The following is a 72,089-nucleotide window of genomic DNA, read 5'->3' as shown; positions in this document are numbered from 1 at the left end:
TCAGGTACAACCCCCTTCACAGCCGGCTTGCACCATGCTCCAGCTGCCCACATCACTCCCTGTGGATATTTCTCTACTTCTTTGCCCCGCACATACCTCTACCGGCTTCTACGTACTGTATTTGTGATGAGTTTATGTCTCATCAACTAGTCCCAGTAATCTTATTCTAATCACACTTGTTCAATTTCTTTGCCACAGGGATGCTCATCTCGATTTTGGTGAAACTGCACAAATGATCCGATGGTCAAAAGGTTGCAAACTTCATTTATTAGGAAGCTCGAACATTGCCAGCAAATTGAAGCTTGGTTGGGGTTCACGGTTCAAGGGCTAGGGACTGCATGGATCGTTTTTTTCTTTAGCTGCCTCTGTTCCAAAATAAATGTCAACTTTAGTAGTAGTACAACTTTGTACCAAAGTTTGCACAAAATTGAGACACTTATTTTGAAATGGAGGGAGTACATATTTGCTATGATCTGTTAATCATTGAGATGCAATAGCATGCATGTTAGTCTCCTTTGTATTTGATGAAATGTTGCAACGGGCAACCTTGGACGCAAGATACATGTAACAGAAGCTGGAAGCTTCATAGCATTGTACAAATTTATCTCGCTGATAAATTACAGTACGTACTACACTAGTACTTCCTCCATTCCTAAATATAAGTCTTTGTAGAGATTTCACCATGAACCACATGCGGATGTATATAGATGCATTTTAAGTGTAGATTCATTCATTTTGTTCCGTATGTAGTGGAATCTCTACAAAGACTTATCTACTAGTAATAGCTAGCCCCCACTACTAGGAATTCTCTATCCTCTCCTTGAGCCACATCATCAAAATTGATGTAGCCGTTAGATGAAGTAAATCAGTCCATAATAGCCGTCTGATCTAGATGTTGAGAGGCTCCGCACTAAGCCACATGCAAGCATGTAGAAATACCGTGGCACATGCATGTGAGTGGGTTTTAAATCACATCAACATGTCTGCATGCAAGCATGCACCGGTAGCATGCATGTAAGTGAGCTTTTAAGTCCCATTAACATGTCAAAAAGAAAAAATATAATCCCATTATGCAGTAGGAGTTGGCTGATCTTTTTTCCTTACGTGGGATGATCTAAATGATGATGGGAGTTTATTTAGTTTGGCTACCACATTTGTCATGCGGTTATAGAGTTTTTTTTTGTTCTATGAAATCGATAATTTTGCGCAGAGAGATATACCGATGTTCCGCGCCAACGCGCGGGGACTCATCTAGCAATATTTAGGAACGGAGGGAGTACTATGTAAAGAGTTAGGTGTCGCACGGTGATAGTGTGAGGTGGGCCATGTAATCACTGAGCCTGTGTGTTTTCACTGCTCTTGCACGCCTCCGCTGTAAGAATGGAGAAAATTGTAATCTAGTAGTAGTATACTCCTACCTCCTTTCGCCAAAAGCGTGTGACTTCCAGCAGCCCTACCACCTCAGTAATAAAGACCAATGGGCCGTCAAATCAAATAGACCCAGCAGTAAGTTGGACGGACGAAGCAACCATCACTCTTGCGCCAGTGAGAGGTCGCGTCCGCTCTGCCCGGGCATGAATGCGGCACCGATTCTTTGGAGCGGCGCTGACCGTTTCGGGCGGGAAGCGTGCGCGGGCGATGGAGGGGATTTGGGTGGGCCAGGCTAGTCAGGAGCGGGCGTGGCAGCTGTCCCCATGTCCCTACCGGACACGCCCAGAAACGAGAGGATGCACCGACTCTCGCGCCTAAAATCGTACACTACATAACATCTCTCTGTAGGAGTAGGTCGATTTGTCGCTCTCTCTAACACACACATGTTGTTAAACACACACACGCATACACATACACACACGCACACACCTTGGTCCCCTTGCACCTTCTAATGTGACTTATTACACCTAGACGGAGGGAGTAGTAAGTATATGAGATACGGTGGCACACTGACTTAAGTCGAATACAAGTGCCCCAAAATTTGTGTGCATATAATAAGGATTCACTTAAAATAGTACGTGAGCGAACAGAGGGATCAATTGGACAGTGTTCCCGAGCAGTAGCGAGATGTGTGAGGTAAGATACACCGCTGGCGCTTTTAATTTTTCTTATTAATTTGTTTGTTTCACCCTCTGACTGGTGGGACCGAACGTACTACGTGGAGAGAGGTAAGGTGACTAAGCCTGCATTATTTCTGCACCACTGTGTATAGTCTTACCACCAAAGCCACATGACACGATTATGATTGAAATCCCAATGACTCCCACACACAAAAAAAAACACGACATGCTTGTCACATGAATGCAGGAATGTATAAAAGGTTATTTCCCTCTCGTTGAACATAACAGGAGGGTTGTGTAGCTGGTTAGCCTGTTCGCTCATCAAACTTGAGGTCTCGGGTTCGATAACTACACTTGCACATAATTTGTGCCAGGAGGATTCTTTAACTGGTCAAAATGTTTTCTAGGGTTTGCACACTTCACACTCTCTCTCCAGTATATATATACACGCTGGAGCCTCAGCGCTTGTAGTTGCTCTCCTCACACTCTCTCGCCCTCTCCCGCTGGAGCCTCGGAGCTTGTAGTTGCTCTCTTCACACTCTCTCGCCCTCTCCAGATCTAAACAAGACTTTGTTGGCCTCTCTCCCCCCTCACTGCTGCTCAAAGAGCCGGCAGGATCCGTCCGCTGGGAAGGGAAGGAGGCTTAACGCTGTCGCCGTCGGCGAGGGACTACCGGCGCAGCTGTTCACTTTCCACCCAGTGGCGGCGCGGGAGGGCCTCCGACCCCTTCTTCTTCGCCGCCGTCCCGTTGCCCACTGAACCACGCCCCGAGAACCTTAAGGTATAATTTACTTACTCCACATGCATTGCTCTAGCTGCATGTATACCATGAATCTAGGACATGGTTCAAAGAGGAAAGGAGTGGGGGAAAGTAGTGGGAAAAGTTGTATATAGCATGAATCTAGGACATGGTTCAAAGAGGAAATGAAGGGGGGAAGTTGTATAGCATTAATCTAGGACGTGGTTCAAAGAGGAAAGGAATGGGGGAAAGTAGTGGGGAAAGTTGTATCGCATAAATCTAGGACGTGGTTCAAAGAGGAAAGGAAGGGGCGAAAGTACTAGTTCAAAAAGGAAAGGAAGGGACAAGGCTGTAGAGTTTGAGCAGGACTAGATTTACTGCGCTCACATAGGGAAAGGTGTCTAAAGATAACAAAACTGGGACCAACACAAATATGCTCCTTGGTTGTTTGTTCTTTGTTGCAACAGACTGTGCATTACCACAGTACATCGGTAGATGCACATGGTGCTGGTGCGTCCACTGTCCCGTGCAACTCATTAGGTGTTGTTAATCTAAGGCCCTGTTTGGTTAAAAACTCACTAGTCCCTACCTGCTAGGTTCCAGGGACTAAACATGGACTAGAGTTTATTAAATGACATGCTAAAAGACCATGTTACCCCTAGTAATGAACTAATAGAGACAAGGTGCGATGCGTGGCAGGGGAAAATGTTGGAAAAAGTCCCAAAAAGACTCCCTCGGGGTCTTCTTTCTTTAGTCCCAAATGCCCACTTTTAGTCCCTAAAAGTCCCTCCTGTTTGGTTTAGATGGGACTGACACGGAGTTTTTTTAGTCCCTACACCAAAGTGTCCGTGTAAAAAAACACCCTCTAATAATGCCGCTGGAAAATTGATGCAATGCCACAGTTAAAAGCAAATTACATGTTTCACGAATTTTATTGTTAATATAATCTCTATGTTAATATTAATCAATGCCGCCGTTTGAGAAATGCTACTGTCTTGCTTTCTTTCCCATTTAGATAAGTTAGATGCTTCTTTTTGTTGGCTTCTGTGTCATCCACCGTTATTGACCACTAATTGTTTCCTTTGCACCTCTGTGTAAACAGGGTTATCTGCTTCACCTCGTTGTCATTGTGACCTTTTGTTGCACTTCACAAAACACTTTTGTTTTAAGAGCGTTTTGTGCATTTCAACCAAAATGTCACACCGACAACATTGCTTGATTGCTTGATCTTAGTGGAACTGCATAAGAGGAGATCTTACTTCCTATCCGTTAAGGCGAATTTGGTTCAGATCTTCTTCTTGTGAGTTGTTTGAATTCCGCATCATGAGAGGTTAGTACTAGCCTTCTTTCACATGATTCTGTAGTGTGCATTCATATGTTGTGCTACTTGTACGAGAATGTTGCTTGATTTTAGTGAACTGCACAAATGGAGACAAGACTTCCAATCTGTATGTGCATCGTAATATCCCATTGAGGTAAGATAAGGATATTTCACAACTGCTGGTCTGTATTTTGCCACTTTCATTAGAAAATTAAGTTTAGTACTATACTTGTGCTCCCTAATTGACATGCCAAATCTTACATTGAAGGCGAAGCTTGTCTGTTATTGAACCAAGTGATGAAGGGGAATAACAAGCGGAAGAAAAACAAAAATCATCTCCCGGTGCTGTAATGAAGCACTGGAACTGTGATGACACAAGTAATGATATAGTTTTGCATCTTAATTTATTGCTATGGCTGGAACGAGCAATTATTTTGCCACTGATTTGATGCCACTCTTAATGTAATATGTAATTATCTCTACTTGTGCAAACATGGATCTTCTTTGAAGATACCATATATTTTAGTGGAACTGCGCAAGAAGATGTTGGAAATATTAAACTAATCGAGGAGTATATAGTAAGCATGGCCACCATCGTAGATAGCAACAGATGGTTCTGGAGAATTGCTTCATTTGTATGCTCTACACAATAAGCCTCCTGACAAAGGTTGGTACTCGCCCACTGATTTCATCCATATGATTGAGCTTTGTCATCTCTATTGGTGTTGTGCTACTGTTTAGACACTGTCATGAAAAAGTGGTATTGTCCTTGAGAAGTGCTTCATCTGTGTTGTTTTAAATATTTCCTTTCCTTTTTTCGAGAAAACAGTGATGCTATCATTTAGTAGTCCTCTTGTCTTTGCACAACAGGATCATCTTCCTTTGAAGAAGAATATGGAGTACGTGAAGTGATTAGTTCCGATTATGCCAGGATGAAGAAGCCATGTCTATCTTATCATCAGAAGGAGCAGTTGAAGGATGGTTACATTACTCCCCACAAGACCAAACTAACTTCAGCTCAGAAGGACTGACAAAATCTCCATTTTTTTTGTTGTGATGCGCGAGTACAATGTTGTTCTAGGATTCTTTCTGGTGATTTCCATTTTTCTAAAAGTGTGCTCTACATGGACCATGTATGTGCCTGTTGAAACTGTCAATTCATAGTACAGTTTGGTTTATACTAATCACTTTTTTGTATTTGTGCAAACAGGGGTGCTCAGCTTGATTTCAATGGGAACTGCACAAAATGTTCATGAATACATCGAATCATTCATTTCCACCACAAGAAAGGAGGTGCCGATAAGTTCAAGGCGTTGCAACATATAAGGGCGAAATCATACAAGCTACGCGCGAATTTGGTTGATTTTGGTGGAACTGCACAAAAAGAACAGCTGGTTTATTTAGCACGAGGTGCCATGTCAATGTCCGAACTGATGGCAAACCCTGCCCATTCCACAATCATAGGCATTTGATATTTTGGAACGGGACAACCTTGTCAAATTTTGCTCATTGATTTTAGCAAGACATGCGTTTGATATTTTCGAATGGGACGCCCTTTGCTGTCAGCAGCGTCGATCAATTTTTTCTTTATTCTTTAGTTGTGAAGTAAATATTGCCTCTGACATGTGAGTCGCTGAGATGCATAATCATCGATTGTTTTGAATGTTCTCTATGAATTGCCAGGCCTGTGTGTTTGATGGCAATGTATAGAAACGCTAAAAAGCTGCTCAAACTCTTTGTACTCCTTCTGTTCCTTTTTACTTTGCACATTGTGAAAGTGCATACTTTTTTGTATAAGATTGGTCAAAGTAGAAATACTTTGACTGCAGACAAAACTTGTATGCAGACTAGAAAGGACCGGAGGGAGTACATGTGAAACTGCTGCAAACGAGGTGATCACCCAGGGAATAATGCTAGTACGTATTGTTTTGCATGTTCATCCAATGCCAGTGACACAGGAATTCGAACTAATCGAAATAAATTCATTCATACACGGTCAGATTTCATATAAACATGCCGGATTTCATTACATTTCATACATTCTTCAACTAAAAAGGGGTGCGCTGGAGGTATAATTAATTAACCGAAGCTACCCACCTGTGTCCCGCTGAGCCGAACAGAAGCTTCAGTGACTAAACTGCAGGTGCAGTTGCGTAACTGACATGTGTCCTGTTGGGCCCACGTGTCAGTCAGCCAACTGCACCAGCAGTTAAGTAGAAGCAGCGTCCTTCTCAAGCGCAACTCTCCGACTCCAAGTCGCCGCCAAGAAGCTAACCGGCCGTCGATGGTTAACCCGCCTAGCTTGGCTTCAACCAGAGGGTAGCAGCGGTGGCCTTACTTGGAACCGAGCGGCGGCGACCTACCGTGTTCTACTCTTCCTTGTTTTCTGTGTGGCGCGGCCTCGTTGGCAGCGGGGCGGAGCCTCGGCGGAGCCAGCAATGTCCTCTGTCTCGTTGCCGGCGGGCGGCGCCTCAGCGGAGTGGTGGAAATCCTCCCCCACGTTGCCGGCAGGGTGGGGCCTCCGCTGAGCTGGCGATGTCCGCTGCCTCGTTGTTGGCGGGGCGGGGCCTCGGCGGAGCCGGCGGTGTCCTCTGCCTCGTTGTTGGCGCCACGGGGCCTCGGCAAAGTAGGGCCTCGTCGACGCCAGCGGGGCGGGGACTCGTCGGAGCCGGCATTGTCCTCTGCCTCGTTGTTGGCACCGCGGGGCCTCGGCGGAGTAGGGCCTCGTCGACGCCAGCGGACCGGGGACTCGTCGGAGCCGGCACTGTCCTCTGCCTCGTCCTCGGTCTCGCTAAACAGCGCCTCGCCCGCTTCATCGCCCTTTTTGCTAGCCTCTTTGTAGGCAGCCGCAGCCTCCGCCACCCGCATGCGGTACCGCCAGCGCTCGAGGCGGCCCTTGCGGGCGGAGCGGTATGAGTCGAACAGCGCCTCCTGCTCCGCCTGCTCCGCGGCGATCTGCTCCTCCGCGTGCAGGTGCTCCTGGAGGAGATGGTGGTTGTAGGCGGCGTCGGCATGCGCCTCCCGGAACTGCTCCTGATGCATCTGCCTCACACTATCCATATATTGGGCACGGGCCTCGCCGATGGTCATGGTGCAATGCACCGGTGAGGATGGCGCGGAGGAGGGGGTTGGCGCCGGATCGTCGACTACCATGTTCTCCATTGGGACGTCGTCGTCCTCCGGCTGCCTGTCGGCCAGCCGGTCGGCAGCAATGGCTGCCATCTCCTTGTGGTCCATCGTCCGCCCGTCCCGAAGAGCACTGGAGCGCGAGGAAGCCATGGTGGGCAGTAGTGGTGTGGACAGGAGAAAAGGAACGGATGCGGATGACTGCGGCTATGGCCGGCGCAGCAGTTTATATAGCAATGGTGGGCGGGCGGAGGGACGAACGTGTGGCACCGGAGTAGCCACCTCGGCAACTGCGTATCATTAATGTGGGCGGCAGATGGACGGACGGACGACACTTGTGTCGTTTGAAGGCAGAGCAATCGCCTGCACCGGGAAGCGGGGCGGGCGGCGCTGACTGTTTTGGGCAGAAAGCGCGCGCGGGCGAGAAGATGACTTTACTTGGAGAGGATGACAATGGGGACCCACCAGGTCCATAGCCTCATGTACGCAAGTGCCTCCTTATTATATATATATAACTATACTCCCTCCGTCTAGGTGAATAAGTCGTATTAGAAGGTGCATCATGACCTAGGTGCAAGCAGATTGGTGGAAAAGAAGAATATTTCTCTCTTCTAAACACAACATTTAATCACAGCAGTTAAGAGGATGCCTTATTAGCTACCCATGCAGGCCATCATAATTCATGGCATGCAAAGCACTTTTATTTCTTGCCTAATAACCGCATGGACGTGCTGCATGCATTGGTCCTTGCCTGAGCAAAAAAAAGGCAGGAAAGGGGTTTCCACAGGAGACAACGAGGCAGAGGTGGAAGCGCTCGCTGGAGTAATTTATTTTGCTTCCTCCTGGTTTTCTAACATCATGGTCCCACACCATTGTCAACCTATGTAGTAGTCAATAAACGAGATAATTGCACAAGAAGCGACCGACAGCCGGGACCAAGCAGCTCGAGCAGTATTTGTGTTTTTGAGGTGTGAGCACTGCAGAGTTTTTTTATATTTAGCCTAGATATTAATTTTTCTCCTCTGAACAACAACGAAAACATCGCTGCAGGTATTAACTGGGCGGGTTGTGGCCCGTCTAGGCCAGGCCAGATATCCAGCCCAGATATTAATTTTTTTCAAACTAAAAATGGCTAGCCCAGCTATACTTCTTTTAGGAATACCCAGGCAAGGTCAAGTTGTTATTCTCTTCTCCGCTGGGCTGCAAATCTTTCCTAGGAGGGATGCATTAGGCTTAACAAGAAAATGGGCTTTAAAAAATAATAAATGAGATGTAATTATAAAAACTGGGCAGTAACTATAAAAAAATGCACCAAACACGTGATTACTTTATAAAATATTATTTTTGGATATTGAAAATTTTAATTTCATTAATTGTTGCGAGCGCAGTCTTTCGTTGGATTTTTACGTAATATAAATTTATATTGAAATTGTTTTTAATCTGACTAGAAATTTCGGGATAAAAATATTTCGGATCCCATCAAAATGTGGGAAATTTTATTGAATTCTGTTTTGAACGGTTGGTTGAAATGGGTTGTACTTTTAACAAACTGTAAATGGGCTGTAGTAAATTCCATTAGAATTCAAAAATGGGCTACACATTCTTACAAATCTCAAATGGGCTATAAGTTCTCTGCCACACACTTCTGGCCTTATTAAGTTGACGCGTCTCCTAAAAAACAGAGTTGACGCGTATGCAAGGCTTTGTCAACTTATAGTCAACACATGGTTCTAGCAGCAGTGGCCGTTGGATGTCCATCCAACGGATGCCGTGCTTCTTCTTCAATCTCAGATATTCTAGGTTCACCCGCCCAAAAAATGATTCCTCCCCCTGACATCTGCGGCGCACCGTTTCGGAAGCTGACCTGTGGGCCTACTAAGTCGACGTACCAAGGGCTTTGTCAACTTAGTCAATATAAATGATTCTAGCTGTAGTGACCGTACGATGTCCATCCAACGGCCCTAGTGCTTCTTCAACCTCTGGTCTTCTTGCTCCAGCCGTCCAAAGGAGCGCCGGTCGTGCCGCCTGCTCCTGCCTTCTGTGGCCAGATGTGCTGCCGCGGAGGCCTCACCGCCCCCTACTATTCCCACCGCTGGCCAGGCCCTGCGGCGACGGCAGCCCCACACCGCAGCCGAACGAGTGAACCCTCATACTCCTCTCCGTGTGGGCATCCACTGTCGCGTCTTCACCGGCTCCGCGTCGTCCCCTTCCTAGGCCTCGCCATGTCCACCGGCCTGGTGCTCTCGGCGCGGCGTGGTCAACGTGGTCAAGGAACGACTTCCATCGGACGTGGACTATACGTGGAGAGGTTGACAACTGGCTCCACGGCGGCAGCAAGGAAGTGCCTCTTTATTATGCGGAAAATAATGATTCCTCCACCTGACAGCAGGGACCCACCGGACGGGCCACCGTATTTTGCAAAAAAACGTTTCCCCCCTGACTGCTGGGATCCACCAGCTACACCTTCGCACACAAGGAAGTGCGTCCGGGCAAAAAAAATGATTCACCCCCTGACTGCTGGGACCCACCAGCTACATCTTCGCACGCAAGGAAGTGCGTCCGGGCAAAAAAAACCAAAACGATTCGCCCCCCTAACTGCTGGGACCCACCAGCTGCATCTTCGCAGGCAAGGAAGTGCCTAACAGTCGGGACCCACCTGTTTGAAGCGTACGTAGCGTTGTCATTCTGATCGCGAACGTGTACGTACATATATACTGGTTGATGTAGAGGCGCGCACGTGTCGTAGTAGAGGCGCGCACTAAGCATGTACACGTACGTACAGCGGCCAGGGTGCAAGAAAGAAAATACGGCCACATACGTACATACGGGCAGGGTCTCGAACGCCTACTCGCGCATACGTACGGAATGGAATGTGTGGTCGTGTTCATCGGGAGGGCTTGGATGGAACAGGCGATGGAAACGAGGCCTGGCGTACCGCACAACGGAGGAAATGGACCTCCTACATTCGGAACGGGGTCCTGTTGATCGGGAGGGGTCTGGTGTACCGCAAAACGGAGGAAACAGACCTCCTACGGTCGAAACGGGGGTCATGTTGATCGGGAGGGGTGTGGCGTACCGCAAAATGGACGAAACGGACCTCCTACGGTCAAAACGGGGGTCCTGTTGATCGGGAGGGGTGTGGCGTACCGCAAAACGGACGAAACGGACTTGTGTTGGAGCGCTACGGTCGAAATGGGGGTCCTGTTCATCGGGAGGGGTGTGGCGTACCGCAAAACGGGACTCCACGGGATACTGTTCATCTCCACCGTCGACCCCCTCCAGCCTCCACGAGCTACTGTTCATGCACCGTCGACCTCCTCCAGCCTCCACCTACGACAGTTCATCCACGGGCTCCTGTTCATCCAGCCTCCACCACGCGCTACTCCACCGGCTACTGTTCAACCACCCCTTCACCGTCTACTGTTCATCCAGCCCTCCACACCATGGGGTCCTGTTCAACCACCCCTCCACCGTCTACTATTCGTCCAGCCCTCCACACCACGGGGTCCTGTTCATCCACCCCTCCACGGGCACCCCTCCACCGTCTACTGTTCATCCAGCCCTCCACCACACCACGGGGTCCTGTTCATCCAGAGGCAACGCCACCGCTCACTATTCATCCACCCCCCCTCACAACGCTCACAGTTCATCCCAGAGGCAGCATCGATCGGCTTCAGTTAGCAGCAGTAGCGAAGGAATCGCTCGATCGGGTTCAGTTAGCAGCGATCGATCGCTCGGGTTCAGTAATGCTAGCCTGCAGTGCAATCGCTCGGGTTCAGTTAGAGCCCAACGCCTCGCTCGGGTTCAGTTAGAGCCAACGCCTCGCACACATGCGCATACATGTACGAGAGAAACGCGCATCGCTCGACCCTCGACCTCCCACCGTAACCGGGAACTCCCCAAAATTTTCCTCCCCCTCGCTTCTACCACGGTTTTTTCCGTCATGGACGGCCCAAAGAATGTCATGCAGCTGCGTCTCCGGCCCGCCCAGGACGAAAAGCCCATTTTCTGTCATGATTTTTTGTCATAGAAGTAGGAGACCACCACATCTATGATGATACCGGGTTTTGTCACAATTATCGTCATAGAAGTGTCATATGTATGACAGAAAAAAATTCGTTCGGCCTAAAATGTCACGGATGTGTCTTTTTTTTGTAGTGTTTACAAGACCACTAGTTTCAAGAAAAGGGCAAAGGAATAGAAAGGGAACTTCAAAAAAGAATGACAAACAAGTTGTCACTCCCGTGAAGAAGCCCAAAGCTAGACCCAAGCCTGAAATTGGCTGCTTCTAATGCAAAAGAAATGGTCACTGGAAGTGGAACTACCCTATATACTTGGCGGATAAGAAGGATGGCAAAGTGAACAAAGGTATATTGGATATACATGTTATTGATGTGTACTTTACTAGTGTTTATAGCAACCCCTCGACATTTGATACTGGTTCAGTTGCTAAGAGTAGTAACTGGAAACAGGAGTTGCAGAATGAACAGAAACTAGTTAAGGGTGAGGTGACGATGTGTGTTGGAAGTAGTTCCAATATTGATATGATCATCATCGCACACTCCCTATACTTTCGGGATTAGTGTTGAACCTAAATAAGTGTAATTTCGGTTATTCATTTAAGTTAGAGAATAATTGTTGTTCTGTTTACATGAATAAAACCTTCTATGGTCATACACCCAATGAAAATGGTTTGTTGGATCTCGATCGTACTGATACACATATTCATAATATTGAAGCCAAAAGATGCAAAGTTAATAATGATAGTGCACCTTATTTGTGGCACTGCCGTTTAGGTCATATTGGTGTAAAGCGCATGAAGAAACTCCATGCTGATGGGATTTTGGAATCACTTGATTATGAATCACTTGATGCTTGCGAACCATGCCTTATGGGTAAGATGACTAAGACTCCGTTATCCGGAACAATGGAGCGAGCAACTGACTTATTGGAAATAATACATACTGATGTATGCGATCCGATGAGTGTTGAGGCTCGCGGCTGGTATCATTATTTTCTGACCTTCACAGATGATTCGAGCAAATATGGGTATATCTACTTGATGAAACATAAGTCTGAAACATTTGAAAAGTTCAAAGAATTTCATAGTGAAGTTGAAAATCATCGTAACAAGAAAATAGAGTTTCTACGATCTGATCGTGAAGGAGAATATTTGAGTTGCGAGTTTGGTCTTCATTTGAAACAATGCGGAATAGTTTCGCAACTCACGCCACCTGGAACACCACAGCGTAATGGTGTGTCCGAACATTGTAATCGTACTTTATTAGATATGGTGCAATCTATGATGTCTCTTACCGATTTACCACTATCGTTTTGGGGTTATGCATTAGAGACAGCTGCATTCACGTTAAATAGGGCACCATCTAAATCCGTTGAAATGACACCATATGAACTGTGGTTTGGCAAGAAACCAAAATTGTCGTTTCTTAAAGTTTGGGGTTGCGATGCTTATGTGAAAAAGTTTTCATCCTGATAAGCTCAAACCCAAATCGAAGAAATGTGTCTTCATAGGATACCCAAAGGAGACAGTTGGGTACACCTTGTATCATAGATCCGAAGGCAAGACATTTGTTGCTAAGAATGGATCCTTTCTAGAGAAAGAGTTTCTCTCGAAAGAAGTGAGTGGGAGGAAAGCAGAACTTGATGAGGTAACTGTACCTACTCCCTTATTGGAAAGTAGTTCATCACAAAAATCTGTTCCTGTGACTCCTACCAATTAGTGAGGAAGATAATGATGATGTTCATGTAACTTCAGATCAAGTTACTACCGAACCTCGTAGGTCAACTAGAGTGAGATCCGCACCAGAGTGGTACGGTAATCCTGTTTTGGAGGTCATGTTACTTGACCATGACCAACCTATGAACTATGAGGAAGCGATATGAGCCCAGATTCCACGAAATGGTTTGAGGCCATGAAATCTGAGATGGGATCCATGTATGTGAACAAAGTGTGGACTTTGGTTGACTTGCCCGATGATCGGCAAGCCATAGAAAATAAATGGATCTTCAAGAGGAAGACAGACGCTCATAGTAGTGTTACTATCTACAAAGCTAGACTTGTTGAAAAAGGTTTTGACAAAGTTCAAGGTGTTGACTACGATGAGATTTTCTCACTCGTAGCAATGCTTAAGTCTGTCTGAATCATGTTAGCAAATTGCCACATTTTATGAAATCTGCAAATGGATGTCAAAACTACATTCCTTAATGGATTTCTTAAAGAAGAGTTGTATATGATGCAACCAGAAGGTTTTGTCGATCCTAAAGGTGCTAACAAAATGTGCAAGCTCCAGCGATCCATCTATGGACTGGTGCAAGCATCTCGGAGTTGGAATATATGCTTTGATGAGTTGATCAAAGCATATAGTTTTATACAGACTTGCGGTGAAGCCTGTATTTACAAGAAAGCGAGTGGGAGCACTACAGCATTTCTGATAAATATATGTGAATGACATATTGTTGATCGGAAATAATTTAGAATTTTTTGGAAAGCATAAAGGAGTATTTGAAAGGAGTTTTTCAAAGAAAGACCTTTGTGAAGCTACTTACATATTGAGCATCAAGATTATAGAGATAGATCAAGATGCTTGATAAGTTTTTTCAATGAGTACATACCTTGACAAGATTTTGAAGTAGTTCAAAATGGAACAGTCAAAGAAAGAGTTCTTGCCTGTGTTACAAGGTGTGAAATTGAGTAAGACTCAAAGGCCGACCACGGCAGAAGATAGAAAGAGAATGAAAGTCATTCCCTATGCCTCAGCCATAGGTTCTATAAAGTATGCCATGCTGTGTACCAGATCTATTGTATATCCTACACTGAGTTTGGCAAGGTAGTACAATAGTGATCTAGGAGTAGATCACTGAACAACGGTCAAAATTATCCTTAGTAGAATAAGGATATGTTTCTCGATTATGGAGGTGACAAAAGGTTCGTCGTAAAGAGTTACGTCGATGCAAGTTTTGATACTGATCCAGATGACTCTAAGTCTCAATCTGGATACATATTGAAAGTGGGAGCAATTAGCTAAAGTAGCTCCATGCAGAGCATTATAGACATAGAGATTTGCAAAATACATACGGATCTGAATTTGGCAGATCCGTTGACTAAACTTCTCTCACAAGCAAAACATGATCACACCTTAGTATTCTTTGGGTGTTAATCACATAGCGATGTGAACTAGATTACTAACTCTAGTAAACCTTTGAGTGTTGGCCACATGGCGATGTGAACTATGGATATTAATCACATGGTGATGTGAACTATTGGTGTTAAATCACATGGCGATGTGAACTAGATTATTGACTCTAGTGCAAGTGGGAGACTGAAGGAAATATGCCCTAGAGGCAATAATAAAGTTGTTATTCATATTTCCTTATATCATGATAAATGTTTATTATTCATGCTAGAATTGTATTAACTGGAAACTTAGTACATGTGTGAATACATAGACAAACAGAGTGTCACTAGTATGCCTCTACTTGACTAGCTCGTTGAATCAAAGATGGTTAAGTTTCCTAGCCATAGACATGAGTTGTCATTTGGTTAACGGGATCACATCATTAGAGAATGATGTGATTGACTTGACCCATTCCATTAGCTTATCACTTGATCGTTTAGTATGTTGCTATTGCTTTCTTCATGACTTATACATGTTCCTATGACTATGAGATTATGCAACTCCCGAATATCGGAGGAACACCTTGTGTGCTATCCAACGTCACAACGTAACTGGGTGATTATAAAGATGTTCTAGAGGTGTCTCCGAAGGTGTTTGTTGGGTTGGCATAGATTGAGATTAGGATTTGTCACTCCAAGTATCGGAGAGGTATCTCTGGGCCCTCTCGGTAATGCACATCACTATAAGCCTTGTAAGCAATGTAACTAATGAGTTAGTTGCGGGATGATGCATTACGGAACGAGTAAAGAGACTTGCCGGTAACGAGATTGAACTAGGTATGAGGATACCGATGATCGAATCTCGGGCAAGTAACGTACCGATGACAAAGGGAACAACGTATGTTGTTATGCGGTTTGACCGATAAATATCTTTGTAGAATATGTAGGAGCCAATATGAGCATCCAGGTTCCGCTATTGGTTATTGACCGGAGACGTGTCTCGGTCATGTCTACATAGTTCTTGAACCCGTAGGGTCCGCACGCTTAACATTTGGTGACGATCGGTATTATGAGTTTATGTGTTTTGATGTACCGAAGGTTGTTCGGAGTCCCGGATGAGATCACGGACATGACGAGGAGTTTCAAAATGGTCGAGGCATAAAGATCAATATATTGGAAGGCTATATTCGGACATAGGAAAGGTTCCGAGTGGTTCGGGCATTTTTTCGAAGTACCAGGAGGTTATCGAAACCCCTTGGGAGAAGTTATGGGCCTTATGGGCCATAAGAAGGAAGCACACCAGCCCACAAGGGGCTGGTGCGCCCCCCTTGGGCAGGAGGCCGAATTGGAATAGGTTTGGGGGGCGGCGGCCCCCCTTTCCCTCTCTCCTACTCCTCCTTCCCTTACTCTCCTACTCCAACTAGGGAAGGTGGGATCCTACTCCCGATGGGCGTAGGACTCCCCTAGGGCGCGCCATAGAGAGGGCCGGCCCTCCCCTCCTCCACTCCTTTATATACGAGGGAGGGAGGCACCCCATAGACACACAAGTTGATCATTGATCTTTTAGCCGTGTGCGGTGCCCCCTCCATCATAATCCACCTCGGTATCGTAGTGGTGTTTAGGCGAAGCCCTGCGCCGGTAGTATCATCATCACCGTCATCACGTCGTCGTGCTGACGGAAATCTTCCTCGAAGCTCTGCTGGATCGTGAGTTTGTGGGACGTCACCGAGCTGAACGTGTGCTGAACTCGGAGATGGCGTGCGTTCGGTACTTGGATCGGTCGGATCGTGAAGACGTACGACTACATCAACCGTGTTGTCATAACTCTTCCGCTTACGGTCTACGAGGGTACGCGGACAACACTCTCCCATCTCGTTGCTATGCATCACCATGATGTTGCATGTGCGTAGGATTTTTTTTAAAATACTACGTTCCCCAACAGACAGACTCCTTAACGCCCATATGTGTGGCAGTTATCGTCGTCTTTTTCATATTAACCATTGGGCCCCACCCATCAGGATACATTACATGAAGGAAATTAATATAATATGTTTATATAAATAAAATAATATTTCTGTTTTAATATATATATATAGTAATTTTCACGAATTATTAAATATTTTAATGATTCAGAAAAAACAGCCATCTATTCATGTATTTTTAGGCTATATGCATGTATTCACTTTGAGCGAAATATTAGTATTTATTTTGTGCAGAAAGAGAAATATTATTATTTAAAATAATGTTTCATGTAATTCTAAAAATTTTAAATGTATTATTTGAATATATATGTATATAACTAAAATTACAAAATTATTTTTTGAATTAAAAAACTAACATGTAAAAATGGGCCATGGTAACTGCAGCGCTGCTGCCTAAGCCCCATGTGCGGTTTCTCAAAAAAAAACATGTGCGTCCCTGCTCATAAGATATTAGGGAGCTCCTAACCAGCGCTTCAGGCGCTGGCTGGCTCTACCGGCGCTCACTAGCGACCGGGTAGCGGGCCAGCCCACCAACTGAGTAAACAAAGCAGACGCGAAGGAAAAAAAACAGCCATCAAACCTAAATGGAAACATGGGTTTAGGGGGATTCGAACCCAGAAACACATCATTTGTGGTTTGATGCTATAACCACAACATCGGGCTAGCTCTTCTGTACAATCACACAAAAACAGTCCTACTTAACGTTTTCTTTAGTAAAACCAATATAAATTATTTTGAAAAAAGAAAAGGTAAAATTTGAAAAGAAGATCATCAATATTTAGAAATTTCATAGATTTATCTAAAAAGTCCATTGATTACATCATCGATTTTTTAAAAAGTCCATCCATTTTGAAAAAAAAGAGTTCATCGATTTAAAAAAAATCATCGGTTTTTAAAAAGATTTCATCGATTTTGAAAAGAGTTCATCGGTTTTGAAGAAAGTTCATCGACTTGGAAAAAAACATCGGTTTTAAAAATGAGTTCATCAATTTTGAAAAAGAGTTCACCGATTTTGAACAAAAATTCATCGAATTGAAAAAATAGTTCATCGGTTTTGGAAAAAAGTTGACAAACTTAGAAAATAGTTCATGAATTTAAAAAAAGTCATCGAATTTGAAAAAAATCACTGATTCGAAAAAAGTTCATCGGTTTGTTTTTCCCATAAACTACAAAAAAAGTTCATCGAAATTTAAAAAAGTTCATTGACCTTGAAAAAAGTTCATCAAATTTGAAAATTAGTTCATCGAATTTGACAACAACTTCACAAAATTCGAAAAAAAAAGTTCACCAAATTGGAAAAATAGTTCATCGAATTTGAAAAAAGTTCACCGGAATTCAAAAAAAATCCTGGATTTCAAAAATAGTTCACCGCGTTTGATTTTTTTATCAAATTCCAAAATAAAAGTTTGTTGAATTGGATAAAAGTTCATCTAATATGAAAAAAATTCATTGAATTGGAAAAAGTTCAGAAATTTGAAGAGAATGTTCACGTATTTAGAAAAAACAATAAAAAAATATATAAACGGAACAAAAACAGTTCTAAGGAAAGCGAAAAAATAAAAAACCGAACGAAACTCTTCCAAGAAAAACTAAGAAAAAGAAACAAGAAAGAAGAAAAAAAGTAAAAAACTGATGAGAGACGCAAAAGGTGCGGTGGCTGTGGTGGTTAGCGTAATGTGCATATGACCAGCAAGTCACGGTTCAATTCCCACTGCGCTTGTAGTATTTTTGCGCCTTAATAAAGAGGAGGAAAAAAATGAAATGGGCCGGCCCGCGTGGAGAATGGGAGTGTGCGCCCGTTTGCCTTAACACCTAAAATGGGCGCTTAAGGCGCCGTTTAGGAAATGCCACGATATTAGGCTTTGCTGTCGAATATAGACAACATGTAATACTTACTATGGTGGCTAGGTTGCCTTTGTTGTCTGGTCCAGGTTGCTTGTTTGACCCATTGCAGACACAATTTTTCATATTAATTTCCTATTCATACTGTTTCATAACGGGTGGACCTCAAAAGAGACAAAGTTACGTTTGTGAGCTTTTTTTAGAAAAAAAACAAGAGGCTTTTTCCTGAAAGAAAAATTTGAGGAGTTTTTTGCAAAAAGATCAGGCTACATTCCTTCGCCTCGTCTCCCATTCACTTACGGGTGGGTCCCGCGCCTTGTTGGCGCAGCATCATATACGTATACAGACGTGATTAGCACCGCAGATCCCTGGTTTGATTCTCATGCGATGAGGGAGTTTTTCTTTAAAAAAATTGACAGGTGGATCCCACATAGGTAGAGAGAGGGTGCTGTGATGTTTGACCAGTCAATGAGGCAAAATACGGAGCTATATAGTGAGGCAGTGACCGTATAATCACCTCAAGTCGTATATAATGACTGTATTAACCGTATTTTTAAATACAATAATCAAAGTGAGCTTTCAACACAAGCCACATATGCATTTTACTCAAGTTTTTTCACCGGTTCAATGTATCCCACAAGTTTTAGTATCAAACTGACTTTTTAAGTTGAGATACCGGTGGTGTAATTGACTCTGCAACCAGCTTTGCATCCGATCCCTCGTCTCCAGTCCAATAAGCTCTGCTTCTCCGTCGCCCGCCGCCGCCAGCCCTCCACCGCTGCTCATAGGCTGCTCTGCTTCTCCCCGCCACCTCCTCTGCTGGCCTCATCCGCCACTTCCCCTGCTGATGTGCTTCTCCCCTGCACTGCTCCTGCCCTGCTCTCCCCTCCCCTCCGCCTCCCTAATTCTGCACCTCGTCGCTGGTGCTCGCCGACGGTGCCGCGCCGGCTCTCTGACGTGTTGGTGAAACTGAAGTCTGAAGATTGAGTGTTGCTAGGTACAGGCATTAGCAGCCAGCAACAGACATTCTGAAATTGTTGCATTCGTTTGTGCACATGTGTGTTCAGGTGGAGAGCAGAGGCAAATGGGTGTAAGCCGCACCCACTTTGCAACCCTGATCTCTTTCTCTGCCTGTACCCCCACGCAGGTAAGGTTATGCCATGACGTCTAGGAGTTCTGACAGCTGCCGGTGTTGCGTCCTGTAAATCAGTGTGGAAACAATCTTATTGTTATTATGTACTCCCTAGTGTTCTAAAACGCTCTTATATTTCTTTACGGAGGGAGTAGTTGTTGAGTTTTGGTACATACGGGATGGATATTATTTGGCTCCCTGATATTTCTTAGCTTTTTTATCTGTTTCAGTCAGCGACATGGAGCTATAACTTGCGCAATTGATCGAGGCATAAAATACATTCTTACAGTGATGGTGTTCAATGTTGTCACGGTTGCTTTTGGTAATTTATGCCACTTATTCTCGGTCTTGCGTCAGCTCTGTCTGCCTTGCGCTTTTGCTTCTTATTTACAGATCGGTGAGGTGTCAAGTATACTTGCCTACAACTTTGGTTCCACTTTTGCTTGGATAATTTCAGTTTCAGTCGCTACTTGTATTGCTTTCACTTTGGTTGTCACACAGGTACCAACACTGTGCTCTGTCATCACATCTGTGTCTTAGGATATTGTTATTACCTTGAATGCTCAATTTAAGGATGTCTTTCTTATCATGTATTACTCCGTTCCCCCATAGATTGGTTGTTTAAATATATTTTATTGCTGTATTAACCACTTTTTTATAATGCCATCGGAAAGTCGAACTTCAAGGATGCAGCACTGAAAACCCAAAGTAGCCTTGCCTACCTGAACTTTGGGCAAAGTGTTGTATTTAGCTCGGCATTATCCACAGCAATGATTTTGAGCTCAAAGGTGGTGCTTTGGCTCTCCAGTGCATTGGTAATTCTTTATGTCAATTATTTTTATTTCATTTCTTCTGCTGTTTCATTTCTTATTTTCGTCAGACATGTTTTCATAGCAGTACATGCACATCAAGCAGAAAATTGCATCAGTAAGCAATCTGGCCCCTTTAGGCCTTTACGACCAAGAAGCGGAGTCGATCTCCCACATCCTAACTGAATTTGTCTTCGCCAGGGGGTTTGACAGTGTCCTCAGCACATGGTCGTTTCAGTTACTGTGTCCGCAGCCGGGCGACACCTTCAATTCATGGTTCTAATCAGCTGAAGAGCAAGCCAGCCCGGGCAAGATCAAGGCTTCACACTCCGTGATCCTGCTGACAATGTGACGCGGCGTGGAGATTACAAAATGACTGTTTTTTATTCTGTCAACCCGGATGTCGCTGTGCTGGTGGAGAAATAACCATTGAAGCAAAGTTCCGGGTGCTCGCTGGTGCAAAAGCACTACGCCGCCTGCACGCGCGCCCTCCTGAGTCCTGATGTTTGATCGCAGGCGTGTAGTGAAGCTGTACAGTCTATCTCACGGAAAAGTTGAGGATTTTTCAACGATGTTGCTACCACTGCAACATCAGTTAAAGGTTCCATTGGTTACTTAAATTTATCTAGTCATGTCCTCTGAATCATGAATCTGATGATTTATGAGTACACCATGTCCTCTGCTATATATGTAATAAGACCTATGATGTTCTTACATACGATTCCTGCTTGAGGAGTCATTGATTTTAACAGACAGAAAAGGCAAGGTGGATATCATCATCATCATCACATTAACGAGCATGTTAGACAGACAGCATAGTAGATGAACTGGAAACTGGAACTCTATCTGACTGACTGCAGATAGATTGTCAGCAGCCATCTGTGATTCCTGAAACATTCTCAATAGCTGGTGCAAATCATCATCATTATGATGTGTCTGTTCTTGACAGGAATTGCAAACACTTGCTACTTACAAGTATCCCCATGATATTTTGGTCTAAGAATCAAATCTGTAGACCCAAAGTGGTCGGGCCCTTCCCCGGACCCTGCGCAAGCGGGAGCTACGTGCACCGGGCAGCCCTTTTTAATCAAATCAATCCAAGTTTCACAAGTATACATGCATGCTCATAAAGAGAAGCAGTGTTTGCCAAACAATCCAGTTGGTTGAAGTCTCACAAAATCCAAGCTGATTCCAAGGAAAAGCAGAACAATCAAATTGATTTGCCGCCCTGCTCTATCAGTATTTTTGAAGCTTCTTACGATTCTATCATAAAACCACTGCATTTTCCAGTTATGCGAAATGATGATATAAAGAAAGTGCATGATCATCCACTCATTGCAAAAATCCCTATGGTGAAATGTTTCGTCAACGAATCACATTACAGAGATGAATGTCAGAAGAGCGACTACATCCAGCGCCAACAATTTCAGCAGTCCTGCAGCATAGGATCACGAGGCCAAAACACCAGTTCTGTCGACGGAACGGAGCAAGTTTACTTAGGAGAAGAAACACAAGAGCTGCTGATTGCATTTTTCTAAACCTATATCTATCTGTTCTATAGGCAAAAGCAGGCGTCCAGTTCTGCTGCCATCGTATCCTGAACATGTGAAAAACTCCCACTCTGATCTTCATCTACTCTGCATCGACATCCGGGTGTTGCAGCTCACATCCTAGGCTGAATTAGCAGAAATTATGAGCGAGTTAGGCAGCAGACATGATCAATAACAAGATCAAGGAGGAAAAAAAATCTTCAAACAATATAATGTGCAAGGAACTAAGCTTTATGCGCTATTGTAAGATACTCACTGAATTATATTCAAAGGTTTTCTTTTTTGAGGAATTAATTCAGAGGTAAGAAAATTAGTATATTATCTGCAAAGGTGAAATGAGACGACTGAACTTGATTTTCCTATCTATCTATAGGCAAATATTCCAGAATGGAACTGAATTGTTAGAATCAAGGACTGGACAAATCCACATGGCACCTACTATTTCCATCCAACTACTTCTACTCTTTTATAAGACTGCAACAGTTTCAGGCAACTACCAAATCCTAAATGAACTACTTTTTACTCTTCTATAATAACCTTTTTCCAAGCACGATCAGATTAGCACTCAACTAAAGTAAGATTCTAAATATTTTCATGCAGTGAAATAGTATCTACACCAAGATTTGTACACTGTGCATAATAGATTCAATACCAGAGTACACTCTTGGCAGAAGATCAGCAGGAGGCAGATGAATAATCTAAATCTCAGAATTTTATAGAATAAAAAAAACAAGATCAAAGATTACAACTCATGTACAAAATCTGAATACAGCTCATGTGCAGAAATAATATTCATTTTAGTATTGTTGGAACCTCATCAATTTTGTTGACAGAGTTATTCGGCGCATTTAAAACGGGCTAATTCAAACGGACATCACCATTAGTTCCCAACACGATTTGTACATGTTAAAGCCAAAAGGCGATGAATCAAATGATTTGGAGCTTTGTGTTCCATAATGATTTATTCCCCCAATAACATATCTTAATCTACTTATCAACAAGTTTGCAACAGTTGCAGACAATTCCTAACACCTATGAGTTTTAGACCACAAGAGTGTCAGAAAACAGTTTTTTACTTATCTACTGTCGAAGATTACATGCAGACAATTCCCAACACGTATGAGTTTTAGACCACAAGAGTTTCAGTTAACTGTTTTTCAGACTACAACAGTTTCAGTAAACTGTTTTTTCAGACTACAACAGTTTCAGTAAACTGTTTCAGGGACTAAAACAGCTTCAGTAAACTATTTCGAGCACAAGCAGATTAGCACAAAATTAAACCCCAAAAGATGATTGCAATGCAGCAAACAAGATCTAGACCAAAATCTGAACGTTGTGCATGACAAATGTAATCAAAGATCATCAGTGTACCTGACAGATTGTAGACGGGACCCCACTCGATCCAAGTACCGCAACACGGACAATGCTGCCGTCGGTCGTAGCAGTCCCCGCACAAGGAGACGTGCCCGCAGGGGTCAAGCTGCACAGCCGGCGGCCTGATCCAGCAATCCTGGCACCGCTGGATCGCCGCGTGGTGGTGCGGCGCCGCGTTGCCGGAGTGGGCAAGGTGGGGCTGTATCCCGAGGCGCGGCGGCACGAACTGGGGCAGAGGTCCCTGCAAGGCCACCCCCTGTCCCTGTGGGTGGAAGGACGGCATCGGAGGCGTCGGAGCGAAGTCGTCGTACCTCTGCGGAGGCGTCACCTCGTAGCGCCACTGTACGTCGATGAACAGCGCTGGGCGCCCAGGTGCGGAGACGTGGAAGCGCATGTGCTGCGGCCGCGCTGCGAACTGCATCGGGCGCGTCGCGTTGCCGTAGTGGGCGAGGCGCGGCGCCACGAACTGGGGCGGCGGCCCCTGGAGCGGAACCAGAGCCGTAGGCACCAGGCTGAGGTCGCGGGGCGGCGGCGGCTCGACCTGGAGCGCCTCGACGTCCTGCGGCTCGCCCTGGAGCGCCTCGAGGTCCTCAAAGAGATCTCCGAAGGTCGTCCCGAACATGTAGCCACCGAACGCCTGCGCAGCTGGCGAAAGGATGGGCGCCCCTGAACGAATTGCTCCGATTAGCCGGCAAGAACGCAAGAAATCAACACGGAACTTCGGCTCGGCTGAACCTGAAACTGATCCGCACCTGAGAGAAGTGCCGCCGCTGCGGCGAAGCTTCCCGGAGAGGCGCAGATCGGCGGCCTCGCGGAGATCGTCACCGCGGTAGATCTCGTCTCCGGCGCGGTATCACCCGCCTCGGGATCGTGCTCGTCGGCGGCGGCCGCGGTCTCCGCCGCGGTATCGCCCGCCTCGGCGTCCGCGGTCTCCGCCTCGGCATCGAGCTCCTCGTCGGAGGCCGCGGTCTCCGCCGCGGAATCGCCCCCCACGGTGGTGGCCGAGGTCTTCCCCGGAGCGGCACCGCCCCCCTCGGCCGCGTCGGCTGTGGCCGCAGTACCTGACGAGGTATCGTCCGCTCTCCCGCACAGCGAGTCAAGCGAGAGCTTGACGCTGTCCCTGTCGAAGGAGTAGCTGGGAGTCTTCCCTCCTTCCCGTCGGTCCTTGGCCTTTCTCAGCGGCCGCGCAGTTCTCCCGCTCCTCGGAGGGCGCGGTGGCGTGGTACCCAGAGGCGGAAAAGCGGTGTCGTCCAGGAGGTCGGGCATCGGCGGGGCGGGGGCGGGGGCGGGGGTCGGCGAGGAAGAGGCAGCGGCTGGGGCGGGGGCCGGCGAGGCGGGGGCGGGGGCCGGCGAGGAGGAGGAGGAGGACGCCATGGAAGCGGCCGTTGGGATTGGCGGGAGTCTGAAGGATTGGTGGGGGAGGCGGTTGGGCCGTTGGTAGGGGCCGGGTGGTGCCCTCCCGTATTTATGCACAGCGCAAGAATCACATAGCCACGGGCCGAATCCAGCGATGGAAGGGCATAACCTGCAGCCTGCACCATTTCTTCTTCACCTTCAGAACCGGAAATCATGCAATGGATGCACACCTTGCTAGGAGGAGCTGAAAACCAAATGTGCTTGGTTGCTGAATCTTCTGAGATGACACTAGACATCAACACATATATCTAAAGGAAAAAAAAGTTAAATATGTATTTGGAAAATGGTAAACGTGTATAAGATTTTTTTCCCCTTATGTATACGAAAAACGTCATTCTGTATGAGAAAAAGTAGACATCAAAACGATATCTGCAAAAACAAATCATGTATCTGAAAAATGTTAAACGTGTCTAAGAAAAATGTTTCTAATGTATATGAAAATTGTACAAATTGTATAAAAAATTAGCCATCAAAACAAATATATGAGAAACAATTGTTAAACATATATTTGAAAAATGTTAAATGAGTATAAAATAATATTCCGACTATATGCAAAAATGTACAATCTGTATGAAAAAAATCTCAAAACATATATATTTTTAAAGTTAATCATGTATTTTAAAAATAATAAATGTGGATAAAAAGGGTTGCTGCTATATACGGAGAATGTACAATGCATATGAAAAAGGTACAAAAACAAAGAGAAAAAGAAAAACAAGAAAAACCGAAGAAACCGAAGCAAAACAGTGGAACATAGTGAAAAATAAAATAAAAACCCAGGAAAACCAAGAAAAATTGATGACAAACAATGGAACAATTGTGAAAACCAAGAAAAAAAGATAAAACCAAAAAAGAAACCCAAAGAAAACGAACAAAAATCTGATGGAAGCTGACAAAGAAACAAAAGAAAAGGAAAGAAAAGGAAAGAAACCGAGAAAGAAACAAAGAAAACCGGTGAAAACCCTAGAAAACAGAAAAACGAAGATAAACCAGTGAAGAAAAAAATTAGCCATCAAAACAAATATATGAAAAAAATGTTAAACATATATTTGAAAAATGTTAAATGAGTATAAAATAATGTTCCAACTGTATGCAAAAAATGTACAATCTGTATGAAAAAACATCTCACAATATATATATATTTTTAAAGTTAATCGTGTGTGTTAAAAATAATAAATGTGGATAAAAAAGGGTTCCTGCTATACACGGAGAATGTACAATGTGTATGAAAAAGGTATAAAAACAAAGAAAACCAAAGAGAAAAAGAAAACAGGAAAAAAAAAGAGAAACCAATGCAAAATAGTGGAACATAGTGAAAAATAATATAAAAACGAAAGAAAACCAAGAAAAACCGAAGCAAAAGAAATCGATGACAAACAGTGGAACAATTGTGAAAACCAAGAAAAACGATAAAACCAAAAGAGTAACCCAAAGAAAATGAAAAAAAAAATCTGATGGAAGCTGACAAAGAAACAAAAGAAAATCAAAGAAAATCGAGAAAGAAACAAATAAACCAGATGAAAAAGAAGAAGAAGAAGAAAAGAAAAACATTGAAAGAAACAAGGAAACACGGTGAAAAACCTAGAAAACTAAAAAATGGAGATAAACGAATGAAGAAACAAAAAAAACAATGGATAAATTCAGTTGAGTGAGATATAGCCTTCACACTTGGTTGGTGGAAGTTATATTATATATACCATTTCAGGAAAATTCAGATTCAGATGGTGCATGAGCCCGCCTGGTTCTCATGACATGCATTTTGGAAAGATGGTGCTGCTCTGAGAGGAAGCTGGATTCTATTGGTGGGTGCCATCACAATTTAAGAAATTTTCAACTTGGATGCCTCGTTGCTCCTGTGAGCGCCGACGATGTGGCGAACCCTCGCCTCAGCCTTCGGCGTCTCCTCTCTCCTCCTGTCCTCCTCTCGCAGTTGCCGATGGGTTCCATCGGGCGAAGCGCAGATGGCATTGGCGGCTGAGAGGCCTTCCCTCCCTCCTCGAAAGGGAGCGGTGTCGCCGGATGCAGCTGCCCATCGGGGCCATGACACTCCATGAGGGGTGTGGTGGCGGAGCAAAATGCAAGAACGCTGCAGGGGCGTGTGGGACGCGGTGGCTTGATGGCGTCGGATGTGCTCTACGTGGCGCATCTCGCTAGTGGTGGCAGATGGTGCCGCCCCTCCTACGTTTGCTGGCTGGCGTGCTGCAACGGGGTTGGGCTCAGTGGATTGCAGCTTGCTTTGGATGGAGCTCCTTGTGGACGCGGAGAATTGAGCCCTAGCGAGCTTGGGGTTACAGCGAGCTCACTCATTCGTACCAGTAATCGTACCACTCCCAGGCGAAAATTCACTAATAGAGAAAAAAGCATTAGCAACGGCCCTCAGAAGTGGTTGTGATCGAGCAGAACAAAGTTGCCTCTAATATTTCAGTGGAGGCGGCTATTTTCGCCATGGAGGGTTTGGAAATTTGAAACCGCCAATAATAATCCACGGAGGCGGTTTTGAATGCCTAACCGCCTCCGGTTCGTAAGTATTAGAGGAGGCTTTGTAGCTATAACCGCCTATGTGGTCGATCACTTCACTTATATCTATTTCCCTCATTCATCCCAGTCTTGGGTCACCCCTACATCTCAGATCCCTTGCGACGCCAACCCTCAAGCAGTTGTCGTGTTGTGTGTGCTCGCCGACTTGCTATGGCTGACCGTGGGCGCGGCCACCACCGTTATGATCTCAACGAGTAAGGTTAGTGCTCCAAGCCTCTACATCTCCTCCCAGTCCCCCCCCCCACACACAAATCACCCACAAAAAAATTTCGACCTAGATAGATTGCAGTGCTTAATTATACAAGTAGGTAGATGTCATTCATTAGTGCTACATCTATTCATTGGTACCACAACTACTAGAATTTGTACAAAATTAGATAGATAAACTATTGTACTACTCATCGGAGGAGGAGATGTCGATGACATTGGACCCAAAGGCCTCGTGGTCGTGGGTGCCGACAGGCATACTCCCCATCAGGTGGTGCTTGTCATCGCCACCATCGTCGTCGGGTCACCGAGGTCACGAAGCATCTCCTCTGTCTCGCACCTCGTGTTGGCAGGCAACAGTTGGCAGCGACCTCACGCTAGTCGGCGATCAATTTATGCGATGGTACGGTCCTCCACAACCACTTCAGGGACCATGAGGATGGCGGCATTGAGACGACGTCCGCCAGCTCTCTAGCGATTTGGCCCTCGCAGCGGCGTGCTTCGCCAGCACTCACGCCATCTGAAAGCCTCTGCCAGCCTCCACCTCCACCTCAACCTCCATACCCTCCTCCTCAACCTACTTTTTATTTATCAATTATGTTTCCTTAATCTAATGTGTGTGCGTGTGTGTGTGTCTTTCTCTCTCTGTGTGAGTGTGTGTATCTCCAACCCTTTCTCCCCTAAACACAACAAATTTATTCTTTTTTTGCGAGTAACAACAAATTTATGTTACTTGGTAAATGTGTCTCTCAAGCAAGAAAATTGTTTTCTTGTAGTTCCAAGCAAGAGAATAATCATTCCTCAAAGAAATAAAGAATGTAGATGAAAGACTGGCAAGAGAAAAGACTGGCCTTGAAAAAGAGGGCCACCACATATGCAACGAACTGCAAAAGGAAAATGAGCAAAGATAAGAACCGTGGAAAAGGTCTCTCCAACAACAAATTTATGTTACTTGGTAAATGTGTCTCTCAAGCAAGAAAATTGTTTTCTTGTAGTTCCAAGCAAGAGAAAAATCATTCCTCAAAGAAAGAAAGGAGGTAGATGAAAGACTGGCCTCGAATAAGAGGGCCACCATATATGCAGCGAATTGCAAAAGGCAAATGAGCAAAGATAAGAACTATGGAAAAAGCATCTCCAGATGAATTCCCTAATTCAACTGTTACAAGAAAAATTGCAGCGCAAGAAAGTGCATGTTGTTGGACGAGCTGAAGAGATGGATCAAACAAATGGGAATGGTGTATTCGGCTCTAGTAGCATTGTTTCCTTAACATAGTTCACCTACACGGAGATAAAAGATGCGACAAACAACTTTCATGGCTCTAGGAAGATTGGGGATCGATGGTGGGTGCGGAACCGTCTACAAGGGACTTATCTATCACAATATTGTGCCACAAAAAACTCAACCATGAAGGTGCAACATGAGATAAAGAGTTCAATGATGAGGTAGTTTTTGTTATTCTTGCAAACATACTGTCATGGCATCATATTAGCAGTAAGAAATGTTTTCATCTTAGAAAAACTAGAATGGTGCATCTGAATGTATATGTTTCCTACATATTACAGGTAGAAACACTTTGCAAGAAGAGACATCTGACCTTGTCACTCTAATAGGAGTGTGCAGGGAGGCCTACGCATTAGTCTTTGAATTCTGGTAGAATGGAAGCCTAGAGGATTGTCTGAAGTGCAAGCACCAACCGGAGCCCCTCTTTGGAGGATGCATATTAGAATGGTCGCCAACATCTACACGAGGCTTATCTTCCTCTACTCCAACAAACAAAAAGGAATCACCCATGGAGACCTAAAGCCTAAAAATTGCCTCCTCGACACTAACTTTGTATGCAAACCTGTATGCTTTGGGATCTCCCGTCCCTTGACGTCACAAACACTACCGTTTCCCCTTACGACAAAAATGTTGGAAATATGTCCTAGAGGCAATAATATTGTATTATTTATTTTCACATTTATAATTAAGAGTTATCCCAATATTCTATGTTGTAACTAATATGATTCTAGGATATGTGATTCATAGAAAAACTCATAAGCACGTGTGGAATGTTAAACAGTAAAACCTGATTCTTAGTCTTGCCTCTAGGACTAGCTCAAGTGTTGTATGTTGATCATGTTTTCCTGATCTTGAGATTTCATTAAGTGTAATGATAGTCCCAAAAACAACATTGAGGGTATGATGTTAGAAGAACGATCATATTAAATTGACCCAACTTGTTCGTTATACTTTGAGATGTAATCATCACAAGTTTATTGATATTACATGGAGAGTTAATGTATGCTTTAGTTGCTTAGACCATGAGAGTATTGTAGTCATTTCATATCGGACGGTTGTCTTTGGGGTTGCTCAAATGTTATATGTAACATGGTGATCATAACGACAACTTTCAGGTTCATCGAAAAGTATATATGGCAAGGGGCTAGATAGCTCAAGAGCGGAATTTGCTCCTTCAAAGATGAAGAGATATTCTTAGGGCCCTCTTTGTGTGACGGCATCCATCGTCGTATGGCTAGACACAGGTGACTAGGTCAGAGGGATGTTGGAACATGTCAACGAGAAAGAAGAACAAAACCGGTAACAAGGAGACCGGTATAGTGAGCATGAGAATGAGTCAAGTGGATACCGATATATCTCACCTCGGGTTTTGTAAAGTATCACGAACCAAATATGATAGCATATTATAACCAAAGGTTCACTCGAATATACTTTGTGTATTCATATGATCAATATGGATGTCCACAGTTCCGCTATTGGTCATTGAACGAAAGGGAGTTTCGTTCATGTCTATGTTTTACTGAACCTACAGGGTCACACACTTAAGGGAATCATGATCTGTTGAGTGTTAGTGGAGTAAGAGTTATGACAAAATATTCACGAAATAGTTTTGGGAATGCTAGAAATAGTTTCGAGAGAAACTAGAAGCGTTTCGGGGTTACCGGAAGAGTTTTGGGGTCTACCGAGTAATACCAAGAATTGATATATAGGTGGAAAAAGAGTTTATAACATTTTCCTTAGTTCAACGATCGTTTGATCTTTAGAGCTACATGTACTAGTGTAATTTGGTAATTTCAGCGCATGATTTCCTTCAAGAGGAGTACATATAGTTAAAAAATAGGGAGCTGAAATAAGTTGGCTATCTATAAGGGCATGAGCCCCCTTCCTCTCTGGTAGCTTGCAAAGTGATTCTCTAAGCACTAACCATAGAATCGTCTATTCCTCTCTAGGATGGGCAAGGAGTTGGAGGTTAGGGGGACGACGACACCTATGTGTATCATGTTGGGGAACGTAGCATGCCATTTCAAAAAAAATTCCTACGATCACGCAAGATCTATCTAGGAGATGCATAGCAACGAGAGGGGGAGAGTGTGTCCACATACCCTCGTAGACCGAAAGCGGAAGCGTTAGGTTAACGCGGTTGATGTAGTCGAGCGTCTTCATGGTCCAACCGATCTAGTACCGAACGTACGGCACCGAGTTCAGCACATGTTCAGCTCAATGATGTCCCTCAAACTCTTGATCTAGTAGAGGGTCGAGGGAGAGTTTTGTCAGCACGATGGTGTGGTGACGGTGATGGTGATGTGATCCGCGCAGAGCTTCTCCTAAGCACTACGACACTATGACCGGAGGAGTAAACTGTGGAGGGGGGCACCGCACACGGCTAAGAGAATAATTGATCTGCTATGGAGTGCCCCCTTCCCCCGTATATAAATGAGGAGGGAAGGAGGAGGCCGGCCAGGAGGGGGTGCGCCAAGGGGGGGGGTCCTACTAGGACTCCACTCCTAGTAGGATTCGCCCTCCTTCTTTTCCTTCTTACGGAGGGGGAAAAGGGGGAAGGGGAGGGAAGACGAGAAGGAAAGGGGGGCGCGCCCCCTCCCCTAGTCCAATTCGGACTCCCCATGGGAGGAGGCGCGGCCACCCCTTGTGGGCTTCCTCCCCTCTCCCCTATGTCCCATGTAGGCCCAACAATACGGGGGGGGGGGGGGGTCCGGTAACCCCTCGGTACTCCGAAATATACCCGAACCATTCCGAAACCATTCCGGTGCCCGAATATCATCGTCCAATATATCAATATTTACCTCTCGACCATTTCGAGACCCCTCGTCATGTACGTGATCTCATCCGGGACTCCAAACAATCTTCAGTCACCAAAACACATAACTCATAATACAAATCGTCATCGAACGTTAAGCGCGCGGACCCTACGGGTTCGAGAATTATGTAGACATGACCGAGACATATCCCCGGTCAATAACCAATAGCGGAACCTGGATGCTCATATTGGTTCCTACATATTCTACGAAGATCTTTATTGGTCAAACCTCAATAACAACATACGTTATTCCCTTCGTCATCGGTATGTTACTTGCCCGAGATTCGAACGTCGGTATCATCATACCTAGTTCAATCTCGTTACCGGAAAGTCTATTTACTAATTCCGTAATGCATCATCCCGTAACTAACTCATTAGTCACATTTCTTGCAAGGCTTATAGTGATATGCATTACCGAGAGGGCCTAGAGATACCTCTCATAAGCGGTTTCCAGCAAGGTATTCTCTGCAAGCACTGACATTATCGGTAACAGACAGTTTTGTGATAAGGTAATTTGTAACAAGTAACAAGTAATGAAAGTAAATAAGGTGCAGCAAGATGGCCCAATCCTTTTTGTAGCAAAGGACAAGCCTGGACAAATGTAACGCCCTCGATGCGGCTATATCTCCCACGTGTCGAGGCACGACTTAGAGGCATAACCGCATTGAAAGCAATGTCGCAAGTTAGGCAATCATCACAACATCCCATGTAATATAGATAATAAAGGGGAGATACATAGTTGGCTTACACTCGCCACATCAATCAAGTACATAAATAGCATTACAACATTCAAACACTCATGGCCCGACTACGGCGCCAAAATAAAAGATAACCCAACATGCGACACGGTCCCGATCACCCCCAACTAGGCACCACTACTGATCATCAGGGAAAGACACGTAGTATCATTGAGAGTCCTCGTCGAACTCCCACTTGAGCTCGAGTGCGTCACCTGGAGCGGAATCATCAGGCCCTGCATCTGGTTTGGAAGTAATCTGTGAGCCACAGGGACTCAGCAATCTCGCACCCTCACGATCAAGACTATATAAGCTTAATAGGTAATGCAAGGTAAACATGTGGAGCTGCAGCAAGCGACTAGTATATATGATGGCTAACCTATTCGCAAAAGAGAGCGAGAAGAGGAGGCAAAGCACGGTCGAATAACTAGGGGGAAACCTGCGGCAAGCATTACTCCAACACCGTGTTCACTTCCCGGACTCCGCCGAGAAGAGACCATCACGGCAACTCACACTATTGATCCATTTTAATTAAGTTAAGGTTCAAGTTATCTATAACCGGACATTAACAAATTCCCATCTGCCCATAACCGCGGGCATGGCTTTCGAAAGTTGAAATCCCTGCAGGGAGTCCCAACTTAGCCCATGACAAGCTCTCACGGTCAACGAAGGAATAGACCTCCTCCCGAGACGTTCCGATCAGACTCGGTATCTCGGTTCTTCAAGACACTTCGACAGGTTAAAACAAGTCCAGCAACACCGCCCGAATGTACCGACAAATCCCGATAGGAGCTGCACATATATCGTTCTCAGGGCACACTCAGATGAGACTAGCTACGAGTAAAACCAATCCTCAAGTTGCCCCGAGGTGGCCCCGCAGGCAGCTCAGTCGGACCAACACTCAGAGGAGCACTGGCCCGGGGGGGGGGTTTAAATAAGATGACCCTCGGGCTCTGGAAACCCAAGGGGAAAAGAGGCTAGGTGGCAAATGGTAAAACCAAGGTTGGGCATTGCTGGAAAAGCTTTAATCAAGGCGAACTATCAAGGGGTTCCCATTATAACCCAACCACGTAAGGAACGCAAAATCCGGGAACATAACACCGATATGACGGAAACTAGGGCGGCAAGAGTGGAACAAAACACTAGGAGAGAGGCCGAGCCTTCCACCCTTTACCAAGTATATAGATGCATTAAGATAACATGGCAATATAATGATATCCCAACAAGTAAATAATTTTCCTACAAGGAACGGTCTCCAATCTTCACCTGCAACTAGCAACGCTATAAGAGGGGCTGAGCAAAGCGGTAACATAGCCAATCAACTGTTTGCTAGGACATGGTGGGTTAGAGGTTTGACATGGCAATTTGGGAGGCAAGATAAGCAAGTGGTAGGCATCGTAGCATAGGCATAGCAAAAGAGCGAGCATCTAGCAAAGCAAAGATAGTAGTGATTTCGAGGGTATGATCATCTTGCCTGCAAAGTTGTCAGAGTTGACTGGATCCTCGAAAGCAAACTCAAAGGGATCCTCGTTAGCGAACTCATCTCCCGGCTCTACCCAAACGAGACAAACAAGCAAACGGAACACAATCAACCACGCGTAAAGCTCAAACAATATGATGCAAGGATGGTATGCTATGCGGGATGCGATGCGGGATGCATATGCAAGATGTGACAAGGAATGCATGAACCTGGCCTCAACATGGAAATCCAAGTGTGCCACCGGAAAGATGAGATGAAATCGCTTGAAAACGATATAAAGAACGCCGGAATCGGAGTTACGGTTTGGAAATGGCAAGCAATTCAAATATGACCACGTTTTGCGATTTACAGCAAGTAGCCATCTACATGCAACGAGATGAACCTGCTACAGCACTCAAACATGGCATCAAAATACATGGCAGGAAACCATTCATGAAGCTTAACAAAAGTCTAGCACTGAGCTACGGCCAATTCATCCATTAACAGGTTCAAACAAGTATGGCAAAAATGCATTTGACAAACAGATTTCAGACTTAGTGAAATTAACACGTGTCTGGAATTTCAGATCAGATAGCACTCTTCGGAGCATGAAAACAATATGCTACAGGACCTGAACATGGCAAAGTAAAGCATGGCATGGAGCTACTCAAAGAGCTTAACAAAAGTCCCTTAGTGACCTTGAGCCAAAAGGGATCAGAAAATACATTTGCAAGCATGTGAACATGGCAAAAACATAATCAGATCACAGACTTAGTGAAAACTGGAGCATGCTGAAACAGATATCAAGTAGGCATGTTTACTAGCTCGATGCACTCACTACAGAGCAAGTCATGACAATCTAAGCATACAGACATCAAGAATACACAAAATACAAGCTAGACATGGCAAGAACAATAACATAGCATGCACGGATCAACTACAACATCATCGGCAAAATCGCTAACAAGTAGACAATCTGCCCAGATTCACGAAATAGCAAAAGTAGAGCTCGATTGACTCAATCTAGGGTGCTCCATAATTGCAAACAAAGACATGGATGGATAGAGCACCACAAGATTAACAAAACATCCTTACTGATCATCCTCAAAAGAGGCACGGATCACTAGGAAACAACATGAACATATGGCCATATGAGATAAACAGCTCAAGGACTTAGTGGAAATGCTAAGTCCCTGAAATCAGCATTAACAAATGCCTCACTTAGCAAGCTCGTGCTAGTCACCACACACATCACAAAAATACATGGGTTGCACCCCTGGATAGATGGCATGGCATATAACAAAACACATGTAGAGCACCTGGGCATATCATGCACATAATAATCATGGCAAAAATGACAAATATCTAATTGGAGCAGCAGATCTGACAATTATCTCAAATAGCATTCTTCTAACAGCATTTCGGGCATCAAGATGAACTCAAATGAAAATGATGCAATGAGATCAAATGATGTGCTCTCTGAGACGAACATTTTGATATGCTATATGCCCAAAACGGAGCTACGGATGAGGAGTTACGACACGACGAACATAGCAAAATAATTAGGGTTAGGGACGGAAAGTCAACCGAGATCTAGATCTGATATCCGGCGGCATGCTTCCCGAGGACGGCCGGAATCCGGTTCGCCGGAGAGGAAACAGCGGCGGCTGGAGCCGTCGGACTTGGAGGAAGGCGAGGCCGAGGGGAGGAGAGGCCGGGGCGGCGCCGACGAGTCCTGGCGGTGGCGGGCGGTGAGGAAGCCGGGGCGGCGCGGGCGAGGAGATCTGGCCGGCGGAGCTCGCTCCGGCCGGCAATGGCGCGGCGGCGGCGGGCTGCGAAGTGCGGCGGCGGCTCGGGCTCCCAGGCGGCGCAGGGTGAGACGAGGCGGCGGCCCGGGCGCGCGGTGGGGAGGGCCCGACGCGGGTTGAGCGGGCCGGCGGCGGTGGGAGGTGGCGGCGACACGTGGCGGTTTCTGATTGGATGCGGGCGGGGGCGGACGCGTCCAGCCGGCGGCGGACGTGTCCAGCGGCGCGGAGGAGCGGGTTAGGGTTTGGACTGCGCGAAAAATCTGGGAGGAGACACATATTTATAGGTAGAGGGAGCTAGGAGAGTCCAAATGAGGTGCGGTTTTCGGCCACGCGATCGTGATCGAACGCTCTAGATGATGGAGAGGGTTTTGGGCCAAATTGGAGGGGAGTTGGGCTGCAACACACAAGAGGCCTTTTCGGTCCCTCGGTTAACCGTTGGAGTATCAAACGAAGTCCAAATGGTACGAAACTTGACAGGCGGTCTACCGGTAGTAAACCAAGGCCGCTTGGCAAGTCTCGGTCCAATCCGGAAATGTTTAATCACCACACACGAAAGAAAGGTAGAAATGACCACCGAAAGAGAACGAAGCACCGGAATGCAAAACGGGCAACGGGGAAAATGCTCGAATGCATGAGATGAACACGTATGCAAATGCAATGCACATGATGACATGATATGAGATGCATGACAATGACAACAACACACGGAGACAAAGACCCGAACCCGAGAAAATAAAATAACTTAAGGCCGGAAATGGCAAGAGTTGGAGTACATATTGGGTAAATCACATCCGGGGTGTTACAACACTCCACCACTACGAAAGGATCTCGTCCTGAGATCTAGGACTGAAAGAACGCCGGGTACTCAGAACGGAGGTGATCCTCGTGTTCCCAGGTAGCTTCATGGTCGGAATGGTGTGAGCACTTGACTTTGAGGAATTTGATTGACTTGTTGCAAGTCTTGCGTTCAGTCTCTTCAAGAATAGCAACTGGGTGCTCACGATAAGAGAGATCTTCTTGGAGCTCAATGTCCTCGAAGTTGATGGTGCGGTCAGGAGTCTTGAAGCACTTTCGGAGCTGAGAGACATGGAACACGTCATGAACATTTGCAAAGTTTGAAGGAAGCTCGAGTTGATAGGCGAGATCGCCTCTCTTGCTGACGATCTTGAAAGGTCCCACGTATCTAGGGGCAAGCTTCCCTTTGATACCGAAGCGACGAGTACCTTTCATAGGAGAGACGTGGAGGTAAACATGATCTCCGATCTCGAAAGCCAAATCACGGTGCTTACTATCATAGTAGCTCTTCTGGCGGGATTGGGCTGCTTTGAGGTTATCTCGAATGACTTTGCACATTTCCTCTGCCTCTGTGATTAAGTCATTACCTAGCAGCCGACGTTCACCGGTTTCAGACCAGTTGAGAGGGGTACAACACTTCCTGCCATACAGAATTTCAAATGGGGCCTTGCCCGAACTTGCTTGAAAACTGTTGTTGTAGGAGAATTCAGCATAAGGAAGACAATCCTCCCACTTCATGCCGAAGGAGATCACACAAGCCCTGAGCATATCTTCAAGAATCTGGTTGACACGCTCAACTTGACCACTAGTTTGAGGATGGAAAGCTGTGCTGAAGTGGATGTTGGTGCCCATGGCCTTCTGAAACGAATCCCAAAACTTGGAGGTAAAGATGCTGCCACGGTCTGAAGAGATCACTTGAGGAATACCGTGCAGAGAGACAATTCGAGAGGTATAGAGTTCCGCCAATTGAGCTGCAGTGATTGACTCTTTGATAGGCAGAAAATGAGCCACTTTAGTGAGTTTGTCGATAACAACGAATATATCATCATTGCCACGTTTGGACTTTGGAAACCCAGTCACGAAGTCCATCTCAATGTGGTCAAACTTCCATTCTGGAATGGCAAGAGGTTGGAGGAGACCAGCTGGCCTTTGGTGTTCTGCCTTCACTCTTCTGCAGACATCACACTCATTCACGAATTGAGCAATCTCTCGCTTCATTCGAGTCCACCAGTAAGCCTGCTTGAGGTCCTGATACATCTTCGTGCTCCCAGGGTGGATGGAGAGGAGAGAATTGTGAGCCTCGTTCATGATCACTTTATGAAGATCACCTTTGGGCACAACAATACGATCCTCAAAGAAGAGAGTATCCTTGTCATCAAGGCGGTAGCACTTGTACTTGGGTTGACTCTTGGCAATCCCAATCTTCACCTTTTTCACCATAGCATCAAGAAGCTGGGCTTGGCGAATCTGGTCTTCCAAGGTAGGAGAGACTTGAAGGTTGGCGAGGAAACCTTGAGGAACAACTTGCAGATTAAGTTTGCGGAAAGCTTCACAAAGCTCGGGTTGATAAGGCTTGAGAATCAGACTGTTGCAATAAGCCTTCCTGCTCAATGCGTCAGCAATCACATTGGCCTTGCCTGGAGTATACTCGATACTCGGATTATACTCTTGAATCATTTCGACCCATCGAGTTTGCCTGAGGTTGAGATTAGGCTGAGTGAAGATGTACTTGAGACTCTTGTGGTCAGTGAAGATGTCCACTTTTCTTCCCAATAAGAGATGTCTCCAAGTCAAAAGAGCATGCACAACTGCCGCGAACTCGAGATCATGAGTGGGGTAGTTCTTCTCATTGGGCTTCAACTGGCGAGAGGTATAAGCAACAACTTTCTTCTCTTGCATCAACACTGCACCGAGACCTTGGAGAGAGGCATCACAAAAGACCTCGTACGGCTTGGATTCATCAGGCGGAGTCAGAACTGGAGCAGTGATCAATTTCTCTTTCAAAGTGTTGAAAGCAATGTCACACTCCGGAGACCAAACGTACTTGACGTGCTTCTGGAGAAGATTTGAGAGAGGCTTCGCGATCTTAGAAAAGTTTTCAACGAATCTTCAGCAATAGCTTGCGAGACCGAGGAAGCTACGGAGTTGCTTCACGTTCTGAGGAGGTTCCCAATTCACAATTGCAGACACCTTCTCAGGATTCACCGCAATGCCCTTGGCAGAGATGATATGACCAAGATAAAGAACCTCATCGAGCCAAAATTCGCACTTGGAGAACTTGGCGTAGAACTGGTGTTCTCTGAGCTTATCGAGTACCAAATGCAAGTGCTTGGCATGATCTTCCTTGTTCTTCAAGAAAACCAGAATGTCGTCGAGATAGACCAAAACGAAGTCATTGGTGTAGGCGTTGAAGATGAAGTTCATCATGCGAGAGAACGTCGGAGGAGCGTTGACGAGGCCAAAAGACATGACAGTGTATTCATATGAACCATAGCTTGTCCTGAAAGCCGTCTTGGGAATATCTTGCTCACGGATTCGAATCTGATGATAACCCATACGGAGATCAAGCTTGGAGAATACTTGGGCACCTTTGAGTTGTTCGAACAGCTCGTTGATGTTGGGAAGTGGGTATTTGTTCTTGATGGTCTTCTTGTTCAATGGACGGTAATCAACACAAAGTCGGTCCGTTCCATCCTTCTTCTTCACAAAAAGAACAGCACAACCCCACGGAGAAGAACTAGGCCGGATGAGACCCATTTCTCTTGAATATCGAGTTGCTTCTTCAGCTCCTTCAACTCTTCAGGTCCGAGCTTGCAAGGACGCTTGCACACAGGTTTCGTGCTAGGCTCAAGATCGATGACGAATTCAACTGGCCGGTGCGGAGGCATTCCTGGAAGCTCTTCTGGAAAAATGTCTTGATATTCGCAAACAACTGGAATCTGCGAGATGGCATCTAGTTCACCCTTCTTATTGAGAGAAAACAGACAGATTGTATCATCCCGAGCGGCAAAGACAATTACATCCTCAGACGGATGAGTCAATTGAATCTGCCTGGCTGCACAATCAAGATGTGCCTTGTGCTTAGAAAGCCAATTCATCCCGAGAATAAGATCAATATCCGAGTTACTAAGAACCATAGGAGAATAAAGAAACTTGTAATCACCCAAGGTGATAGTAACATCCGGAGCCATCATTTTGGTGTTCATGAACAAACCCGGAGAAGAAACCGCTATCGGCTTAGGCAAATCAATAGTATGCACATCATGCATGGATGCAAAAGGCTTCGATAAAAATGATAAAGATGCACCAGTGTCAAAAAGAACTCTTGCAGGAACATCGTTAACAGGAAGGTTACCCATAATCACATCTGGCGAGTCCTTTGCCTGAGCTGCATTCAGCAAGTTGACCTTGGCGTGCTTGGGGTTATGCTTGACCACAGCTGTACTTGCCGATCTCACAGGAGGAGGAGGAGGAAGACGCCTCTGATTGAAGCATTTGTTGGCATAGTGACCCTTCTGTTGGCACTTGTTGCACGTGACTTCTGAAAGCAGACGGTGATACGGAGCACTTGATCTTGGAGCTTGAGACGAAGTCTTGTTCTGAAAGCCAGGGTTGGGTGGGTGGGAAGATCCACTGCCACCTTTGCTCTTCTGCTGATACGGCTAACGGAACGGAGGAGGAGGAAGCCAATACATCTGCTGCTTGGCCACTTGAGTAGAGGAAGAAGGAGTAGCATCTCTGACTCGCTTCTTGGAAGCATCACACCTCAATTGAGCAGCCTCTTGTTTCAATGCCATGTTGTAGAACTCATCGTACCTCAAAGGCTCAAAGAGGACAAGAGCTATCTGAATTTCTTCCCTCAGACCACCCCTGAACTGGTATATCATGCTCTTCTCATCAGGTACGTCCTGCTTAGCAAAGCGGGCGAGCTTCTGAAACAACTTGTTGTAGTCATAGACAGACAAAGAGCCTTGCTTCAGGTTGCGGAATTCCTCACGCTTGCTTTCAACCACACTCTGGGGAATATGATGAGCTTTGAAGTCTTGACGGAATTCATCCCAGGTAATAATACGACCACCTCTAGAGTCCTTGTACTGCTGGAACCATTCTGCAGCTTGATCTTTGAGTTGGAAGGAAGCGAACTTAACGAAGTCCTCAAACTATATGCCATCTATCCAGGGGTGCAACCCATGTATTTTTGTGATGTGTGTGGTGACTAGCATGAGCTTGCTAAGTGAGGCATTTGTTAATGCTGATTTCAGGGACTTAGCATTTCCACTAAGTCCTTGAGCTGTTTATCTCATATGGCCATATGTTCATGTTGTTTCCTAGTGATCCGTGCCTCTTTTGAGGATGATCAGTAAGGATGTTTTGTTAATCTTGTGGTGCTCTATCCATCCATGTCTTTGTTTGAAATTATGGAGCACCCTAGCTTGACTCAATCGAGCTCTACTTTTGCTATTTCGTGAATCTGGGCAGATTGTCTACTTGTTAGCGATTTTGCCGATGATGTTGTAGTTGATCCGTGCATGCTATGTTATTGTTCTTGCCATGTCTAGCTTGTATTTTGTGTATTCTTGATGTCTGTATGCTTAGATTGCCATGACTTGCTCTGTAGTGAGTGCATCGAGCTAGTAAACATGCCTACTTGATATCTGTTTCAGCATGCTCCAGTTTTCACTAAGTCTGTGATCTGATTATGTTTTTGCCATGTTCACATGCTTGCAAATGTATTTTCTGATCCCTTTTGGCTCAAGGTCACTAAGGGACTTTTGTTAAGCTCTTTGAGTAGCTCCATGCCATGCTTTACTTTGCCATGTTCAGGTCCTGTACCATATTGTTTTCATGCTCCGAAGAGTGCTATCTGATCTGAAATTCCAGACACGTGTTAATTTCACTAAGTCTGAAATCTGTTTGTCAAATGCATTTTTGCCATACTTGTTTGAACCTGTTAATGGATGAATTGGCCGTAGCTCAGTGCTAGACTTTTGTTAAGCTTCATGAATGGTTTCCTGCCATGTATTTTGATGCCATGTTTGAGTGCTGTAGCAGGTTCATCTCGTTGCATGTAGATGGCTACTTGCTGTAAATCGCAAAACGTGGTCATATTTGAATTGCTTGCCATTTCCAAACCGTAACTCCGATTCCGGCGTTCTTTATATCGTTTTCAAGCGATTTCATCTCATATTTCCAGTGGCACACTTGGATTTCCAAGTTGAGGCCAGGTTCATGCATTCCTTGTCACATCTTGCATATGCATCCCGCATCGCATCCCGCATAGCATACCATCCTTGCATCATATTGTTTGAGCTTTACGCGTGGTTGATTGTGTTCCGTTTGCTTGTTTGTCTCGTTTGGGTAGAGCCGGGAGACGAGTTTGCTAACGAGGATCCCGTTGAGTTTGCTTTCGAGGATCCAGTCAACTCTGACAACTTTGCAGGCAAGATGATCATACCCTCGAAATCACTACTATCTTTGCTTTGCTAGATGCTCGCTCTTTTGCTATGCCTATGCTACGATGCCTACCACTTGCTTATCTTGCCTCCCAAATTTCCATGTTAAACCTCTAACCCACCATGTCCTAGCAAACCGTTGATTGGCTATGTTACCGCTTTGCTCAGCCCCTCTTATAGCGTTGCTAGTTGCAGGTGAAGATTGGAGACCGTTCCTTGTTGGAAAATTATTTACTTGTTGGGATATCATTATATTGCCATGTTATCTTAATGCATCTATATACTTGGTAAAGGGTGGAAGGCTCGGCCTCTCGCCTAGTGTTTTGTTCCACTCTTGCCGCCCTAGTTTCCGTCATATCGGTGTTATGTTCCCGGATTTTGCGTTCCTTACGTGGTTGGGTTATAATGGGAACCCCTTGATAGTTCGCCTTGATTAAAGCTTTTCCAGTAATGCCCAACCTTGGTTTTACTGTTTGCCACCTAGCCTCTTTTCCCCTTGGGTTTCCGGAGCCCGAGGGTCATCTTATTTAAACCCCCCCGGGCCAGTGCTCCTCTGAGTGTTGGTCCGACTGAGCTGCCTGCGGGGCCACCTCGGGGCAACTTGAGGGTTGGTTTTACTCGTAGCTAGTCTCATCTGAGTGTGCCCTGAGAACGAGATATGTGCAGCTCCTATCGGGATTTGTCGGCACATTCGGGCGGTGTTGCTGGACTTGTTTTAACCTGTCGAAGTGTCTTGAAGAACCGAGATACCGAGTCTGATCGGAACGTCTCGGGAGGAGGTCTATTCCTTCGTTGACCGTGAGAGCTTGTCATGGGCTAAGTTGGGACTCCCCTGCAGGGATTTGAACTTTCGAAAGCCGTGCCCGCGGTTATGGGCAGATGGGAATTTGTTAATGTCCGGTTGTAGATAACTTGAACCTTAACTTAATTAAAATGAATCAACAATGTGAGTTGCCGTGATGGTCTCTTCTCGGCAGAGTCCGGAAAGTGAACACGGTGTTGGAGTAATGCTTGCCGCAGGTTGCCCCCTAGTTATTCGACCGTGCTTTGCCTCCTCTTCTCGCTCTCTTTTGCGAATAGGTTAGCCATCATATATGCTAGTCGCTTGCTACAGCTCCACATGTTTACCTTGCATTACCTATTAAGCTTATATAGTCTTGATCGCGAGGGTGCGAGATTGCTGAGTCCCTCTGGCTCACAGATTACTTCCAAACCAGATGCAGGGCCTGATGATTCCGCTCCAGGTGACGCGCTCGATCTCAAGTGGGAGTTTGACGAGGACTCTCAACGATACTACATGTCTTTCCCTGATGATCAGTAGTGGTGCCTAGTTGGGGGTGATCGGGACCGTGTCGCATGTTGGGTTATCTTTTATTTTGGCGCCGTAGTCGGGCCATGAGTGTTTGAATGTTGTAATGCTATTTATGTACTTGATTGACGTGGCGAGTGTAAGCCAACTATGTATCTCCCCTTTATTATCTATATTACATGGGATGTTGTGATGATTGCCTAACTTGCGACATTGCTTTCAATGCGGTTATGCCTCTAAGTCGTGCCTCGACACGTGGGAGATATAGCCACATCGAGGGCGTTACAACAAACTCTTATATAAAGGAAAGTGCCCCGAGGACACATGGGAATTATCGTCAAGCTAGTTTTCATCACGTTCATATGATTCGCGTTCGGTACTTTGATAATTTGATATGTGGGTGGACCGGTAATTGGGTACTGCCCTTCCTTGGACAAGCACCCCACTTATGATTAACCCCTATTGCAAGCATCCGCAACTACAAAAGAAGTATTAAGGTAAAGCTAATCATAGCATGAAACATATGGATCCAAATCAGCCCCTTACGAAGCAACGCATAAACTAGGGTTTAAGCTTCTGTCACTCTAGCAACCCATCATCTACTTATTACTTCCCAATGCCCTCCTCTAGGCCCAAACAAAGGTGAAGTGTCATGTAGTCGACGTTCACATGACACCACTAGAGGAGAGACTACATACATCTCATCAAAATATTGAACGAATACCAAATTCACATGAGTACTTATAGCAAGACTTGTCCCATGTCCTCAGGAACAAACGTAACTACTCACAAATCATATTCATGTTCATAATCAGAGGGGTATTAATATGCATAATGGATCTGAACATATGATCTTCCACCAAATAAACCAACTAGCATCAACTACAAGGAGTAATCAACACTACTAGCAACCCACAGGTACCAATCTGAGGCTTAGAGACAAAGATTGGATACAAGAGATGAACTAGGGTTTGAGAGGAGATGGTGCTGATGAAGATGTTGATGGAGATTGACCCCCTCCCGATGACAGGATCGATGGTGATGACGACGATGATGATTTCCCCCTCCCAGAGGGAAGCTCCGCCGGAGCCCTAGATTGGTTCCGCCAAGGTTTCGCCTCGTGGCAACGGAGTTTTGTATCGTGAGCTTGGTTATGATTTTTCCTAGGACGAAAGACCTCATATAGCAGAAGATGGGCATCAAAGGGCTGCCAGGGGGCCCACAAGGCAGGGGGCGCGCCCAGGGAGGTAGGGCGTGCCCCCACCCTCGTGGATGGTGGGTGGCCCCCCTCTAGCACTTCTTTCGCCCAATATTTTTTATATATTCTGAAACGTGCTCCCGTGAAATTTCAGGACTTTTGGAGATGTGCAGAATAGGTCTCTAATATTTGCTCCTTTTCCAGCCCAGAATTCCTGCTGCCGGCATTCTCCCTCTTCATGTAAACCTTGTAAAATAAGAGAGAATAAGCATAATTATTGTGACATAATGTTAAATAACATCCCATAATGCAATAAATATCGATATAGAAGCATGATGCAAAATGGACGTATCAACGACACGTCGCGTTGACGCCTCCAAGGAGGTAATGATATGAAGGAAATATGCCCTAGAGGCAATAATAAAGTTGTTATTTATATTTCCTTATATCATGATAAATGTTTATTATTCATGCTAGAATTGTATTAACCGGAAACTTAGTACATGTGTGAATACATAGATAAAAACAGAGTGTCCCTAGTATGCCTCTACTTGACTAGCTCGTTAATCAAAGATGGTTAAGTTTCCTAACCATAGACATGTGTTGTCATTTGATGAACGGGGTCACATCATTAGAGAATGATGTGATGGACAAGATCCATCTATTAGCTTAGCATAATGATCGTTAAGTTTTATTTTTATTGTTTTCTTCACGACTTATAAATATTCCTCTGACTATGAGATTATGCAACTCCCGAATACCGGAGGAACACCTTGTGTGCTATCAAACGTCACAACGTAACTAGGTGATTATAAAGATGCTATAAAGGTGTCTCTGAAGGTGTTTGTTGGGTTGGCATAGATCAAGATTAGGATTTGTCACTCCGAGTATCAGATTTCCTTCTGCTCCTCATTGGGTTCGACACTCTTACTTATCGAAAAGGCTACGATAGATCCCCTACACTTGTGGGTTTTCAAGACTCTTTTCTGGCGCCGTTGCGGGGGAGTGAAGCGCCTTTGGTAGGTGGAATTTGGTAAGGAAAATTTTATATAGTGTGCTGAAATTTACTGTCACTTGTTACTATGAACATAATCCTTTGAGGGGCTTGTTCGGGGTATCTTCACCCCGACCAATACAGCAAAGAGTTGCTCCTCAACCTACTGAACCTACTGAAAATGTTTACTTTGAAATTCCTTCAGGTATGATAGAGAAACTGCTAGCTAATCCTTTTACAGGAGATGGAACATTGCATCCCAATTTGCACCTAATCTATGTGGATGAAGTTTGTGGATTATTTAAGCTTGCGGGTATGCCCAAGGATGTTATCAAGAAGAAGGTCTTCCCTTTATATTTGAAGGGAAAGACATTGACATGGTTTAGGCTATGTGATGATATGGGATCATGGAACTACAACCGATTGAAACTGGAATTTCATCAGAAGTTTTATCCTATGCATCTTGTTCATCGTGATCGTAATTATATATATAATTTTTGGCCTTGCGAAGGAGAAAGCATCGCTCAAGCTTGGGGGAGGCTTAATTCAATGCTATATTCATGCCCCAATCATGAGCTCTCAGGAGAAATGATTATTCAAAAAATTTATGCTCGGCTTTCTCTCAGTAATCGCTCCATGCTCGATGCTTCTTGTACTGGTTCTTTTATGATGAAGACTATTGAATTCAAATGGGATTTATTGGAAAGAATTAAATGCAACTCTGAAGATTGGGACCTTGACAAAGGTAAGGAGTCAGATATACCACCTAAGTTTGATTGTGTTAAATCTTTTATGGATACCGATGCTTTTCGTGAATTTAGCACTAAATATGGACTTGACTCTGAGATAGTAGCTTCTTTCTGTGAATCCTTTGCTACTCATGTTGATCTCCCTAAGGAGAAGTGGTTTAAATATAATCCTCGCATTGAAGTAAAACTAGTTGCACCTATTAAAGTTGAAGAAAAGAATATCACTTATAATGTTGATCATGTTGTTCCTACTGCTTATATTGAGAAACCACCTTTCCCTATTAGAATAAAGGATCATGCTAAAGCTTCAACTGTGGTTCGCAAGAGTAATACTAGAACACCTACACCCTCTGAGCAAATTAAAGTGGAACTAGTATTGCTATGGTTAAAGATCTCTTGGCCAATAATATTGATGGGCATGTTATTTACTTCTGTGATGAAGCTGCTAGAATTGCTAGACCGGATACTAAAAATAAACATAGACCTGTTGTAGGCATGCCTGTTATTTCTGTTAAGATAGGAGATCATTGTTATCATGGCTTATGTGATATGGGTGCTAGTGCAAGTGCAATACCTCATTCCTTATACAAAGAAATTATGCATGATATTGCACCTGCTGAGATAGAGGAAATTGATGTTACAAATAAGCTTGCCAATAGAGATACTATTTCACCAGTTGGGATTGTTAGAGATGTTGAAGTCTTGTGTGGGAAAGTTAAATATCCTGCTGATTTTCTTATTCTTGGTTCCCCACAAGATGACTTTTGTCCCATTATATTTGGTAGATCCTTCTTGAATACTGTTAATGCCCAAATAGACTACAAAAAGGATGTTGTTACTATTGGTTTAGGGGATATGTCTCATGAGTTTAATTTTGCTAAATTTCGTAGACAACCCCATGATAAAGAATTGCCTAGTAAAGATGAAACTGTTGGTCTTGCTTCTATTGATGTGCCTCCTAATGATCCTTTAGAACAATATCTGCTAGACCATGAGAATGATATGTTTATGAATGAAAGAAGGGAAATAGATGAAGTATTCTTTAAACAGGGACCTATTTTGAGACACAACTTGCCTGTTGAAATTCTAGGAGATCCTCCTCCACCTAAGGGTGTGATCCCGTGTTTGAGCTTAAACCTTTACCTGATACTCTTAAATATGCTTATCTTGATGAAAAGAAGATATATCCTGTTATTATTAGTGCTAACCTTTCACAGCAGGAAGAGGAGAAATTATTGAAAACTCTGAAGAAGCACCGTGCTGTTATTGGATATACTCTTGATGATCTAAGGGCATTAGTCCCACTCTATGTCAGCACAAAATAAAATGGGAGAAAGACGCTAAACCAGTTGTTGATCATCAACGACAGTTAAATTCTAAGATGAAAGAAGTGATAAGAAAAGAAATACTAAAGCTTCTGGAGGCAGATATAATTTATCCCATTGCTGATAGTCAGTAGGTAAGTCTTGTCCATTGTGTCCCTAAGAAGGGAGGTATTACTGCTGTTCCTAATGATAAAGATGAATTGATCCCACAAAGAATTGTTACAGGTTATAGAATGGTAATTGATTTCCGTAAACTAAATAAAGCTACTAAAAAGGATCATTACCCTTTACCGTTTATTGATCAAATGCTAGAAAGATAATCCAAACATACACATTTTTGCTTTCTAGATGGTTATTCTGGTTGCTCTCAAATACCTGTGTCAGAAGAGGATCAAGAAAAGACAACTTTTACATGCCCTTTCGGTGCCTTTGCTTATAGACGTATGCCTTTTGGTTTATGTAATGCACCTGCTACCTTTGAAAGATGTATGACTACTATATTCTCTAACTTTTGTGAAAATATTGTTCAGGTATTCATGGATGATTTCTCCATTTATGGAACTTCTTTTGATGATTGCTTAAGCAACCTTGGTCGAGTTTTGCAGAGATGTGAAGCAACTAAACTTGTCTTGAATTGGGAGAAGTGCCACTTTATGGTTAATGAAGGCATTGTCTTGGGGCATAAAATTTCTGAAAGAGGTATTGAGGTTGATAAAGCTAAAGTTGATGCTATTGGAAAGATGCCATGTCCCAAGGACATTAAAGGTATAAGAAGTTTCCTTGGTCATGCCGGTTTTTATAGGAGGTTAAGGACTTCTGTAAAAATTCCAGGCCTTTGACTAATATTTTACAAAAGGATGTTCCTTTTGTCTTTGATGATGATTGTGTAGAAGCATTTGAAATACTTAAGAAAGCTTTAATTTCTGCACCTTGTTCAGCCACCTGATTGGAATTTACCATTTGAAATTATGTGTGATGCTAGTGATTATGTTGTAGGTGCTGTTCTAGGACAAAGAGTTGATAAGAAATTAAATGTTATTCAATATGCTAGTATAACTCTAGACAATGCCCAGAGAAATTATGCTACTACTAAAAAAGAATTTTTAGCAGATGTATTTGCTTGTGATAAGTTCAGACCTTATATTGTTGATTCCGAAGTAACTGTTCACATCGATCATGCTGCTATTAAATATCTTATGGAAAAGAAAGATGCTAAACCTATACTTATTAGATGGGTTCTCCTACTACAAGAATTTGATTTGCATATTATTGATAGAAAGGGAGCTGAGAACCCAGTTGCAGACAACTTGTCTAGGTTAGAGAATGTTCTTGATGACCCACTACCTATTGATGATAGCTTTCCTGATGAACAACTAGCTTTCATAAATGCTTCTCGTACTGCTCCATGGTATGCTGATTATGCTAATTATATTGTTGCTAAATTTATACCACCTAGTTTTACATACCAGCAAAAGAAAAAGTTCTTCTATGATTTATGTAGTGGAATTGTCACGGCAGATGTCCTAGCGAAAGGACTTAGTCGTAGGGCCATCGCAACTAGGAAGCTTAAAGGGGTTAATCGGGACAAAGGACACGAGAGGTTTTATACTAGTTCGGCCCCTTACGATGAAGGTAAAAACCTACGTCTAGTTGTGTTTGGAATTGCTGGGGTTTCGAAGGCCAGGGAGCGATATGTCTATCCTGGCTTTGAGTTGTTGTCTCCTCTCTAAGCCGCCACCGGGTCGTCCCCTTATATACACGGGTTGACGCCTAGCAGCCTACAGAGTCCCGGTCGTCTTATAAAACATGTCCGGCTCGGTGACTTCCTTTACATGCCTTTCTTTACAAGTCTTTCCTTACAATGGTGGTTTACAATATTGGGCCTTAAGCCGCCTCTGGGCTTTAGGCCTTCTATAAGTCTTAATAAACTATCGCCTTGAATATTACTGGGCTTCTTTTGTAACCCGACATTGGGTTGACCCGGCCCCGCCTGGGCGGGTCATTCCTGGTAGCTATATCCCCAACATTAGGCCCCAGGTTGACTTTGAACTTTGTTCTTTGTCAATCTTCAATACTTAGACGAAATCCATCTTCCTCTCTTCACAAAAATTTTTGTAACCCGCCATGACGTCCTCTCTTGAAAACATGAAAAACTATTATGATGTCATCTCTCAAGGGATCTTTATCTTTTAATGCCTTCCGAGAATCGAGGCATCCGTTTAGTTGGATAATCATTATTCGGGTCTTCCTCGATTTTCGCGCCCGCCTGTTCGCTTATCCCCTTATAAATAGGCACGCCTCGGTCTTTCTCATTCTTCTCTCTTCTTCATCTTCTTCCTCTCACAACTCTCCCGCTGCTTGAGCTCCGCCTCCGTCGCGCTTCACCTCTATCTCCGTCGACCTTGGCCGCTGCATCAACCTGAATCGGTCCAGAGAACGGCGGCAACCTCCGTAGAAGATCCGTGGTTGTAAGTGCTCACCTTCCTACTCCTCAGATCCGCATTAGGGTTTCTAGGTTTCGCGTGTTCTTCGTAGTTCATCACGGTTTCCTTGTATTTCTTCTACTGCGGCTTCTTTTTGATCCAAAGAGAACATATGTTCATGCGGTAGTTGTTTTGTGCCCGTTCTTAACACCGACAGATCCCTTTCTCTGGTTTAAAGGCCTCATTAGAACTCATGAACTCATCTGTGCTAGATTTTTAGGTCTAGAATATTTTCCATTTTGAACGACCCTTTGATCCAGAATAATGTCAAGAAATTAGGAAACTTGTTTGCTTCATCACTTAGCCAACTTTATCTCTGGTTTCCTTCAACTGTCTTTAGTCATGGCGGCTTATGACGCCGACTTACTTTTCCCTTATATGACATTAGCCCTTACTTAAGCCTCCATTACTTATTTGTGCCATCATCATTTATCTCTTAATTTCACCATTGAATTTGAGCCAGCATGTTACTTTCTTTTCAGTTCGTCTTTTGATCATCATGCCGTCAAAAGCACCGACCGTCCGCAACTGGGTCCCTTCCACAGTAACTGAGGACAATTTGAAGGAATTCTTCACCATAGGTTTTTTGCCAGGCAAGAATGTTATGTCTTACCGTGCACCTGACCCGGATGAGGAATGGCCCAATCCCAAATACGGTGAAGTCATTGTCTTTTCTGACCACATGAATCGCGGCTTTTCACCACCCGGCTCAAAGTTCTTCAGAGATGTTCTCCATTTTTTTAAACTCCACCCTCAAGATCTTGGTCCTAATTCCATATCCAATATCTGCAACTTCCAAGTTCTCTGTGAAGTATATCTTCAAGAAGAACCAACTGTGGAACTCTTTAGAGAGTATTTTTATTTGAACCGCCAGAACGAGTGCACCAATGGCCCTAGCTTGGAACTTGGAGGTATCTCAATTCAGCGTCGACAGGGCACCGTCTTCCCCCTAATAGTCTTGCTGAGTCATCCCAAAGACTGGAATCAAACCTGGTTCTATTGTCAAGACACTTCACCAGCAAATGAGAAACCACTGCCGGGTTATCGCGCAGAGTGTCTCGACTCCAAGTTTGTGCTCCCTGACAAACTCACTACCGCCGAACGCAAGAAGCTTATTCCATCAATTAAAAGGATTAATGCCTTATTGGGGAACCGCTTAACCAGGGTTGACTTGACTCGCTGTTGGGTCTCATGGCGGGTCATCCCTCTAAGCCATTGATCCAAATTGATGTATGAATATGGTGGTGGCCCAAATGACTCTCTCCGTCATAGCTCCGTTCAACTTACTGAAGAAGATATTGTTTCAATGTCAACTCTTCTGGTGAACGACAAATATGAAGACTGCAGTAAAGTCGGGTTAAACCCCTTCTGCAAACTTAACCCGGCGCCTGAGGTAAGAACCCCCTGACCTTTTTTCTCTTTGTATTTTTCTTAGCAGCTTTTAAATACCTGCATGACCTTTTATGTTGTTTACTTGTTTATAGGCTAAATCTGACTTCTAGAAAGCCAAGTATGACCATGAAGCCGCCAAGAAGGCTAGAACCGCCGCTATAAACGCCAAGAAAACGACCCATAGGTCCAAGAAAAAGAAAAGGAGCACCGTTGAGGACCTGTTAAAGCTTAATGATGATACTTCTGAGTCAGAGGTAGCCCTTGACTCCCTTGGCCAGTTTTTAATAACCTTATTGACATTAACCATTGCCAGGATGACATGGGGGCTAGTCAGGCCGGAGAAGAAGAGGTAATTATTTCCTCTGACTCAGACCATTTGCCGAGACAGAAACTTTGACTGGTAACCCGGAAAGTAAGGTTTTAGCACCCTTTGGCTTATTTGGACCCTCATTTTCTTTTGAAAAAGCAGCAACACGAGAGCCGTCATCAAGCCCGGAACAATGATGAGCCGCCTTCTGTTGTACAACAAACTCCTCAAAAACGCCAAAATGAGGTCTCTTTTATATTCCTCTTCGGCTTTCATTAATGAATCTATTCTTTTGTATTACTGACGTTATTTTCCCTTTGAAGGAGGTTTCTCGCTCTTCTGGCGACTCATCTCAAACGCAATTTCCGGCCTTCAAGACTGCCCCTGGGTAAGGAAAAAAATCATCTTTCCTCTATGTCTTTTTAAAAATTGCACCGTTGCACTAACTGTCTTATAAAATCTTTCTTAGTGGCCAAGCTAAGTCCAAGAAGGCCAAAGTGGTTAAACCGGTGGAAGACCCGTCAGTTCTTGCACTTGAACCGGCGATGCCAACTCCTCCCCCTCAAACTGAAGCGCTAGAAGATCTGGCTGTGACGGCTCAATCGGACCCTCCTAAACCGTCAGCTGATGAGACCACTCTCAACCCGGCTATAACTGAACCATCCAGTTCAGCTAACCCGCCGACAACCTCTGACACTGACGTCTTGATTACTGGTAGCTAGTTTGTTGAGCCAGGGAACCCCACCGTATTAGCTCGACACACTGCTAAACAAGAAGCCTTAGAGAAGCAGAAGGTGTGGTTTGATGTCTCCCATTACACCCATCTCAATGTCAATGACGTGCTATCCGGCTATCTCAGTCATGTGCACTCTAGCCATGACTCGGAAATCAAGATGGTCAAGCAATTGCAGCTGAAGTATGAGGTATGCTCTTCCGGCTTATTTATATTCTGCCAGCCTCCAAGTCCTTAGATTATGGTAAACCTGAATGATCTGTAGACTTATGATATAGGCTAAAGCTTTACCTTTAGATTTTTCTAAAGTCCAACATATTAGTATAAACTTCACCCATAGTCCCCAAGGGCCAGTTGACTTGATCATAAATGAGCCGGTACTTAATTTCATAACTGTCTTGTGCCAGTCCCAATAAATATTGTAATCCGGTTTAATCTTTGAGAGACTTTCTGAATATCATGCATTAGCCCCCAAGTGCCAAATACTATTACTTTGTAAGATACTTGGGACTTGAAATATATGAGAATCATAAGAAATTGTTTTGGCAGACATTAGCCCCCAAGTGCCAAGTGTTTTTACTCTGTAAAACACTTGGGACTTGAAACATATAAGAGTCATAAAAGATTGCTTTGGCAAACATTAGCCCCCAAGTGTCAAGTAGTATTGTAGTGCAAAGTACTTGAGACTTGAATCTTTATAACTTTTAGTTTAAGCCTTGACACACTTGTGTATGTTTCGTAGAACGCCTTATCTGAACCGGGCTCTCAATTAACTGATGCAAAGACCCGGCTGGCGGATCAAGAGGCAGAAATCAAGTCTGCTGATTCTAAACTTCAATTGAGTCTTGCTGAGACGGAAAAATTGAAAACCAGCTTGACGGCCAAAAAGAAATCTTGGTCCGAAGAAAAGATGCTGCTGACACAACGCGCTGAAAAAGCTGAAGCGGCTCTTGAGGAGGTCACCACGGAGCTTACTGGCTTAAAGAACCGGGTGTCTCAAATGGTTTCCGCCATCTTTGGTAAGCCATCTGTACTGATCTTTTATACCTTCTTTTGACCCGGAATATAAACCGCCTGTTGACCCCTTGTTTTAAAAAAAATATGTGCAGGCCCGTGAAGCAAGAATCTGAGCCAAGATAATGTGACTAAACTAAAGGCGGTCTATACCTTAGTGGAGCAGTTGTATACTGGCGCTCAACGAGCACTTGCTGCTATCTCTCCTGCCAATCAAGGAACCAACCGGCTCAGTGATGTCTTGAAAAAATTGTTAATTTTACCCGCCAGGTTTCAAGAAGTCAAACGATCCTGTGCCAGAGCCGGAGCCTTGACTGCCCCGAGCCGCTCCAAAGCCTAGATGCCAGATCTAGACCCGGCAGACGTAGCCAGGGGGTACCCTACCGTGAAGGAAGACGGGTCTCTGTTTGAGCAGGATGACTTCGTTGCTTGCGTGAGGGAAGTTCGACCTCAGGCTACCATTCTTGGAGATGAGACCAACATTGAAAAATATCAGCCGGGTTTTGATTTGGAGAATAAGAAGATGGCGACTCCCTCTTACAAGGTGACAGACCTTATCCCGTCGGTTCGTCAACATACGTTTGCTCTAGAAGTTGATCCGGCTGGCCTGATTGATGATGGATCAGAGTTCATTGCCGTGAACGGCTTTGACTGGTCCAATCCCAGCTTCCAATTAACATAAGGAGGTGAACCGGTGAGGGAAGAGTGAGAACCATCTTTGTGGGCTCTTGAAAGCCTTGTAATAGATTTAGCTTGAGACAACTGTATATTTTGCCTATGCCATCGTGCATAAGATGCCGTATGTGACTCTTTGCTTCCTGATATCAATATATGCGTCACATTTATGGTTATCTCTGTAACATTTCAGCTCTGTTCCTGTAGAAAAGGAAAAAACTGGCTTGGCGGTTTAGCACCGAACGGCTTAAAATACCCGGTACATGACCAATGGTTTTATCATAGTAGAAAAACAGAACCAGACATGAAAATAAACAAGGTTGAAACAACCTTTGATTATCACAGAAAGAAACTATTCATAAATAACAGTCATACCTGTATCTTTTGTATCTGGACCACCGGTTTATATGACTCGGGTAATGAGAAGTCATTGCTTCTTCATGCCTGATGACCGTTATGCCTTGGCGGCTTATTGTCAAATAGTCAAGCCGGTGAAAAGACCACGCTGATTGTTTAAAATTGAGACAATAAAAGACCAATAAGGCAAATAACAGTTTGCAAACAATATAAATTAACCTTGTAACTGAAAATTGGGGGTTTCTGATTCAAATACGATCAGTAAACCGGACCAAAGGGGTTAAGATAAGATTCGAATATGATCATATAGCCCCAAGTGGCTTTGGCGTTGCGCTGATCAAAAGGGTACTGACAGCTATGTTCTCTTTGGTTCGAATACGACCTATGTTTGAACAGGAAGCCCCAAAATGACCTTGAGAGGTTTTTAACGATCCTGATTCAAATACGATCCAAGTCGGACCCAAAAGGGGTTAAGCTATGATTCGGATACGATCAAGAAGCCCCCTAGTGAGTTTGGCTTTGAGCCGATCAAGAGGGTTACGACAGATATGTTCTCTTTGGTTCGAATACGACCTATGTTTGAATAGGAAGCCCCCAAGTGATCATGAGGTTTACAGCTAGATTCGAATATGATCATAAGCCGGACCAAAGGGGTTAGACTTGATTCAGATATGATCAGCTCCTTAATAGTCATTTAAATAGTGAAAAAGAGCAAAGATATATAATCTTTGAAAGGGAAAAGGACAGAGGTCCTGCTTTATTACTTATCATAGTATATACAACGTCAAAGTATGTACATGATGAGAGCCGGTGGCTCAGGTATAGTATGGACGAAGTTGAGCAATGTTCCACGGCCGGCGGGTCTCCTCCTCCGACTTACGTGAGTCTTTGTGTTCTCGGATATCAATGAGGTAATATGATCCGTTGTTTAAATTCTTGTTGACCACAAAGGGTCCTTCCCAAGGCGGGGATAGCTTGTGTGCATCTGACAGATCCTGGATGAGCCGGAGCACCAGGTCACCTACTTGAAAAGTCCTGGACTTAACCCGGCGGTTGTGGTAACGGCGTAGGTCCTGTTGATAAATTGCTGATCGAGCCGCTGTTAAGTCTCTCTCCTCATCTAACAAGTCAAGTGCATCCTGTCGGGCTTGTTCATTATTAGCTTCAACGTAAGCCGCCACACGAGGCGAGTCATGACGGATCTCACTAGGCAGCACCGCTTCCGCTCCATAAACCATGAAGAAAGGTGTATAACCTGTAGACCTGTTAGGAGTGGTGTTGATACTCCATAGCACCGAGGGTAACTCCTCTACCCAACAACCCGGTGTCTGCTACAAGGGAACCATAAGCCAGGGCTTGAGACCTTTTAAGATTTCCTAATTTTCTCTCTCAACCTGACCATTGGATTGAGGGTGAGCTACAGAAGAAACATCAAGACGGATATGCTCACATTGACAAAACTCCTCCATAGCCCCTTGGGATAAATTAGTGCCATTATCAGTGATAATGATGTGTGGAAAACCAAAGTGAAAGATCACCTTTTTCATGAACTGAACCTCTGTAGCTGCATCACACTTACTTACTGGCTCTGCCTCACCCCATTTTGTGAATTTGTCAACTGCCACTAAAAGATGTGTCTTTTTATCCTTACACCTTTTGAAAGGTCTAACCATGTCAAGCCCCTAGATTGCAAATGGCCAAGTGATTGGAATCATCCACAACTCTTGAGCCAGCACATGCGCTAGCTGTGCAAATTTTTGACATCCGTCACACCTACTGACCAGATCCTCTGCATCAGCGTCAGCCATCAACCAGTAAAAACCATGACGAAAAGCTTTGGTCACAAGAGACTTTGACCCGGCATGATGACCACAATCCCCTTCATGGATCTCACGAAGTATTTCTTGGCCTTCTTCAGGAGAAACACACCGCTGAAACGCTCCAGAGACGCTGCGATGGTATAACTCTCCGTCAGAAATCGTCATTGATTTGGACCGCCGGGTTATTTGTTGGGCCAGGGTCTCATCCTCTGGCAACTCGCCCCGGGTCATGTAAGCCAAGAACGGTACTGTCCAATCTGGGATGACGTGAAGAGCCGCCACCAACTGTGCCTCCAGTTCAGGAATGGCTAAATCTTCCTCTGTAGGTAACTGAATAGACGGGTTATGCAAAACATCTAAAAACGTGTTAGGTGGCACCGGCTTACACTGAGATCCCAACCGGCTTAAAGCATCAGCCGCTTCGTTCTTCCTACGGTCAATGTGTTCCACCTGATAATCTTTAAAATGTCCTGCAATAGCATCAACTTCACGGCAATAAGCCGCCATGAGAGGGTCCTTGGAATCCCACTTGCCTGACACCTATTGAGCCACCAAATCTGAATCGCCAAGACACCGGACCCGGCTCAGGCTCATCTCTTTAGCCATTCGAAGACCATGGAGCAAGGCTTCATACTCTGCTGCGTTGTTAGTACAAGGAAACATCAGTCGCAACACATAACAAAACTTGTCACCTCGAGGGGAAGTTAAAACAACTCCCGCCCCGAGCCTTCCAACTATCTGGACCCATCAAAGTGAATCGTCCAATATGTGTTGTCTAGTTTCTCCTCTGGCATCTGCATCTCTGTCCAGTCATTAATAAAGTCAACCAGCGCTTGAGATTTGATCGCAGTACGTGGCACATACTTCAACCCATGAGACCCAAGTTCAAAGGCCCGCTTGGCGACTCGTCCAGTAGCTTCTCTATTTTGAATGATGTCTCCCAAAGGAGCAGAGCTAACCACAGTGATTGGGTGACCCTGAAAGTAATGTTTGAGCTTCCGGCTTGCCATGAACACCCCATACACGAGCTTCTGCCAATGTGGATATCTTTGTTTAGATTCAATCAACACCTCACTAACATAGTAAACAGGGCGTTGAACTGGATGTTCCTTGCTAGCCTCCTTGCGCTCCACCACAATTGCCACACTAACAGCTCGTGAGTTAGCGGCTACGTATAACAATAGCGGCTCTTTCTCAACTGGAGCAGCAAGAACCGGCGGCTCGGCAAGCTGTTTCTTCAGATTCTCAAAAGCAGAGTTTGCAGCATCACTCCAAACAAAGTCATCCATCTTTTTCATCATCTGATACAAAGGCATCGCCTTCTCCCCTAATTGGCTTATGAACCGGCTCAAAGCAGCGACGCGACCTGCCAGCCGTTGAACGTCATTGATGCACGCCAGTTTGGCCAGGGAGGTGATTGCCTTAATTTTCTCCGGGTTAGCATCAATACCTCTGTTAGACACCAAAAAACCCAAGAGTTTGCCAGCTGGGACGCCAAAAACACACTTGGCCGGGTTAAGCATCATCTTGTAAACCCGAAGGTTATCAAAGGTCTCCTTCAGATCTGTTACTAAGGTTTTCTCTTTTCTGGACTTCACCAATATATCATCCACATAAGCATGAACATTACGTCCAATCTGATTGTGAAGGCAATTCTGCACACACCGTTGATAAGTCGCCTGGGCACTCTTAAGCCCAAAAGGCATAGACACATAGCAGAAGGCTCCAAACGGAGTGATGAAAGCTGTCTTCTCCTGGTCCTTGACTGCCATCTTGATCTGATGATAACCTGAATAAGCATCCAGAAAACTCAAACACTCACAACCCATCATAGCATCAATGATCTGATCAATACGAGGGAGAGCAAAAGGGTCAGCTGGACAAGCTTTGTTTAAATCGGTGTAATCCACACACATACGCCAGGTGCCGTTCTTCTTGAGTACAAGCACCGGGTTAGCCAACCACTCTGGCTGAAAAACTTCCACAATTAACCCGGCCACCAAGAGCCGGGCCACCTCTTCTCCTATGGCCTTGCGTCGTTCCTCGTTAAACCGCCGAAGGAACTGCTTGACTGGCTTAAACTTTGGACCAATGTTAAGAGTGTGCTCAGTGAGTTCTCTCGGAACACCCAGCATGTCAGAAGGTTTCCATGCCAAGATGTCCCGGTTCTCATGGATGAACTCGATGAGCGCGCTTTCCTATTTTGGATCCAAGTTGGCACTGATGATGAACTGCTTGGATGAGTTGCCAGGCACAAAATCGACCGTTTTGGTGTCATCAGCTGACTTGAATTTTAACACAGGTTCATGCTCCGCAGTTGGCTTTTTAAAGACGTCATGTCTGCCGGGTTGACATTATCTTTATAAAATTTTAACTCCTATATTGCACAAACAGACTCAGCATAAGCGACATCTCCGCCTTTATAACCCGACATCTTGAGCTGCAGATATACATAACATGGCTGAGCCATGAACTTGGCGTAAGCCGGCCGTCCAAACAGAGCATGATATGGGCTTTTGATCCTAACCACCTCAAAAGTTAGCTTCTCAGCCCTGGAATCATATTCATCCCCAAAGGCCACTTCCAGCTCAATCTTACCAACTAGGTATGCCGACTTTACAGGTACAACACCGTGAAAAACAGTGTTGGATTGCTTAAGACTCTTATCAGTCAATCCCATCCGACGGAACGTCTCATAGAAGAGGTGTTGATGCTACTGCCTCCATCCATGAGCACTTTAGTGAATTTATATCCACCAACCTGAGGCGCCACTACCAAGGCTAAGTGACCCGGATTATCAACCCGGGGAAGATGATCTTCTCTGCTCCACACAATAGGCTGTTCTGACCACCTTAAATAATGTGGAATCACCGGCTCAACGACATTGACAGCCCTCTTATGAAGCTTCTGGTCCCTCTTGCATAAACTAGTGGTAAATACATGGTATTGCCCACTATTCAACTATTTTGGGTTGCTCTGATATCCGGACTGTTGCTGCTGATTACCTTGGCCGGGTTGTGGATTATAACCTCCCTGGTTACCCGTATGGCCCTGACCCGAAGACCGCCTCCACCTGAATCGGTGCCCGGGCCATGAAAGCCGCCTCTGCCGGAACCGCCGCCAGGCCCGTGACTTCTGTCAAATGTGTTGGAATTTTTAAATGCCTTCATGATTGTACAGTCCTTCCACAGATGGGTAGCTGGCTTCTCCCGGGTGCCTGATACGTCACCAACGTATCTATTTTTCCAAACACTTTTGCCCTTGTTTTGGACTCTAACTTGCATGATTTGAATGGAACTAACCCGGACTGACGCTGTTTTCAGCAGAATTACCATGGTGTTATTTATGTGCAGGAGCAAACATTCTCGGAATGACCTGAAACTTCACGGAGCCACTTTTCAGAAAATAAGAAAAATACCTGCAAAAGATGAAGGCCAGGGGGCCCACCACCTTGCCACGAGGGTGGGGGCGCGCCCCCCCTACCTCATGGGCCCCCTGTTGCCTCTCCGACTCCAACTCCACCTCCATATATTGAGTTTCGGGGAGAAAAAAATCGGGGAGAAGAAATCATCGCGTTTTATGATATGGAGCCGCCGCCAAGCCCTAAAACCTCTCGGGAGGGCTGATCTGGAGTCCGTTCGGGGCTCCGGAGAGGGGAATCCGTCGCCATCGTCATCATCAACCATCCTCCATCACCAATTTCATGATGCTCACCGCCGTGCGTGAGTAATTCCATCGTAGGCTTGCTGGACGGTGATGGGTTGGATGGGATCTATCATGTAATCGAGTTAGTTTTGTTAGGGTTTGATCGCTAGTGTCCACTATGTTCTGAGATTGATGTTGCTATGACTTTGCTATGCTTAATGCTTGTCACTAGGGCCCGGGTGCCATGATTTCAGATCTGAACCTATTATGTTTTCATCGATATATGAGTGTTCTTGATCCTATCTTGCAAGTCTATAGTCACCTATTAGGTGTTATGACATGTTAACCCCGAAGTGACAATAATCGGGATACTTACTGGTGATGACCGTAGTTTGAGGAGTTCATGTATTCACTATGTGTTAATGCTTTGTTCTGGTTCTCTATTAAAAGGAGGCCTTAATATCCCTTAGTTTCCGTAAGGACCCCGCTGCCATGGGAGGGTAGGACAAAAGATTTCATGCAAGTTCTTTTCCATAAGCACGTATGACTATGTTCGGAATACATGCCTACATTATATCAATGAACTGGAGCTAGTTCTGTGTCACCCTAGGTTATGATTGTTACATGATGAACCGCATCCGGCATAATTCTCCATCACTGATCCATTGCCTACGAGCTTTCCATATATTGTTCTTCCCTTATTTACTTTTCCGTTGCTATTGCTATCATCACTACAAAATACCAAAAACATTGCTTTTACTATTGTTACCTTTTGCTACTATTATCACTACTATCATATTACTTTGCTAATAACACTTTTCTGCAGATATTAAGTTTCCATGTGTGGTTGAATTGACAACTCATCTGCTAATACTTGAGAATATTCTTTGGCTCCCCTTGTGTCGAATCAATAAATTTGGGTTGAATACTCTACCCTCGAAAACTGTTGCGATCCCCTATACTTGTGGGTTATCAAGACTATTTTCTGGCGCCGTTGCCGGGGAGCATAGCTCTATTCTTTGAGTCACTTGGGATATATATCTGCTTATCATTATGAAGAACTTGAGAGATCCAAAAACCAAGATCTATCCTTCAACTACGAGGGGAGGTAAGGAACTGCCATCTAGCTCTGCACTTGATTCACCTTTTGTTATGAGTAAGTTTGCGACACCTACACCTGTTTCTGCTATTTGTTCTGATATGTCACATGTTATTGATGATGCCACTTCTGCTATGCACGATACTTATGATGAAACTACCTCTATGCCTGATACTACTGTGCCACTTAGTGATTTCCTTGATGAACAAATTGCTAGAGCTAGAGAAATTGAAAATATTGAATCTGATGATACTGATGAAAGTGATGATGAAGAATCACTTGTTATTCCTAAGGGTTATGTTTTTTATCAAGAAGCTTCTTTCGCTATTTTACGCTAGAATGAAACCTGACCCTGCTTTTGCTACTTCACCTATCTTTGTTACTAATAAGGATTATGAATTCTCTGTTGATCCTGATATAATTACTTTAGTTGAATCTGATCCTTTTCATGGTTATGAATCTGAAACTGTTGTGGCACATCTTACTAAATTGAATGATATAGCTACCCTGTTTACTAAAGATGAGAGAACTCATTACTTTTATATCCTTAAAATATTTCCGTTCTCATTAAAGGGTGATGCTAAGATATGGTTTAATTCTCTTGATCCTGGTTGTGTGCGTAGTCCCCAGGATATGATTTATTACTTCGCTTCCAAATATTTCCCTGCTCATAAGAAACAAGCTGCTTTAAGGGATATATATAATTTTGTGCAAATTGAAGAAGAGAGTCTCCCACAAGCTTGGGGGAGGCTTCTCCAATTACTTAATGCTTTGCCTGATCATTCTCTTAAGAAAAATTAAATACTTGATATGTTTTATAATGGACTAACCGATGCCTCCAGAGATTACCTGGATAGTTGTGCTGGTTCTGTTTTCAGGGAAAGAACACCGGATGAAGTTGAAATTCTATTGAACAATATGTTGACAAATGAAAATAATTGGACACCTCCGGAGCCAATTCCTGAGCCTATTCCTAAACCAACTCCGAAGAAGAGGGGTATTCTATTTCTCAGTCCTGAAGATATGCAAGCGGCAAAGAAATCTATCAAAGAAAAGGTATTAAAGCTGAAGATGTTAAGAATTTACCTCCTATTGAAGAAATACATGGTCTTAATTTACCGCCTATTGAAGAAACATATAATCCAAATCCTTCTCCTATTGAAGAAACTCATGGTCTTGATAACCCGACACAGGTAGTAAAGGTAAATTCTCTCTACATATATGATAAAGCTGAAATCCCATTTACTAAATTTGCTAGCCCATGCTTAGATGGGTTTGATAAATTTATGGCTAAGCAAGAAGACTTTAATGCTTATTTTGGTAGACAATTGAAATACAATTCAAATGTGCTTGAACACTTGGGTGATTATAGGGCTAATGTCAAAGGTGAACTTAAACTTATTAGTAAACATGCTTCTATGGTTACCACTCAAGTAGAACAAGTACTTAAAGCTCAAAATGATTTGCTCAATGAATTGAATAGTAAGAATAATGATAATGTTGTTATAGTTATGACTAGAGGTGGTAGAATGACTCAGGAACCTTTGTATCCTGAAGGCCACCCTAAGAGAATTGAGCAAGATTCTCAGAGAAATAATATAGACGCACCTAGTCCTTCTAAAAAGAAGAAAAAGAAAAATGATAGGACTTTGCATGCTTCTAGTGATCCTATCGTTGAAACACCTAAGAATCCAAATGATATTTCTATTTCTGATGCTGAAACACAATCTGGTAATGAACCTGAAACTAGTGGTAATGTTAATGATAATGTTCATGATGATGCTCAACCTAGTAATGATAATGATATAGAAATTGAACCTGTTGTTGATCTTGATAACCCACAATCAAAGAATCAACGTTATGATAAGAAAGAGTTTGTTGCTAGGAAACATGGTAAAGAAAGAGAGCCTTGGGTTCAGAAACCCATGCCTTTTCCTCCCAAACCATCCAAGAAAAAGGATGATGAGGATTTTGAGTGCTTTGGTGAAATGATTAGACCTATCTTTTTGCGTATGCGATTAACCGATATGCTCAAAACCAATCCTTATGCTAAGTACATGAAAGATATTATTACAAATAAAAGAAACATACCGGAAGCTAAAATTTCCACCATGCTTGCTAATTATACTTTTAAGGGTGGAATAACAAAGAAACTTGGAGATCCAGGAGTACCCACTATACCATGCTCCATTAAAAGAAATTATGTTAAAACTGCTTTATGTGATCTTGGAGCCAGTGTTAGTGTTATGCCTCTCTCTTTATATCGTAGACTTGATTTGAATAAGTTGACACCTACTAAAATATCTTTGCAAATGGATGATAAATCAACTGCTATACCTGTCGGCATTTGTGAGGATGTGCCTGTTGTGGTTGCAAACGTTACTATTTTAACGGACTTTGTTATTCTTGATATTCCCGAGGATGATAGTATGTCTATTATTCTTGGAAGGCCCTTTTTGAATACTGTAGGGGCTGCAATTGATTGCACTAAAGGCAATGTCACTTTTCATGTTAATGGTAATGAGCATACGGTACACTTCCCGAGGAAACAACCTCAAGTTCACAGTATCAACTCCATTGGAAAAATTCCATCAATTATATTTATAGGTTTTGAATTTCCTCTTCCTACTGTCAAGAAGAAATATGATATTATTATTATTGGGGATGTGCATATCACCGTTGAGGTAACATAGTGTTATTCGAAATTTCTCCGGTTCCATGTTATTCAGAATGAGTTCATTAACAAGACTTGACCAACCTTGTTAGAGGATTCCTTTTGATGATCATGAGATGGATGAAACTAGAAGGCACAACCTTCTGTACCCACTTTTACATTCTGTTACTTATATTAAATAAAATGAAAATAAATATTTTTCTGTCTGTTATCTGATTATCCGTGCAATATAAAAATACCTTGAAAATAAAAGTTCTCCAAATGCCCTGAAATTTAAATATGATTTTTTCTAGAATATTTGAGAATATTTGGCACTGAGAACACAGTAGGGGGGCCAACCACCTGCCCACGAGGGTGGAGGGCGCGCCCCCCTGCCTCGTGGGCCCACGGTGGCCCTCCTCCACTTATTCCTGCACCCACACACTTCATCTCCCTCCCACAAACACGAATATCCAGCTCAACCACGAGTTCTAGCTCACTTTGCTACCATTTTCGATCTCCTTGCTCAAAGCACCTCTCACAAAACTGCTTGGGGAGATTGTTCCTTGGTATGTGGCTCCTCCATTGGTCCAATTAGTTTTTGTTCTAGTGCTTTTTCATTGTAAATTTTTGCTGCTTAGGTGACCCTGTTCTTGAGCTTGCATGTCAAATTTATATGGTCAAAAGTAGTTTTGATGCATGATATAGGCCCTAGGCACTTGTAGGAGTAGTTGCTATCAATATTATTGAGTTTGGTTTACTTTTATTTTGAAGTTCTAAAAATTTCAGAATTTTTCAGAAAATAATGAGGAGACTATTGAGGGGCTCATCGAGCCAAAGCTCGGAGGAAAAGGCACCGAAGCCTAAGTATAATTTCCCTCGCACCACCGAGGTTCGGGCGTGTGAATGGCCTTCCGAGGATTTCTTGAGAGCAGCCGGGATTTATGAAGATTTTCATGAATTGGATCATATTGCAGGCCTCACCGCTTTCCTCCACGACCAATGCGATCAGTATCTCTTACTCACAAATACCTTTGTGCAAAACTTTCATTTTCATTCTAGGAACTCACCACCTACAGTGGAGTTTCATTTATATGATGAGCATAAGGAGATGTCACTTTATGATTTTTGTCAGATTTGTTTAGTCCCTTTTGAGGGCAAGACAGAAGAACCACATCATGATGATGTGGAGGGGTTTATTGATACTACCACCGTAGGAGAAACTAGGAAGGTTTCCGATGCACGAATCACTAGCATACATTTTCCTGTTTTACGTTACTTTGCATTATTTGCTAGTCGTTGCTTAATTGGACGCGGAAACTGTGGGAACCTTAGTATCCCTGATATAATTATTCTGCTCCATAGTTTATACAGTGATAACACTTTTAGTATGGGTGGTATTATTACCAAACGGTTAAGTCTGAACCATACCAAGGGCCCCATCTTTGGAGGCATCTATGCTTCACGCCTAGCTGCACATTTTAACATACCTATTAGGCATTCTGAGAAGGAAGAAAAAGTGTTGCCTCATGTTTATCTAGATTATAAAAGTATGGTGGCACATGATTTTATTGTTAAGAATAGGGAAGGAGAGCTTAAATATCAATTGTTCTTTAACAAACATCATCCTGAGACTATTACCCTGTCTGCTCCTTCTTTGTTTGATTTGTCTGTAGGCACGTACCTTGTTCCATTGAAGGCTATTCACACCTACCAGAACCCTGCACCAGCTGAGGAGCCAGAGCCGGAACCACAAATTGATCCTTCACGACAGTCTAATTACCAGTGGGATCCGGAGATGATTGTCAGCCAGTGGCAATCGGAGTCTTCCTCTTCTTCCTCTCAGTACGACCCCAACTACTATTATGGATATCCGCCAGGCCAGCCGTGGCCATAGACCAACTTAGGCCAAAAGCCTAAGCTTGTGGGGAGTACGTATTTCCCACCGACATTACATTTATGTTCGCACACTCATTGCTAGATGTCGGTGCTCATACTTTTTCATTGTATCATCCATGCTAGTTTATTTTCCTTTTTATGCTTTCTTCTTGTGTGTTTAGTAAACTTAAGAAAAACCAAAAAAATTAATTGTAGCTTTTAATTAGTTTAATTTACATGCTTGTAGTAGTAATTAAAAAGAAAACCCAAAAATATTTCATGTTCTTCTTTTGCTTGTTGGGAGCTTTCCCGTGTAAATAGTTTTATTTCTTTCCTTTTCTTTGGGGGTCGATAGGAGAAGACCATGATTAAATTGTTGAAGTGGCTCTTATATGCATTATTGTTTATTTGACAAAAGAGCCCATATTGACTTGTCTTCTCATGTTTATTGAATGCCTGCAGATTCCAGCTTAGTCCAATGCACGTGCACTATTATTATTATTCACATCGTTCGGTCGTGCAAGTGAAAGGCAATTATGACGATATATGATGGACTGACTGAGATGAGAAAAGTTGGTATGAACTCGACCTCTTTTGTTTTTGTAAATATGATTAGTTCATCATTACTGATTCAGCCTATTATGAATAAACATGTTTGCAATGACAACTAGAGATCATAGTTTCTTATGCCATGCTTGATTAGCTATGAGTTATAATGGTTTACCTTGCGTGCCAACATGCTATTAAAATGGTTATGATGTGGTATGATAGGGTGGTATCCTCTTTTGAACGATTCGAGTGGCTTGACTTGGCACATGTTCACGCATGTAGTTGAAACAAAATCAACATAGCCTTCACGATATTTATGTTCATGGTGGATTATATCCTACTCATGCTTGCATTCGGTGTTGATTAATTTTAATGCATGTTCATGACTGTTGTCGCTCTCTAGCTGGTCGCTTCCTAGTCTTTTGCTAGCCTTCACCTATACTAAGCGGGAATACTGCTGGTGCATCCAATCCCTTAAACCCCAAAGTTATTTCACATGAGTCCACTATACCTACCTATATACGGTATCTACCTGCCATTCCAAGTAAATTTGTATGTGCCAAACTCTAAACCTTCAAATAAATATCCTATTTTGTATGCTCGAATGGCTCATGTATCAACTAGGGCTGTCTGTATCTTCCATGTTAGGCGGGTTATTCTCAAGAGGAGTGGACTCCGCTCCTCACTCACGAGATAAATGGCTGGTCACCAGGATGCCGAGTCCCATGCTTTATGCAAACTAAATCAAAATAATTGCAAACAAAACTCCCCCTGGGACTCTTGTTAGTTGGAGGCACTCGTTGTTTCGAGCAAGCCATGGATTGATGCTTGTTGGTGGAAGGGGGAGTATAAACTTTACCATTCTATTTGGGAACCGCCTACAATGTGTGTAGCATGGAAGATATCGCCATCTCTTGGTTGTTATGTTGACAATGAAAGTATAACGCTCAAAATATTATTCACCTCTATTTCAAAACCGAGCTCTGGCACCTCTACAAATCCCTGCTTCCCTCTGCGAAGGGCCTATCTATTTACTTTTATGCTGAGTCATCATCCTCTTATTAAAAAGCACCAGTTAGAGAGCACCGCTGTCATTTGCATTCATTACTGTTAGTTTACATTGAGTATGACTTGACTGGATCTCTTTTACCATGAATTACAATGTCTAGTCAGTCCTTGGTCTTTAAAGGTGCTCTACATTTATGTTTTGCGGTCTCAGAAAGGGCTAGCGAGATACCATCTTGTTATATCATATTATGATTGTTTTGAGAAAGTGTTGTCATCTGAGATTTATTATTATGGCTCGCTAGTTGATTATGATATTGATATGAGTAAACTTGAGACCTATGCGTTATTGCGAATGTGGCTAGTTATAATCTTTGCTGAACTTGAATGCTGGCTTTACATATTTACAACAACAAGAGCAAACAGAGTTTGTAAAAGTTTTTCTTTATCACTTTCAGTTTGTCAACTGAATTGCTTGAGGACAAGCAAAGGTTTAAGCTTGGGGGAGTTGATACGTCTCCAATGTATCTTCTTTTCCAAACACTTTTGCCCTTGTTTTGGACTCTAACTTGCATGATTTGAATGGAACTAACCCGGACTAACGTTGTTTTCAACAGAATTACCATGGTGTTATTTATGTGCAGGAGCAAACGTTCTCGGAATGACCTGAAACTTCACAGAGCCACTTTTCAGAAAATAAGAAAAATACCTGCAAAAGATGAAGGCCAGGGGGCCCACCACCTTGCCACGAGGGTGGGGGGCACGCATGCCCCCTAGGGCACGCCCCCCGACCTCGTGGGCCCCCTGTTGCCTCTCCGACTCCAACTCCACCTCCATATATTGAGTTTCGGGGAGAAAAAAATCGGGGAGAAGAAATCATCCCGTTTTACGATACGGAGCCGCCGCCAAGCCCTAAAACCTCTCGGGAGGGCTGATCTGGAGTCCGTTCGGGGCTCCGGAGAGGGGAATCCGTCGCCATCGTCATCATCAACCATCCTCCATCACCAATTTCATGATGCTCACCGCCGTGCGTGAGTAATTCCATCATAGGCTTGCTGGACGGTGATGGGTTGGATGGGATCTATCATGTAATCGAGTTAGTTTTGTTAGGGTTTGATCCCTAGTGTCCACTATGTTCTGAGATTGATGTTGCTATGACTTTGCTATGCTTAATGCTTGTCACTAGGGCCCGAGTGCCATGATTTCAGATCTGAACCTATTATGTTTTCATCAATATATGAGTGTTCTTGATCCTATCTTGCAAGTCTGTAGTCACCTATTATGTGTTATGATCCATTAACCCCGAAGTGACAATAATCGGGATACTTACCGGTGATGACCATAGTTTGAGGAGTTCATGTATTCACTATGTGTTAATGCTTTGTTCCGGTTCTCTATTAAAAGGAGGCCTTAATATCCCTTAGTTTCCGTAAGGACCCCGCTGCCATGGGAGGGTAGGACAAAATATTCCATGCAAGTTCTTTTCCATAAGCACGTATGACTATGTTCGGAATACATGCCTACATTATATCAATGAACTGGAGCTAGTTCTGTGTCACCCTAGGTTATGACTGTTACATGATGAACCGCATCCGGCATAATTCTCCATCACTGATCCATTGCCTACGAGCTTTCCATGTATTGTTCTTCGCTTATTTACTTTTCTGTTGCTATTGCTATCATCACTACAAAATATACCAAAAACATTGCTTTTACTACTGTTACCTTTTGCTACCGTTATCACTACTATCATATTACTTTGCTACTAAACACTTTGCTGCAGATATTAAGTTTCCAGGTGTGGTTGAATTGACAACTCAGCTGCTAATACTTGAGAATATTCTTTGGATCCCCTTGTGTCAAATCAATAAATTTGGGTTGAATACTCTACCCTTGAAAACTGTTGCGACCCCCTATACTTGTGGGTTATTAGTGTCGTGTCTTGGACAAGGTTCATTCAATAGTTGCTCGAGGGTGGGACCTGACCCGCCTGACCGAGGGGGTTGCCTACCCTTGCGTCATTGGTTGTTCCCCTGTGCATTGGTGTTAGCCACAAATTCGTCAGTCTTACGTTTATTACCTCCTTGATTTGCCAGGTTATGCTGGTGACCTTTGTCGTTGCCGTTCTTCTTGCCCTTCCCTGTTTTTTCTTCATCAGACATGGGATCCTTGGTACTATCAGAATCAGCATACTTGACCAGAGCCGCCATCAACTGGCCCATGTCATTGCAGTCATGCTTGAGCCACCCCAGCTTCTTCTTCAGAGGTTTAAAACGGCAATTTTTCTCCAACATTAAGACCGCGAAGCTGGCATCCATCTTATCAGATGAATGTATTATCTCCTTGACCCGGCGCACCCAATGGGTTGTGGACTCCCCTTCCTCTTTCTTACAATTAGTCAGGTCCACGATTGACATAGGTTGCTTACATGTGTCTTTGAAGTTCTAAATGAACCGGGCCTTCAACTCCGCTCATGAGCCGATGGAATTGGGTGGCAACCCTTTCAACCAAGTGCGAGCCGTTCCATCCAACATCATGGTGAAGTACTTAGCCATTGCTGCATCGCTGACCTCCAGCAGCTCCATTGCCATCTCGTAACTCTCAATCCATGCCCCAGGCTACAAATCGGCCGTGTAGTTAGGCACTTTACGAGGCCCCTTGAAGTCTTTCGGTAAGTGCTCATTATGTATAGCCGGCACTAGGCAAGGAACACCTCCTGTTCTTATGGCTACTCCTGCCTCAACACAGGTTGCTAGATAAGCCAGAAAAGTTTGATGAGCCGCCTGCTCAGCTGCCAGTTGAACCGGCCACTCAGCCTCTTGTCGGACCATCTCCTGATCCGCTAAGTTAAGGGCTCCAGCCTGCACCGGCTCATGCCTGCGCGGTTGGTTACGGCGTTGAGCGTTGCTTGACATATCAGCTGAGTCCATATGCCTGCTATAGCTCGGGCTCCAGCTCGGGCGAGGGGTTGAATGGATTCTGTCCCGACTGTAAGAGTGCGCATCCTGCTGCGCCAGAGCCGTCTGAAGAAGTTCTCTCACCCTTCGTGTTTCGATTGATGTCGGAGAGTCGCCTTCCATCGGGAGAGCCGCCAAATGAGCCGATGCAGCAATGAGGTTTTCCAAAGGATTGGAGAAGTGACCTGGTGGTGTTGGCGCATAATGAGGAGGAGTGGTATATATACGAGGTGGTTCCATGGCCCGCGGCTGAACCGGTGCTTCGGGTGTCGTGATCCGATTTGCCTCCGGCGGGTTACTTGGACCGGCCTCGGGTGTATGGAAAAGGTTCCTAGGATCAAGCGTTAGTGGTAGGCGTGACTGAGTTTTCTGATGCCTTCTTCTCATGACCTCGTTTGACGTGTTCAGATCCACCGAGAGCCGGAAAGTCTCCGCTTGAAGCTGCTGAGTGCGAGCGTCCAAAGCCGCCCGCTCCACGGCCATCCTGACCTCTTCTGCTGCTAAATTTTCCTTGGCCTGTGCCATCTCTTCGCGTACCCGTGCCACCTCCGCGTCATGTTGAGCTTTATCCGCCGGCTCTACCGCGGCAGTTAACAGAGTCGTCAGCTTATCCATGAGGTCCATTAGCATCTGAGCCGGGGGGCACGCAGGGTCTCCTGATCCGGCCGCTGCCGACCTGGTGGTTGTCGCTGCTGCAGCCGTGGAGTTCTGCCCGGGATGAGTGCCTTCCATGAAGACTCCGGCTCGATTCGGCGGCTCAAAGGGGTCCGGAATACTGCTGCCATCGGAACAGACCCCAAGCATGCCATCCTGCAGGTGATACAAAGAATCCGTCTCGCCTGTTAATGACATAGCATCGGAACAGATGGCCATCTCACCGCCATCTACTGATCCTTCTGAGTATTCACCTCCATGGATGAAACCCACAAAGGCAAGCTTTACGGCGAGTCGGGCCCGGGCGGGCCTCGCGCGCTGAGCCGTCTCAATGATGTTGGTGCAGACGTCCGGCTCGGGGCCCGATTCACCGATCCGGCCAATGAAGACATGAATCCTGTCGAAGGGGACCCGGTACCCATACTCAATTGAGCCGGCCTCGGGGCCCCAGCCTTCGTCGTCGATGTAGAGCTTTCCGCGACGACTCTTGGTCATCCGGCCCACAACATATCCCTTGAGCCCTTCGAAGTTACCCTTCAAGAACTCAAATCCACCGTGCGCTGGCCCCATGGTGGGCGCCAACTGTCGTGGAATTGTCACGGCAGATGTCCTAGCGAAAGGACATAGTCGTAGGGCCATCGCAACTAGGAAGCTTAAAGGGGTTAATCGGGACAAAGGACACGAGAGGTTTTATACTAGTTCGGCCCCTTACGATGAAGGTAAAAGCCTACGTCTAGTTGTGTTTGGAATTGTGGGGTTTTGAAGGCCAAGGAGCAAATATGTCTGTCCTGGCTTGGAGTTGTTGTCTCCTCTCTAAGCCGCCACCGGGTTGTCCTCTTATATACACGGGTTGACGCCTGGTAGCCTACAGAGTCCCGGCCGGCTTATAAAACGTGTCCAGCTCGGTGACTTCCTTTACATGCCTTTCTTTACAAGTCTTTCCTTACAATGGCGGTTTACAATATTGGGCCTTAAGCCACCTCTGGGCTTTAGGCCTTCTATAAGTCTTAATAAACTATCTCCTTGAATATTACTGGGCTTCTTTTGTAACCCGCCATTGGGGTTGACCCGGCCCCTCCTGGGCGGGTCATTCCTGGTAGCTATATCCCCAACAATTTAAGACATTACTTTTGGGATGACCCACACATTTATAAAGGAGTAGATGGTGTTATTAGACGTTGTGTACCTGAGCATGAACAGGAACAGATCCTACGCAAGTGTCACTCTGAGGCTTATGGAGGACACCATGCTGGAGACAGAACTGCACATAAGGTGCTGCAATCCGGTTTTTATTGGCCTACTCTCTTCAAGGATGCCCGTAAGTTTGTCTTATCTTGTGATGAATGTCAGAGAATTGGTAACATTAGTAGACGTCAAGAAATGCCTATGAATTATTCACTTGTTATTGAACCATTTGATATTTGGGGCTTTGATTATATGGGACCGTTTCCTTCCTCTAATGGGTATACACATATTTTAGTTGTTGTTGATTACATTACTAAGTGGGTAGAAGCTATTCCAACTAGTAGTGCTGATCATAACAACTCTATTAAGATGCTTAAAGAAGTTATTTTTTCGAGGTTTGGAGTCCCTAGATATTTAATGACTGATGGTGGTTCACATTTTATTCATGGTGCTTTTCGTAAAATGTTAATCACAGAATTGCATCTCCTTATCATCCACAGTCTAGTGGTCAAGTAGAACTGAGTAATAGAGAGCTTA

General features: G+C 44.4%; 1 protein-coding gene across 1 annotated transcript; it reads right to left on the bottom strand.

Annotated features, from left to right (window-relative positions):
- Positions 1-18,978: 18,978 nt before the first annotated feature.
- LOC147963750 (uncharacterized) lies at positions 18,979-24,435 on the bottom strand. Its single transcript, XM_087529683.1, has 4 exons — positions 24,055-24,435; positions 23,814-23,922; positions 23,059-23,727; positions 18,979-19,172 (listed from the first exon to the last, which is right to left on the bottom strand). The coding sequence occupies exons 1-4, from the start codon at positions 24,433-24,435 to the stop codon at positions 18,979-18,981; spliced, it is 1,353 nt and encodes a 450-aa protein (XP_087385809.1).
- Positions 24,436-72,089: the final 47,654 nt, after the last annotated feature.

Source organism: Triticum urartu, chromosome 6A (genome assembly GCF_056163025.1).
Source record: "Triticum urartu cultivar PI428250 chromosome 6A, HENAU_Tu73, whole genome shotgun sequence".
Classification (NCBI taxonomy): Eukaryota; Viridiplantae; Streptophyta; class Magnoliopsida; order Poales; family Poaceae; genus Triticum; species Triticum urartu.
Note: the sequence above shows the minus strand (reverse complement) of the source record. Positions and strands in the feature narration are given on the sequence as shown.

What these genes read in the sequence shown, in the direction of transcription:
- LOC147963750 (XM_087529683.1), bottom strand. Translation starts at nt 24,435, where the DNA reads ATGGCGTCCTCCTCCTCCTCCTCGCCGGCCCCCGCCCCCGCCTCGCCG. An exon ending in GGAAGACCTCGGCCACCACC is followed by an intron (nt 23,923 to 24,054) that starts GTGGGGGGCGAT and finishes CACGATCCCGAG; the next exon opens with GCGGGTGATACCGCGCCGGA. An exon ending in TCCCGTCTACAATCTGTCAG is followed by an intron (nt 19,173 to 23,058) that starts GTACACTGATGA and finishes CTCAATCTTCAG; the next exon opens with ACTTCAGTTTCACCAACACG.